Below are 72,089 nucleotides of genomic sequence, written 5' to 3' on the forward strand. Positions count from 1 at the left end.
AAGTTTTTAAAAAATAAAAAAAAAGTTATAAAAAAAAAAAAATTAAAAATTAAAAAAAAAAAAAATTATAACCAAATTTGCAAAACCAATCCAGCAGTAAAAGTCCAGTGGTACTGCTATTACAAAGTTCACACATTCAGCAGTGTATAAGTCCAGTGGTACTGCTATTACAAAGTTCACTGATTCAGCAGTGTATAAGTCCAGTGGTACTGCTATTACAAAGTTCACTGATTCAGCAGTGTATAAGTCCAGTGGTACTGCTATTACAAAGTTCACTGATTCAGCAGTATAAGTCCAGTGCTACTCTCCTGTGCCGCATATAATTTTTAAAGGCTTTGCCCAGTGTGTGTGGCTTAGGGGTACGCTCTCTTGTGCTACATATAATGGAAAACCAAAATTTGGAGGATAAAGTAGGGAAAGATCAAGACCCACTTCCTCCTAATGCTGAAGCTGCTGCCACTAGTCATGACATAGACGATGAAATGCCATCAACGTCGTCTGGCAAGCCCGATGCCCAATCTCCTAGTACAGGGCATGTAAAATCCAAAAAGCCCAAGTTCTCAAAAAATAGCAAAAAGAGAAACTTAAAATCATCTGAGGAGAAACGTAAAGTTGGCAATATGCCATTTACGACACGTAGTGGCAAGGAACGGCTTAGGCCCTGGCCCGTGTTCATGACTAGTGGTCCAGCTTCACCCAAGGATCTAAGCCCTCCTCCTCCCCCCCCTACAAAAAATTTAAGAGAGTTATGCTGTCAGCAACAACAACAAAACAGCAAAGAACTCTGCCTTCTAAACAGATGACATCACAAATCCCCAAGGCGAGTCCAAGGGTGTTGTTGGTTGTGAACCCTGACCTTTCCATCACTGTACGGGAAGAGGTGACTCCATCCAGCATTTGCAGCACGCCCTCTGCATATGCTGGAAGGATCACCCACAGTCCAGTTACAGATTTGGCTAATGAAGGTGTGAATGTTGTACACCGGGAGGAGGATATTGATGTAGCTGGCGCTGAGGAGGATGTTGATGATTATGATGCAGACAGATACCAAATTGCCTTTCTCAATTTCTATTTATATTCTAGATTATATAACGGCTGAAAAGTTTTCTGTTTTACTCCTAGTGGAGATGGGATCTGATGCAGACAGATACCAAACTGCCTTTGTCCATTTCTTTGTATATTTGAATTTCTAGTTCTACAGTCTATGCAGGCTGCTTTATTTATATTCAACTACAAGTGTAGGGCGGGGGCATAGATAGCCACCAAAGTAACGTGATCCATTTAATTTCACTTTCTAGCTCCACAGTCTGTGCAGCCTGCTTTTTTTATCTTCAAAGTATTTATATTTACAAGCCTTGCAATCTAAATTAACTAGAGGTAGTGACGTGGTAGAACTCCAAAAGGCAGTTTGGAAGCCCCTGTACAAACTGGCTCTATTTTTTAACTGAGTTGTCCCCCCTCCAGTGTGTACTCGGAAAGAGTTTTTAGTGCAGCGGGGAACCTGGTCAGTGAGCGGCGAAGGAGGTTGCTTCCTCACAACGTTGAAAAAATGATGTTTATAAAAATGAATAATCAATTCCTCAATGAAGTACAGCACTGCCCTCCAGACAGTACAGAGGGACCTGTGGTTGTGGAGTCCAGCGGGGACGAATTGATAATGTGTGAGGAGGAGGAAGTACACACTGTAGGGGGAGAGGAATCAGAGGTTGAGGATGAGGACGACATCTTTCCTCAGTAGATCCTGTTTAGTTTGTACAGGGAGAGATGAATTGTTTTATTGGTGTGGGGGCCCAAACAAACCAATCATTTCAGCCACAGTTGTTTGGTAGGCCCTGTCGCTGAAATGATTGGTTTGTTAAAGTGTGTATGTCCTATTTCAACAACATAAGGGTGGGTGGGAGGGCCCAAGGACAATTCCATCTTGCAACTATTTTTTTTGGCATTATGTGACCATTCAACAGTCGTTTGCCATGTTCAAAAAGTAAAAGAAAATGCCAACAAATTCAATAAATTAAATCAAAAGTTAAATACCCTGTCATTATTTAAAACAAGAGGTTTTGACGTGCTAGAATTAGTGCAGTGTTAAGATGTTATAAACACTACACTTGGAACTTGGAGGAGGTATTGAGGCCCCAGTATCAAATTGGGTACCGGGGCCACCCCACTACGCAGTCCAGATACTTGTTTGGTGGAATTCAGACCAGTTGAGGGTGTATTTATTTTATTGTGGTCCCGGTATCAAATTGGGTACCGGGGCCACCCCACTACGCAGTCCAGATACTTGTTTGGTGGAATTCAGACCAGTTGAGGGTTTATTTATTTTATTGTGACCCCGGTATCAAATTGGGTACCGGGGCCACCCCACTACGCAGTCCAGATACTTGTTTGGTGGAATTCAGACCAGTTGACGGTTTTATTATTATATTGTGGGGACCACTCTATACCACACTACCACTCTATACCACTCTATTTAATACTTTAATTCTATTTAATACTTTAATTCTATTACTAATTCCCATAAAGAGGAACTGCCGCGTCTATTTAATACTTTAATTCTATTAGTAGTTACCATAAAGAGGAACAAAATAAACAAATTTTACCAAAAGTATAATATGACTTACAAACACTACACTTGAAAGATGGTGCCTTTAAATGAAAAAGACAGTCTTCATTGCACGACTATGTGCAACAGGGACAGTTTTTTTGTTTACAAAGTCAACCAATAACACTTCGACCCTGTCTGTCTTTAACATACTTGATGGGATCTCAATGACGAATGGTCTGTACCATGGTTGGAGGAGGTATTGTGGCCCCGGTACCAAATTGGGTACCGGGGCCACTCCACTATGCAGTCCAGATAGAGGTGTATCAGATATTAAACAACGTTGACTGTTGCTGCAAAATTTTTAAATAATATTGTGGGGAACACTACACTACGCAGTCCATAAACTTTTTAGGTGGAATTCAGACCCGTGTAGGGTTTTTTAATAATATTGTGGTGACCCACTCCTCTACGCAGTCCAGGTACATTATTCGGTGCGATTCATACCAGTTGATGGTTTTCTTATTACATATATTGTGGTGACCCACTCCTCTACGCAGTCCAGGTACATTATTCGGTGCGATTCATACCAGTTGATGGTTTTCTTATTATATATATTGTGGTGACCCACTCCTCTACGCAGTCCAGGTACATTATTGGTGCGAATCATACAAGTTCAGGGTTTTTAATTTATATTGTGGTGACCCACTCCTCTACGCAGTCCAGGTCCATTATTCGGTGCGATTCATACCAGTTGATGGTTTTCTTATTATATATATTGTGGTGACCCACTCCTCTACGTAGTCCAGGTACATTATTCGGTGCGAATCATACCAGTTGATGGTTTTCTTATTATATATATTGTGGTGACCCACTCCTCTACGCAGTCCAGGTACATTATTCAGTGCGATTCATACCAGTTGATGGTTTTCTTATTATATATATTGTGGTGACCCACTCCTCTACGCAGTCCAGGTACATTATTGGTGCGAATCATACAAGTTCAGGGTTTTTAATTTATATTGTGGTGACCCACTCCTCTACGCAGTCCAGGTACATGTTTTGGTGCGATTAAGACCAGTTGATGGTTTTCTTATTATATTGTGGGGACCACTCCACTACGCAGTCCAGAAAGATACCTCGTTGCAACGTTTTGGACTAATAACTATATTGTGAGGTGTTCAGAATACACGGTAAATTAGTGGAAATGCTTGTTATTGAATGTTATTAAGGTCAATAATAGCGTAGGAGTGAAAATAAGCCCAAAAACTTGATTTTTTTTTTAACTTTTTATGCTTTTTTCAAAAAAAATCCGAATCCAAAACCTTAAATCCGAACCAAAACCTTTCGGCAGGTGTTTTGCGAAACAAATCCGAACCCAAAACATCGAGAAAATCCGGATCCAAAACACAAAACACGAGACCTCAAAAGTCGCCTGTGCACATCCCTAAATAAAACACCTTTCATTCAGACAGTCTTTAACTGCCTTAAGCTACTTTGAATATTAATCTGAATTTCATAAATTATTTCTAAAACCTAATTTATATGTAAAAACTAGAATTGCACATATATTTACTATAAACATAGCCTTTTGTTGTATTCACAAGTAATATGTAAATATGTAAATACAGATGATCATAAAGATGTACATGTGATTAATTCATCTGCACAGAGAGACAAAACTTAGTGCATATGATAATTAACTTCATTTTTGAATATTGTATAAATACTGTAATTACTTATGTATATGTGTGAACTGATCCCACTTTTCAAATAGTATAAAACTTCAGTCTCACTTACTATGGTTAGTGGGGTTAGTAATGAAACTCTGAGCTAATGTTAGTTCCACTACGTAATTCAATTTTAAACTGTATCATTAATATATTAATAAATGTATTTATTTTCCCTTTAAGCAACTGGATTGGACAATCAATAATTTTCACTTTATTAATATATATATATATATTCATTCAACAAACAATTGAAACACAAATAAAATCTACTCTTCTGAGCACTAGCTATACAACTGCAATCTTCTTTACATCACAGGGAGATTGAAAGCAGCTAATTAGCAAAATAATGGAATTGAGGTGGCATACAGTGTTAGTAGCATTCCTAAACTGTGTAACAGCACTGATTTTACTGTGACAGTTTGAGGGAGTTTTGACAAAGATTTTGGGCATTTTAGTAATTTTTGCGCTGCTGTGTTTATATAAAAATACCTATAGACCTATGTGCCTTATTCACACAAACATATTTGTGTATATTTATGTTTGATATAGTGGTATAGTGAGGTTCTTCTTCATTGGTTACATTATTGCCAACACTTTTTTGCAATTTAGCCATATCAGCATATCTCACATTTACACACTTCACATCCTTGGGTACAGCTGTACATCTGATTGGTGATGATATCACACACATTGAATACCATGATTTGTGAATCTTTCATTTCCGTCTTTTGAAGACTAGTCATCGCTTAGAATCTTAGAATCTAATCAGGATTAATCAGAATAATAACAGAAACAGGCTATCAGCAATCATAATTAAAGTATTTGATGCATGGCATATGAATATGATACCATTATAAGTTTGTATATTAGATCAGTGCAGCGTATGCTTCAAATTCCCTTTTACCGTCATTTCTCAAGTTAAATGTATTCGGGTCAGATACACAATAATTTTTTAGTTTCAAAACCTGTATAATATTTTTTTTATTATTATTATTATTATTATTATTATTATTATTATTATTTATCATAAAGTTTGAATCATAACACTTCGAGCTATCTGATTCTGTAAAGTTTTAATTCAAGCAAGTGCTGTTAATTCTGCAGATCAAAGCAATTATTTATTTCAAAATAGATCCTTTTAAAATCTGAAAAAAGAAATGAACTAACTCTGAAAGTTATTCAACTAAATGTAAAATCTGGGAGGCTTATCGCACACCGAACTAATGGATGTTACAGACAGGGCCGCCATCATCGTGGGGCCCATTACAATGAATCAGGCAGGGCCCCCCCCCCGATGACCCCCTCCCATGAACCAGGGCCATCTTTCCGACTGGGCACGATGGGCAGGTGCCTGGGGGCCCAGGGGGAAAGGGGGCCCAAGGCAATGGAAAAAAAAATCCTGTAGAAAAAAAACAAAAACTTACCTTTTGTGATCACGATCCGGCTTCCTCCCTGGTCATCTCTTCCATGAAGGTGGTCAGACTTAGGCGATTGAAAGGTAAGTTAAGGGGGGGCCCTAATATATATATATATATATATATATATATATATATATATATATAAAACCGACTATATCTCCAAAAGATGGATAGTTGCATCTACTATATGGGACATACTCTCTTGTTCAGCTTTCAATATCCTTATAGCATATAATTATAGATCCTTGTGAAAGTTAGTATCAATAGACTAAAGGTATCCTTGTTGTTTTCTATGATGGTTGTTTGCTCACAGCACACACTGCTTACTGCATTAGTTGTACAGGAAATAGTTGGGGGTTACTATTGCTAGCTAAGTGCAAGATGCTTGGATGAACTAACTTATTTTTGTACTATGTATTTTAAATTTACTTACCTCCTGCAGTGGAATGCATATGTGTTCCACCAACAGGAAGTTCCAAACGAACTTCCTGTTGGTGGAACACCTATGTGTTCCACCAACAGGAAGTTTGGCATTTGGAACTTCCTGTTGGTGGAATGCACATGCGCTCCACTGCGGAAGTTAAGGCTGAAGTCCTTCAGCCCTAGTGTCATCACTGCTGTCTTCAGTCTGGCTGTCACAGTGACAGCCAGGCTGAAGATAGCGGGCCCCCTGTTAAGAGTGTGCCGCCAGGCCCCCTGGTGAGCCCGGGCCCAGTACACGGGTACCCCCTGTACCCCCCTGATGGCGGCCCTGGTTACAGATGCCAATTGTTTTAATTAATAACAAAATCCGGTTAAATGTTGTGAAATTTCAATTGATTCCCTGAGCTTTATCTGTAGTAGCTATTAAAAGGGAAACAGTGTTTACACCTAAGACTCCTAGAGAAAAAAGAAAAATATAATTTGTGTTGCATATAGTACTAGTATTGTACATCCAAGCAGTCTTTCCAAGATTTGTATTTACAGGGAAAAATGTAACTATAATAACATATGTTTGCTCTCCTCCATGGATTTTACTGGCAGCCAGCTTCTCAGACTACCTATAAATACTTTATTCTATGACATTATTATTATTATTATTATTATTATTATTATTATTATCCTTTATGAATATAGTGCCAACATATTCTGAAGCGCTATGCAATTAGTTAGAACATTTTAAATGTACAATGACACAACAAAGCTATTCCGTTAAACAAAAGGTAAGCTAATGTGCACAATTTGTAATATATGAATATTTGCATTGATATAAATAATATAAGTAATATGTGAAACATTTACTTGTGTAATATAGACAAGGGTTGTCAATGTCTTGCAAATAAAAAAATTCTAGGTAGCAAGGTAAGGAAAGGAATTATGTTGTTTTTTTTCTGGTACCAATATCCCAGCACAAGTTCCATCAACTTTCTCTGCTTTCTACTTCTTTCCCCACACATTAAGACAACACAAAGTTACCCATAGTTACTTTGCCTAAATATAAATACTTCCCGTTCAATCAAAATATGATTTACAAAAGCAGAATGAATGATTGGTCCATCTATGCAACTATTTGCCATCTGTTGCTCTATGCGACTGTGAGAATTGCAGTTCTATTACATGGCTGTAGAATGGCACACTTAGTGGGAAGTGAAAACCGAAAATTCACTTTAAACCATATATTATACTACATTTATGTTGAATCTTTAAAGATAAAATAAAAAGGCATATCATTTTTTCTTATCAATTATTAAAAAAAATATTAGGTGTTTTGTGTGCAAAATAGTAGCAGGGTGAACTAATCTACTAATCTATAAAGGTGCAGTTGATCTGAGCACTGATTTCAATTCTTTAAAAGTTTCTCATTGTTAGTCCTCAAAAGCCAAGCACCTGAAATGAACATAGGAAGCATAACCATAGCAATGTACATTATCTGTATCCTGCATGAATTTCCTCCTTCCTTTTAATGCCTGCAACACTTCTTCCCATTCACACATGAAATTGGATTGTTAAGCAAATTGCACTAAACTGAAATTAACTTCAGGTATAGAAAATGGGGTCTTGGATATGTTTGATTATTTCAAATATATGTCTTTTTTGTACAATACTGCTGATTATTGTGATGAAGAAAGAGAATGTTGGAGCAACAAATTCTTCAGATTCCAAACTAAAAAGTTCCTATAATTTTGGCAAAAGCTTTCTTGGACTTGACAAGTGCAACGTCTGCATAGGAACCTCAGCATGCAAGAAGTTCCTTAAAGAAGAAATAAGGTCAGCAGCCTATTGTAACAAATATCTATGTATTACATGTATTATATGTATTAGGTACATAAATATGTTGATAGATGACTTAAAATGCTCAGTAGAACTAACGTTGGATATCTGAAATTTCTGATAATGTCAGCACTAGGTAGCTTGTTACACACACACCATTTTTTTTCTCTTAATTTTATTTCTGGAATTTTAATATTTGGAATATTTTTTTATTATGAATTATTTATTATGAATTTTGCAAACGATACAATATAGTGCTATAAACGTAACAGACAGCATAAACAGATATTGAAAAAAAATTACTATAAAAACAGAATTTCATTAACACCAGAGATACTGTTAGAACTAGTTGGAGAATGAGGGAAGTTGAAGCCATGGGGGCTTTTCAGTGGGATAATGTGATAAAGAGAGGCACATTTTACAGATCAACATTTATGAGCATTTAATTTGTATTAGGCGACAACAGTTGAGGTTTAAATTCCTAGGGCAGAAGCCCAGGAGCAAACATGAACCTGCAAGTGTGCATCACATATGTAAAGTGTCTCAGGTGTCATTGCAATAGTTAAAAATGTGCATTCCTTTTTATATATTCATAGATGAGCACAAAAATCATGTGCTGTTATATTATAGAATACTAAATGGTGCTGTTAATTTAAAACAACTCTAAAGCTGGCCACAAATCAAGCAATATTGGTTCTGATATCGGTAAATTGGCCTGATATCGTCACATGTGGCTCAAAGCTATTGGCATGCCTAAGGATTGTCCAACTGAAATTCATCAGATAATTTCTGGTTATAAACAAATGTGAAACAAACTATTTTAATTACTTGGCGTTATCGCACAACAAAACCACAAAAGTCTAACCTAGAAGTTCTCTTCTATTAAAAGTTTCATCCAGGTAAGTGAAAAAAACTTTCAACACAATGTGAAAATCCTGTGGATTTTTTCTTTTATTTCATTTTGGGTAATTTATTTGGGAAAAGAAGTTACAACCTCCAAAAAATGTGTTATGTTAAAATTTTGTGGTGTTGATGTGTGATAGGGCCAAGTATATATAATTTTTGCTGTAGTTAGTTTCACAGAAGGGTTGATTGCCCTTTGTTTAAAATAGGCTTGAATCACTAGGAAGCACATATAAGTGTTGTAAGCAGATGATTACTATCTGCTTGTGTGAACAGTCTCTTATCAACCACACTAATAGGACCCAAACCGTACCTGGGCCTGTGTATGGTCAACAAATTTTATAATATTGCTAGACATTACATATATGTGAAAGAATACTTCATATATTTTTTCTGGGACAGTGTATGGTTACGTGTGACTGCGCGTGTTTTTATTCATACATAAACACCTCCAATGTTTTTTTCTAACTATGTACTGTACTTGTATCATTAGTTTGCTTAATGTTTGTTACTTGGCTATTTAGAGCAAAGATGGTCTCTGGATATAATTATATCTAATGCAGGGAGCACAACGGATCTCTGTCGTATCTGAGAGCAATGAAGGTAAACTGCTGTCTGATTATATAAATACATGGTTAAAAAGCACAAAACGAAACTGGCAAGAAAAAGCAATGTATTTAATTAAAGTTGCAGCATGACATGTAAAATAAATAAATTAAAGTTATCCAAAGAGTAAAATTCTTTTAACTGCCCTCACACTCTCATTTTATCATATCTTCATGTATTTTCTGAAAACCTTGTCACCGAGGCCTGTCCAAAAAACTATAGCATTATGCATATAGTGGCAATCATATTACACATATTGTACGAAGGATATATAGACATTCACATGTCCTTACCCCATTGGAGGTAACACTCTAAATTCCCTACCATACACACAGAGACTAGGGTCCATTTTATCAGAATCCAATTAACCTTCTAATAAGTTTTTTCAAACCTAATACAAACAGAAATAGTAATTAACCTGGCGCTGACTATAAGCAAACCAGATCTAAAAGAGTGTAATAGGAAAAATCAATTACTAGATCAATATTAATCCACCATTAATACCTGCAGAGAGGTTCCATGCAGCTTCTTTAAAAAGCTGTTGTGTTGCAACTTCTAATTGATTAAACTATAAAGAAAAAAATAGGAGAAAAAAAGAAGCACAAAAAGGAGGCTCTCTCAAGTATAAAATAAAAAATACCATCATGCAGCAATATAAACATATATAAAAATTATTTATTTCATTAACAATACAGAAAAAACATAAACATAATAATTGTATCACAAAAAAAATTAAATTAAAATTTACTCCATATAGGGTTATTGAAGACCAATCATAGTATTAAATTGAAAAACACCTATAGTACACATATAGGAAAAGAAGATTTGAGTAAATATAGTCCTGGATTCTACAAAGATTAGACAAAATCACAGAAATTACTTAAAACAATAATTACTCAAATATCATCTTGATTAAAATGTCACTTGGTAAAAAGGATTCATAATCACCAATTGACTCATATGGTTATAGCAGCGGTTATCGACTTCACCCGCTAGAGCCTTGACTCAGGTCTTTCTTCCACAAACAGATGCTTATCCTCATGACATAGATCTTACCCTCACATGGGCTCAGAAGATTGATCAAATTAGGATAATTGTAAAGTCGCAGGATGAACACAGCAGCTGTCACGTTATATTAGCACCACCGAATGTTCCACAAAGAAGGTCTTGCTCTGATAATGGTAAGGTGCCAAACACAATTAGAACTTATGTACAATCTCTCTAGATATAAGCAATATCTCCAGAACTGCGATCCCCTCAAACAAGTTAATTGAGCTCCAATTGACGCGTTTCTCCACTTGTATAATGTGGATTCATTAGAGATGGTGTATCGGAGTGTGGGATTGTCTTTCAAACTCATTTCAACCAATGATAAACAGACATAGTAATTAGCAATGCTAAAATATCTGCGTCAACACACCTAAGTGTTATTTGCAAAACATACCTATTGCTGCTATGATGGTATCTGTGGTTGATTTATATTATAAACTGAAAATATAAGCAAAAATCACACATCAGAATTTTTTTGTAATAAGCTAAATGTTCCCGACAATGTATACAAACAACAATTTTTTTTACAAAAAAAATCTGATGTGTGATTTTTTTTCTTATATTTTAAGTTTAAAACAAAAGTTTTATCTTTCTTGCCAGTAAATTTATCAGGTGCAGAAAGCAAGGCTTGCAGTAATATAGGAATGAGATAAGTAAGGAAACGGTTAAACGGTTAGAGATTGCTAGCCTTATTCACTGGTCATTAAATATAAACTAACAAGGGTGGCTCAAACACTGCCAATCTATGATTGTGACATAAATAACTTCATGCCAGCTATTTTAAGCTAATGCATCCAATATGAACTAGATTTAATACAATCTAATGCAGTAACTACAGTTAAATGAAGTTTAGCAAAGATCTTTTACTGCTGCCTATTAGTGTTGCCTTGTAGGGAATACCTAATTCAAATCTATCCATTATCAACCTAGTTCTGCCTTCTAATAAGCTTTGAACACTGTCTGTAATAATCAGACACCAAATGTAATGGGGATTGACAGATGGAGTATAATGATGGAGGTGTACATGAGAGTGCAAAGTCACCATAATTGTCATGACATATAATTTAGTAGTTCAAAACATGGCATTTATATATTCATACTATGAGACCACAGGTTAATAAATATTATAATAATACTATGGACTATTAGACTGATTGCCACTATAAAAGTGAAACCATGATCTTGGAGATTCCTTGTCATATTGAAAAAACAAGTCTCATGCTGGTCAATACAAAGCTGGTGCCCCCTGGGAGGGTGAGGGGCACATAATAACAGTGTGCCCTCATCCACCAGAAACTAGCACTGAGAAGAGCTGGTGCTCTTCTCAACACCTTCTGTGTTGTGGGGGTTAGGGTAATGAACAAGATCTCGAGTATCAACAAAAAAAGAGAGAAAGCTCCATTGCTAACTAAATTACAAATAGGTAGGACAACAACAAATTACCTGCTGCTATTAAAAAATAATTGCCAAATTGACAACTTACTAGAAACACTAAAAATCACACACCAACAGCACTGAGAATATGGTGGCAGAAATGTAACAAAATATGCGAATGCAGACGTGAACAAGTATACACGTAATTTATCAGTTAATCTCTAAAGGTTTGGTGTTTGAAATCCCTGAAAAAAATTGACAACCTAACAACCTAACCAGAGAATTGGCTCTTAGAAGCATTATATATATATATATATATATATATATATATATATATATATATATATAAACTCTATCTATTATATCCCAAAAATAGTAAAGAGTACAAAATAGTAAAGAGTACATATACAAAAAAAATTTAATTGAATTAAAATATGTGTTATAAAGATATAACTAAAAACTATATTAATTTGTAAAATCTTCAGACCATGAAGCAAACTAATGAGGATATATAGGTATAATTATATATACATACTGCTCGTATACAAATAAATGACAGGCCGAATAACAGGTGACCAAATGAAGATTCAGGAACTCCACTGGGATAGTTAATTGTGGATACTTCTCTACACGTTGTTGATCCAGGTAACAAGTCCCATGTAATTATAAACTGTTTTACTAATAATATTGGTTATTTATCCATTCTATCAAAGTATCCTGGGATGTAGATGTAAATAGTTTAAACAATAATATAGCTCTTGTTATTCCAAAGTTCTTGCTTCGAAACACGACTGTCCTTCCATCTCATAGTGGATCATATATTCCTGTCTTAGAGCTTGTCGTAGTAGTAGTGTGGTTCCATTAGCGCTCCAGATATGCTCACTAATATCTGTATATATATATATATATATATATATATATATATATATATATATATATATATATATATACACACATCTGTATTTACACATGTATACACATGTATATGTATCTATCTATATGTGTGATTCAGCCGTATTTTTGTGCTTTAATCCCACTGTCCCTAAATCCCATCTGGCAAGTAAATTCAGATGAGAAAAATTCATTGCACACCTGAGAATGTTTCCATGCAATGAATTGAACAAGTCTTTTTGTGCCTGTCCTATACCTTTTAAAGGGCATAAAAAGTAATTGTTCTTCCTTTTTCTTTAAGAGAACAAAGAAAAAACAATTGGATGGAATGAAGCTAAATTGGGTATATAAGATGTGTAGAGTATGTGTCTATTAACAATTATTTCTATATATGGCCTGATTTATTAAGGCACGAAAATTGGACGTAAATTGTGTTTTTTTAAATGCAAGTAAATTGAGCTTACGCATGTCCATATTCAACAAGGAGCAAGCATATATGTCTGATGCTGAACCCACGGGGAAATAAAATCTATAAATGTCATCTTTTCATGATACTGTCATTAATGACAAAGCTTTAAATGAAAAAAGTTGTTATTTTTACAAAATAGATTTATTAGGATGTTATTATGTCTATTGTTCATAAAATGCATTTTAACAGTTGCTCCTGATTGCAAACACAAACACATGTTCTAGCATGCATATGCGACCATCATCAGTAGTAATCGGTACTTACACCCCCTGTAGCTGGTGGAAGTGATACGACAGAAAAATATGTACCTTTAAGATGCCCAAACCTTGAATCGTACATAGCTGCGTGCGTTCGAGGTGGCACGCCATAAATGTACATTGACTACATGCATACACCCAGTCCCCTCCCTGTTCCACCCTTCCAATCATGGGCTGTAGTAAGGGTCCTTTGTGTTGGAAGGTAAATTGGAAATTTAACGTTGCTGCTTTCACTGGCATATTGTACAGTTCTGGGCATGCGCAAAGTTACTTAACTCAATATAGGACACGTATCAGCATTTACACTCCTTTATGAATCAGGCCCATAGTGTATGTATGTGTGCAGTGTGTGACACAGTACAATGTGTATACAGAGAGTGTACAGATGGGACATTTGTATTTTTGTGTGTATTAATTATATAACACGTATGTGTGTCATCCCTTTCAGACAGGTAAATTTGTCACTTGTACCCATCATAGTAATAGTGAATAAAAAGCTAATTTTCTCCCTTCGTTTCCTTGCAGCTGAGGACAAGAGAAAAATCCCCTCCCAAAATAATACTATATGAATATAGATAATGGGCCTGATTTGAATCAGAATGCAACTTGGATCCAACTTGCTGTTTTAAAAAGAGCACATAACCTGTGTGTATGCCCATATTCAAATCAAAGGGTATCTGAGGAATACATTGATATGAATACTATAGTAACTTAGTTACAAGACGTAAATCCCAGGCAAGGGTAATTGTGGGTTTTTTGTGCTTTGTATTGTTTTTGGAGCAATTTTACACTTTTTTCCAACATGCGTATTTGCTGCTAATCCCATCTGAACGCACGTGCGTGCATTTCCTTAATTACCCTAATTAACCTTATTATTCCTAAACACTGATGTTTCCTGATAATAACATAATATTAACCCTTTCACCAGATTAATTCATTAACATGCCATGGGTAATGCTAACAATTACCTCTTTATTACATCTTTCATTATCAAATATGTCTCATTATTACACATTTGGCCGTTCAAGAATATAACATCCACAAAAATTTTGGAACATTGTAAAAATTGTATAGCAAAAACATACATTTTTAAACTTTAAACAAATGTAAGTAAAAAACAATTAAACATAATATTTTTCAATAAGATCCACATTTTTTTTTATATTTTTTTAATGTTTTTTGTTTTATTTCTAATAAAATGTGCAGGAGAGATGGTGCACTTGCAAAAAAAAATAAATTAGAAGAAACTCTTTATTTGCAAATCAGTCTACTGCAGTGTGTAATGTTAGAAATAGTTACATTTAGAAACAAAACCGCAATGCTAATGTATGCAACTATGTAGAAAAGAGCATAATATTTAAAATAATAAAATAGCAATGCTGCTCCCTGCAATGATCTTATATAGTGTTGTTTGATGAGATGAGAGGTGTCAGGTGTACAGGTGAATTGTTCGTCACCTCATTATATGTGAGAGGCAATGTCCTGTTTGGTCATTACTATCATCTGTCAGTTACACCTGCACTGGAGCAGGTGCAAATCTTGCATCTGAAAAGAAGAGTTCTTCTGACAATGCTAGGACTTGAATCAGGCACATCTGCGTGGGGACACCCTTACTGTACCTGGACTATGTTAGTGTGCCTCTTCCCTCCCCCATTCTGCCTCTCAAGTCAAAGGGAGAAATGTAAATTGTGTTCACACATGAATTGCGCGCAACTGCTTTCATTGGCTTAAGGTCCATTTCTGAGCAAGTGTAGAGCTACTTCACACAAGCTACGGCACGCAAAAGACTTATGTCTTAGCAGGAATCCCAATATTCACTATAAACAAAATATTTATTGCGGGAACAAAATGATTTAAAATAAACTTGTATTGATGAAACATGGGAAACATTGACATTCAGCGTTACAACAAACAAAAACATAACAAAACATTTTAACACTAACAAATAACAAAAATAAGACAAATAACATTTTTGATTACTCATTTCTTCCAGCATAACTTTGTCCTCAACTCTCACCAACCTCCCCAACATTTAATAACTTCTAAACTTAAAATTCTAGATGCTTTATGCAAAGAGGTAATCGTATCACTCACAAACATATTTGCTAAAGTATTAGGAATATATATGAACCAAACATGGAGAATATTTTTATGCAGCGCAGATGTCTCATCGGTAAGGCTACTGAATGACACAGAAGGGTTCCACTTGGAGAATTGCACAGGTCAATAGCTCGTACTAAGCTAGATAATACGGATATGTACAGTTTTAAAAATCTTAAGCTTAACGCCAAGAAAATCTGACATACTGGTTTTGAATGTTACACAATGCAGATTTTTATATTTTATTATATTTAGCTTTAGAGGCTCATTAATATCTTAAAGCTACTCTCTCTTTTAAACCCCTCTTCCAGCTCTGGGTGGTTTTTATCACAGCCATCACAGAGTCGCTAAGCCAAATTACGTCACTTTCTGCACTAAACTAATAATCATTGCAATTTGCTAAGTGGTTTATGTCTTTTGCCCTGCTTTTTTTCAGTTAAATCCAAATATGTAATATCCTTACAGCATATAATCTAAACTGATTTAAATTTAAGATACTGTAATCTTTTCTTTGGATCACTCAGATTTAAGTGTCTACAAGTCACCTCCACTGTGATTTGATAAAAATAGTATTGAATGTATTTCTTTAAAGTAAGCACACTACTATTTATTATGATTGCTAATCTATGGTTTTGCACTTAGAATGTACTTGTTACTTAGCTCTTAAAGTGTATATGTTCTTAGGAGAACATAACTTTTTACCACTTTTAAAAGTTAGAAAGACTTTAAAGTAAACCCATTCAAAGTATATATATATATATATATATATATATATATATATATATATATATATATATATATATACATTTATTAAAATAATTTGTTTGTGGATCACTTGTTATCATTGTCACATAGATGGTTGCGCACCACCATTAAGAATAGTGTTACATGTTAAAGTCAGCAATCAGCAGTCAGCCTATCCTAAATATATTCTGGTCCTGTTAAAACATTTAATGATCTTTGTGACGAAACGAGAGGTCCCTTACCACGCAGACAAACTGTACCTCATTCCTCACACTATTATGGGATGAGTTACTATATGTTTTATTCCTGGTCCACTCAGCACAGACTTTTTTATGGTAGAAATATATGTTGTAGTTAATGCCCCAGTCGAAAGGTGCAATATATTTGATACATTCAGTTATGTTCCAAATGTGTCTGGAAAGACGGGAATACACTCTGACCTTCTATATAGTCAATATTATAATATTTAGTGGAAGTACTGCTGCATTCATGTGTAACAATAATTGTTCTGGTAAAATAATGAATATAATCAATCGAAATCATTATATTCTACATTTGGATCCATTATTAAAATCTAGCTTGGGACTGTGACTGGATCACTCATAAATAACTTATGTTATCAATTTATTTAAGGGAAATAGCGCAGGGCGCTGATTTATATAAATTGCCAATGCACTTATTTTTAATATTGTATATATTCTGAGATAGGAAATCGTTATTTCTGAGACCAGGGTAGAAACTGTTTTTTCCTGTCTTCACCTTACTAAAGGGTATGCCTTATTTCTGATGCATATATCTGATACAATAGACCTTTGTGGATGGAGGTCTTATGTGTATTGGGATGTATTTAGTATGGAAGTGTCATTGTTTAGGATTTGTAAGGTTGCTAGTGGAAACCTCCAATTAGGCATATGTGCAAGGGAGTCTGATAGCAAGAAGTGCCAAAAAAGTTTTGTGATGAAGTGTCATGCCCAGGGCTGCCAAGAGGAATTCAGGGCCCTGGTACAACAAATTCATGTCCCCCCCTTATAGTAATTTTGCGCTGCCGTAATTCAAGGGTGTGGTCATGCATTTGGGGGCGTGGCTAACATCAAAATCACTAGGCTCACAATTCGCCGGAGCGTTACATATGTTCAAGCACTCCTGACTTTCAGGACATCTAGCACCACAGTGTAGTATAGAAACAATGCAGTGTGTACACAAAGAGTTCAGTCTTGGCCTGCACCTTACATTGGGCACAACATTCACCAAAAATTGGTATTGTCCATATTAGAATCACAACATTTCACACACTCTGCTGCTCTCTCCTACCTGTTCTTCTTACTTTCTCCACCTGTGGCTGCTGGTTTCTTTAGTTGTGGCTTGTCTGGATCCTGGAATGTAGAAGGACCTATTTGGAGAAAAAAAATGGCTACATTTAGAAAATTACAGCCAGCCCCGGCGTTAAATCATCACCACCCATGATTAATAATTAGGCCTTCCTCCAGCCCCAACATTAAAATAATAGTATTCACATTTAATAAATAAACCTATTCCCTTCCTGCAAACAGCAATACCTATTTCCCGCAACCATCACTGCCATTAAATAACTCATAGTCACATTTAATAAATAGACCTCATTCTCCCCAAACTTACCCCCATATTCAATAGCCCCCAAACCACTTCATCTTAAATTAATAGTCCCCACTATTAAATTGCCTCACCATCACCCTACAAATAAAATAGCGCCCATTAGTTAGCCACCACCTACCTCACACACACTACATTGCAACAAGCCCCCTGTGCCATTACACACACATTACTGTGCCCCTTCTTCACAACTACACTGTGCCCCCTTATGCTCACACTGCGCCCTCCATGCTGCTTTCCCCCCTTCTTTTTTACTCTGTGCCTCTCTCCCCCTTTCCTTTTTTACTCTCAGCCTCTCTGCCCTTTTTTTTTTCACTCTGTGCCTCTCCCCTTTTTTTTAAATCTGTGCTTCTCTCCCCTTTTTATTTAATCTGTGCTTCTCTCCCCTTTTTTTTTAATCTATGCTTCTCTCCCCCTTTTTTTTTTAATCTATGCTTCTCTCCCCTTTTTTTTTAATCTGTGCTTCTCTCCCCTTTTTTATTTAATCTGTGCTTCTCTCCCCTTTTTTATTTAATCTGTGCTTCTCTCCCCTTTTTTATTTAATCTGTGCTTCTCTCCCCTTATTTAATCTGTGCTTCTCTCCACTTTTTTTTTAACCTATGCTTCTCTCCCCTTTTTATTTTAATCTATGCTTCTCTCCCCTTTTTTTTTTACACTCAGCCTCTCTCCCCCATTTTTTTACTCCCTCTTCTTTATAGCACAGTCCCTTTCTGTTTTCCTCCCCTTGCCTCTCCATTTCTTTCCTTACCTTTTGTCATCTTCTTTCTTTTCTTCTCTTCTCTTCTTTCTTCTCTTCTTTCTTCTGGCTTGGTCTTGACCGGCGCTCCCCACTGACTGTCGGGCATGACTTGATGACGTCACGCCCAACAGTCAGTGTGACTGAAGAAGAAAGGAGAGGAGGGACGCGGCGCCGCGATCACGTGAGTATGATTTTTTTTTTAGTTTTTTTTTTTGTTCCAGCTCCCCCCACCAACGAGTTTGACAGACCGATCCCCCCCGCGGAAAAAAATAAATAAATACATTTTTTAAAAAACGCAAGATAAAAAAAAAAGAAAAATGAAAAAATTACAAGCAAGGGCCCGGGTAAAATGTACCCGCTCCCCCCCCCCCTCTCGGTGACCCTGGTCATGCCTGCTCTGGCCAAAGGCCCAGCACTGGGTCGTTACTGTGTGGCCTGTTGTCCAGAGTGAATTTCATAGACAAGAGCAAATTTTGTTAGCTTTGCAATGCATGTAAATCCATCTTTGTGTAAGTAGAGTATATCCTGATGCTAAAAATAGCCAAGTATGAAATGTATAAAAGGCTCTAGGTTGTTTGTGAAAAGTGTTCTTCTGATATCAATTGACCTGATCACTGGGACGTTACCCAGTGAGAGCAAATAAACATCTTGCTTCAAAGACCTGCTTGGAAACATCTTCAATATTGCTGTATTCCTGTGACCTGCAGATTAGACCCTAAATCTAATCCGCAGCCCTGGTCAATGTGTTAGGCCAGGGGGGATCCATTCACAGCAACCCAGATAAATAGTAAGAGGTCCGGAGTTACCAGCCCGGGCACACCAGCAACAAGGTACACTAGCAGCATCAGTGACCCAGAAGGAACATGGTTCTGAGTGCCATAGAAGGAGCTCAGTGGTGGCAGCATTGTAAGCCCCTCCTACTGCGGTAAGAGGGTGCATTTGGGATAACGAAAGGGAACGGTGGCAAAGTAAGCCCAGCCGGTTCCCAGCAACAACAGACAGGGTGGCATAGGTGGTCCATTCTGTCACAGGGATCATGAGCTAAAGTGTTTTTAAAAAAGAAAAAATCCTTGGCAACATTTAGCACTAAACTACTTTACAAAACATGTATCTCTTCTAATCAAACTACCATTTGTAATTGGCTCACTAAATCCATTAGAACCATAGGCTGCTTTTGAATCTTCTACTACTAAGAGAAAATTCTCTATACAATCTTTTATTAACTGTAACACAAAATATGTTATTTATATATTACAATGCCCTGTGGCTTTCAGTATATGAGACATACCACTAGGAAATTAAACAGCCGCTTCCTTGAATATCGACAGAATATTAAACTAAATAAACAAAATCACAGCATACCCCGCGACTTTACTGAAAAACATGGTAGCATTCCTATAAAAATAAAACTAATTCGAATTGAAACTAGAGATGCTCAGGCTCGGTTCCCCGAGAACCGAACACACCCGAACTTAGCAGATCTGAGTAACGAGCCGAGATGGCTCGGTACTTCCGCACGCCCTAAGAATTGAAAAAGAGGCAAAACGTTGTTGTTACTTCGTCGGATCTTGCAAATTTTGGATTCTATAAGTACCAGCCTCCACTGCGATACAACGCTATTTCACAGAGGGACACAGAAGGGGTAGCACAGTTCTTGGCAGTCTCCAGTGAAATTCAGTAGAGCTCCATTGCTCCATTGCTAATTGTCATTTCTGAAATAGAAATAATAGGTCTGGCAGGCTTGGTCTTCTAAATCTGCAGTCACATTGTACTCTGTTATATAGGTAACATACAAAGAGGAGAGCTCCATTGCTACATTCTAATTATCATTGCTGAAATACAAATAATAGGTCTGGCAGGCTTGGTCTTCGTAATCTGCAGTCACATTGCACTCTGTTATATAGGTAACACACAAAGAGGAGAGCTCCATTGCTTTATTACTAATTTTCATTGCTGAAATAGAAATAATAGGGCTGGCAGGCTTGGTCTTCTAAATCTGCAGGCACATTGTACTCTGTTATATAGGTAAAACACAAAGAAGAGAGCTCCATTGCTCCATTGCTAATTGTCATTGCTGAAATAGAAATAATAGGGCTGGCAGGCATGGTCATCTAAATCTGCAGTCACATTGTACTGTGTTATCTAGGTAACACACAAAGTGGAGAGCTCAATTGCTCCATTGCTAATTGGCATTGCTGAAATACAAATAAAAGTTCTGGCAGTCTTGGTCTAAATCTGCAGTTACATTTTACTGTACCATAGCTCACTCAGAAACAGGAGAGGTGGCAGGGTTCAGTGCTGAAACAGAAATTGTAATAATAGGGCTGTCAGTGTTCTTAAAAGTTTCCAGTGACATTCTACTGTGCCATAGCTCATACAGAAACAGAAGGGGTGGCATTGTTCTTGTCACTCTCCAGTCTCAGTCATGATGATACTAATCCCTCTACCTCATGTGCTAAAGCCTATGTTCAAGTGCAAAAAGTCAGGGAAACAAAAATTAAAATAAAAAGCTTGTACCTTTTTAAAAAAAAAAAACACCTCACTAATAAAGGTGAGAGTTTACTGTGAAAAAACATTATAATTCACCAATGGGTGTCTTGGGAAAGCTGTTTTATCTTAGCAGCAATTTCCAGAGAAACTGAAGGAGGAGACGTCATTGTTTCATGTACCACTTGAGCTGTCTGCTGACCAGGAGCTCATTGCATCTCTTGAGATCTGGGTAAGTTGGAAAGAAAGAAAAGATAAAGCTCTTAAACCTAGGATCAAGCACAGTTGCCAAAATGTAATGATCCAATTTCAAGATGTTGATAACTGTTGGATCCTGGTGAAGCGAATAAAGTACTTAATCTACAAGTCCAACATAATTAGCGGAATAGCTTTGTTTCATTTCCTCCTTCATTTTCTCTTGCTGTTTTTCAAAAAGTCTAATTAGGGGAATCACTTGACTCAAGCTAACAGTGTCTGCACTATCTTCACAGGTGACTACTTCGAGTGGTTTCAGCAGCTTGCACAACACAGAAAGTATTCTCCACTGTGCTGGACTAAAGTAGATTCCCCCCAAATTCTATTCTTCTTGCAGCTGCTGCATTCTCCTACATGCTGTTGCAGAATCCTGAAAATGACCCTAAATATTTCGGGTCACAGACAGCATCTCCTGTATGTCATTGTCATTTTTTAAAAAGTTCTGTACCACCAAGTTGATTGTGTGAGCAAAACAGGGAATGTGATGGAATTCCCCCCGCTGTAATGCTCTAACAATATTGGTGGCATTATCAGAAATCACATATCCTCAGGAGAGTCCAAGCAGGATAAGTATGAAAAGGGGAAATGCGCGCACACGTACATGGTTCCACTAGTACATGGTTCCCATGAGTCGTGAATGCGCAGTACCTACGGTGCACATGCCGATATCGGCACTTGCATGGCCACACTGCAACTGCGCAGTTATATAACAGATCCCCACTGTGTGTGTCGACTCAAGTCAGCACGTACACAGCGGGTAGAAGCGACACCGGTGCTGACATCCTCACCCCTGGACATACACAACATCCACATGTGTGTGGTGAATCACCACACACACGTTGCCCCTGGGGATCCTGGGAGTTTCCGGGTCTGGACTAAAAAAGCAAGACCCGGGACTCCGCCTCTGTCTCTGCCTGCCTGCCCCTGGACAACAAGCACTACCTTACACTAGGAACACATTACACTACAGAAAATATATATTATACTACAGAAAATATATATTATATAGGGATACACTACACTACAGAAAATATACACTGTGGTACAGAAAATACACTACACTACAGAAAAGGATAGGTATCCATTATACTACAGAAAGCCTACACTAAGCAACAGGAATGGATTCTATACTACAGAAACGTTCCCTACATTGCAGATAAAGAATTGGATCCAGGATACAAGGATTTGATAAGTATCATTGATAATATATATCTATATCTATAAAGCTAGATGTGTTTGTAATGTGGATTTAGGTATTTAAATTAAATTATAGGCAGCACGGTGGCTCAGTGGCTAGCACTGCTGCCTCACAGCACTGGGGTCATGAGTTTGATTCCCGACCATGGCCTTATCTGTGTGGAGTTTGTATGTTCACCCGGTGTTTGCGTGGGTTTCCTCCGAGTGCTCCGGTTTCCTCCCACACTCCAAAAACATACTGGTAGGTTAATTGTCTGCTATCAAATTGACCCTAGTCGGTGTGTGTGTGTATTAGGGAATTTAGACTGTAAGCTCCAATGGGGCAAGGACTGATGTGAGTGAGTTCTCTGTACAGCGCTGCGGAATTAGTGGCGCTATATAAATAAATGATGATGAACTATTTATATACATATAACTGTCTAGCTATTGTCTGATATCTGTGTTATTTAAATTAATATTATAAATACTAATTCTTATTAAGGATACATATGTAAAGCAAGGATAGTGTTAGGGTTAATTTTATATTGATATACTATTTTATATTGAACAACGTTATGATATATGTGTGAACTGTGAATGCAGGAATTTCTGTGTTAATAGTAAAATTAAAATACTTTGATTTAAATACATACATATGTTGTAAGTATTGGTTATTTATAGTGAATATATACTGTAAAGTACTGCTGAGATACAATGGTTATTGGATAAATAATTCTGTAAAGCTTAATGTTATTTAGTGTGATCAAAAGACTGAGTAAGGCAACATTGTGTAAGGAAAAGTGCATAAAAGTGCGAGTTTTATAGCAAGTGTATCTGAGAATAGAATAAGAGGATAGTATGCGCATATAGGGCGCAACCACAGGTCCTTTTACAATAAGCCATGTTGCAATGACATCGCTTAGTTTTTCAAACAGGTTGTCAGCGGTATTACCTCTGACCTGCGCCTTATCTCGTCTCTGATAACCACCTCTCACTCCTGCTTTCAAGACTTCTCCCGTGCTGCTCCCCACTTATGGAATTCCCTATCACGCTCAAACACTATTCACATTAATGCATCCTCACAACTATCCCAATCTCCACTCTGAGCCACACTTGCTCCTCTTGTTTCAGCTGTGCCCTCTTCCCTTTAGAATGTAAGCTCTCTAATGAGCAGGGTCCTCCATACCCTTTGCTTTCATGTCTTCATTCATTTTGTCTGCCTTGTCTGTTCTTGTTTTACGTATGCCTTGTTTTATGTATGTCCTTGTCTTCCCTACTGTACAACGCTGTGGAGCACTGTGTTGCCTTACAAATCTACGATAATAATAAAAAAAATATGCCTCGTAGTGAAGCAGATGATACACAGAGTAGCCTGCCTCTGAAAAATGCAACATTCTTGAGTACATGCTGCTTCTGTCCCTGCTGGTGATGGCGAATCACCAACCTAGTGGGCTGTCACAATCATATAATCTTTAGTTTGCCTAGTTCCGCTTGTCCACATATCTGTGGTTAAGTGTACAGTGGGTAGAATGGCATTTTGTAGCCCAATAATTACGTTTTTTACAAACCTTCTGGTAGAGGTGAGGTATAGCTTTTCTAGTAAAATGGTGTTGTGATGGAATTTGGTAATGGGAATAGAAGACCTCAAGTAACTGTCTAAAACCAGCTGCATTAATAGTGGATATTGGACGCAGATCTAATACTAGCATAGTCACCATGGCGTCTGTGATCTGCTTTACGACTGGGTGACAACTTTCATACTTGCTTCCTCTTGCAAAGGATTGTTTAACAGTCAATTGTTGTAAACTTCTAGTAGTCTTCTTCTTGGTCTGCTTTTGGGTTGAAGATTCACCCCCAGCAGCAGGAGCAGGAGCAGTGGGACTAATGCTCAAGGATTCTTCTGAGGAGTCCTGATTAGGGGAGGAGTCATCTAGCCTTAGAAACTTGGATGCAGGACTAACTCCGATCACTTGTGAGGATATTGATGATGAAGGTGTTGGGGGTGTAGATTGGAGGTGCTGGGATCTAGCTGAGAGAAGAGAAGTAGCTGATGCTGGACTGCTTGTTGTTATTTTTTATCAAAAGTTTCTGATTTTCACAAAAGCTTTCCATGAACTCGCTTCAAATGGCGTAACATGAATGAGGTTCTTAGATGGTTAAGGTCCCTACCTCTACTGACTGAGGCTTTACAAAAGTTACAAATGGCTAGACAAATGTTGTCAGGATTTGGTTAAAATAATTCCACACATAAGAGCTGTATTTTTTGGTCTTATGCCCAGGCATGACAATGGCCTTCTTCTTATCACTGGCAAGAACTGCACTTTCAAACAAAGACTGTAGTCTTTGTTTGAAAGTACATGAAAATAATATTGTGACCTGTAAGGTAGTGAACATGACTGAAAATGACTTGAAATTAGTGTTATTGAGGTTAATAATAATGTAGGTGGGGAAAAAAAGCAAAATTATGTGCTTTTAGCAAAAAATAGGGATTTTAGAAAAAAAATAGGGATCCAAAACCAAAATGAAAAACACGCAAGGGCGGTTTTGCCAAAACCAACAAACCAAATTAACAAAGTTAATCCAGATCCAAATCCAAAACCAAAACCAGAACACGGGGATCAGTGAACATCTCTACTTGAAACTATCACACCCACAGTTAGGTTTAATCACTTATATCTTAGAGAATCCTTCTTGATTCACCAAATGAATAACTTATAACCAGAAGGTTTAAATTAATATTTAGAGCTTGATTTTGGGTAATTAATCCAGTAAAGATCTTATTTGGTTTAAGTGAGTTTCTCTCTTTTCTATGTTGGTTATATTAAAATTTGTACAGTTTTATTTTAATATAGTATATCAGTAGTATAAGAAAATTTGGTTATATTCATGGGTAACAAAAACTTTCCTTTCATTAAATATAATTCTACAGACTAATTTACTCAGAGTGTTTGTCTCAGAAGGAGGTGGGGTCCAGTTGTTAGAAGCCACGGCCGCTCAGTGCTAGATCTCGGATCCTGCATGGCTGTGCAATTCTCCAAGCTATTTCATGTTATCCTGTTGGCTTCTGCCCTGGTCATGCCATCTTTGAATACTCAGTAGTTGCATCTGAGTGTGTGAGTCATAGAAACATGACAGGTGTTTCAGTCAAGCGCTATATATGCTATATATTCTGGTTTCACTGTCTCTTCAGTGCTGGTGATCTGACCTTCTGGTACTAGTACTCTCAGATACTGAGAACGTGTATTACTTCTGCCTGTCACTTTACTTTGGAAAACAGATTACTTGTGCCTGCCCATGACTCTTGCTTTGGAAGATAGATTACCCTTGACTTTTCCCTGCCCATAACTATTGCTTTGGAAAACTGATTAAGTTTGTTTTCTGCCTGCCAGACAGACTTTGCTTTGAATCACAGACTTTTATTGTTTGCCACCCACTAGTGAACCCCGTTTTACTTACCTGATTTTGCTATCTCAAACTTGCGTCTGAAACTTGAGAGTGACTCAAACTAGTATGTCCCATCTGCATTCTAGTATAGTTTGCAGAACATTTCCAACTATCTGTCACTGTTAGCAGGAGAAATCACTGTTGATAACACTCTGGCAACTTGTTCTATCCAACTTGCTCTATCCAGAGCAAATTGGTTATCTGCTAGGTATTCACTTGAGAAGGCTGTTTGATTCATCCAACTACAGCAGCTAGCAATAGTACTCCTTTTGTGGCTGAGTTTCCAAGAACGTCACTTCTGGGTGAGACACGCTTTATTTTTATTAATATTATTATGATTATTGCATGTTAGTGTGTCTCATTCTTTATAAACTAAATTTGCACTACTGGTGTTTAAGACCTGGGGAATCTGAGTATGAGCGAGCACATCACGCTCTTACAGAAAGGTGGTTCTTATAAGTGAACACTTCCATGAGAAGGTTCTGCAAATATTACTTTAGCTTCGGTTGATGACACTAGTAACTTCTATGTAGGGGTGTAGAGATCCCTTCTAACATCAGATAATATTCCTTGACTAAGCTACTGTTAATCTGATCCCACACACCCCATTGTGTTAAGGAATCTAGACCTCTTGTCTCTGACATCAGACTATACGGCACTTACTATGTGGTCAAAAGTGTGACTAGCTGAAAGAATGTGGGACATCTGGATTGTAAACACTGAGTGAGAACTGTGGATCCGTCAGTGTGGAGGAGAGACCTTGGCGCAGGTTGCTGTGTGAGCCTTTATACTAGGGAGACACAGGGTGCTGACAGCATTAACTCATAACTGGACAGCGTACCTTCAAAACTCAATATCAGCAAACTGTCTCAGGCTGTGGACAAAGGCCCATACAGGGCTAATACCAACCACAACATAGCTAACCATATGGCTGAAATTTGCTAATATTATTGTCTTGATAATATTTTTATGTTGTTCTGTGTGTATTAAATAACCACACTTTGATATTTTTACCTAATCCTTTGCCTGAGCGATTGGTACCCATGTGGGACCATCTCACATACGTGTATTTCTCTACCAACATAGTGAGAGAGGAAAATGATAAGATTTTGTGCAGCAGAGGTTGAATTATTTTACTTCACAGAAACATTAACTAAATAGTTCTATATTGTATAATATCATGTATTATGGAATAAAATATGTGTACTCCACCAACATGTCAGTTGTAGCTAATCTAGTGCCATTTGCTTTAACTGGTGTTCCACTATCCTCATATCTCTATATGAGGACAGATTTTATGTACATGTCTGAAAGTTTAGTTGGTGCTTTGTTAACACACATAGTTTTTTGTGTATGTTAAGTTGGGAAATGCAATCTAATAGTCTAAGTGATACACAGAATAGCAGCAATTGTAACCTCTGTGTGCTCATTTGTTCCCCTTGACTCACAGTTGTTCCATAATGGAGCATGTAATTAACATGACACAGAAATGGAAATAGACAGATCATAGTCAATCTGGACAAGGATAACAACATTTTGTCAGAAATGTACAGAATCACAGTCCAGTAGAATGGATAGGTACAAAGCAAAGATCAAAGCAGGAAAATATTAAACAGAACCAGGAATAAAAAGTCAGTGCACAGAAGAAAACATAATCTTGTTCTGCTCCTCTGATTCCTTTCCTGGCAATAATGTAATGCTCAGTGGCTAGCTGGCAAAATTTTAGCCCACGGGGTGAGACTCGGCTCAGCAGCCGAAAGGCATGCAGACGGCAGTTGGAGTAAGCTGTACACTGGCTCAGCTCTTAGCCTAAGCTCCAACTTTTCCTTATTTTGACAAATATAACTGTGACAGGATGGACCGCCTATGCCACCCTGTCTGTTGTTGCTTTGCCACTGTTCCCTTTCATTATCCCAAATATCAGACTCCCTTGCACATATGCCTAATTGGAGGTTTCCACTAGCAACCTTACAAATCCTAAACAATGATACTTCCATACCAACTACATCCCAATAGACACAAGACCTCCATCCACAAATGCATCAGAAATAAGGCATAGCCTTTAGTAAGGTGAAAACAGGAAAAAAAACAGTTTCTACCCTGGTCTCAGAAATAACAATTTCCTATCTCAGAATATATACAGTACAATATTAAAAATAAGTGCATTGGGAGTTTATGTAAATCAGCGCCCTGCGCTATTTCCCTTAAATTAATTGATACCATAAGTTATTTATGAGTGATCCAGTCACAATAACGCTTTGGATATTTATAAATACTGTTTGTAAACGTCACAGCAGTGCTGAGGATCGACTTCTTATCAAAAAACAAGGCTGTTTTAGGATCTACAGAACTACCATCTCTGTCCAGCTGTGGGACCCACAGAGCTCAACTGTCATTGCTGTTTCACCATCTGTTCATCTGCTCACTGAGCTCAATTGTGATTGCTGTTACCATCTCTGTTTGGCTGCTGGATCATCCGCACCCAACTGTCAGTATTCCTGGACCTCGCCGTGTCTGAGTGCCAGAATGTGCCTACTCCATTAACCCTAACCAGGGGGCGATAATGTGTCCTTCACCTCTTCCATTGCCCCACACAATTTGGATCAATCATTCCTTTCTACTCTCTCATTACCTACCTTAGCTAATACACATTCATACAACATCTCTGCATCATGCACCTATTCAATTTACAGTCTCTCCTACTACTACTCCAAACTCCTCTTCTTTCTCCATCATCCTATTCCTCCCTTCCCAATTATGATTTCCCCTTCACTACTTCCCTCCTTGCTAGTCTGTACACAGGAGCTGTTTTGTCTCCTGCAACCACCATACTCACCAGCCTACATAAATTAAAAAAAACCTCACACCCACAAATCCTCCTCGCATGTCCTCTTTCTCACCCTGCCCCTTCTCATGATTGCTGGTAATATCTCGCCTAACTCTGGGCCCTGTACAATCCCCATTATCTGCTCACGCTCCTCACTCCACACCAAACCTTTCCTCCATCCCATACTTTCAATCCCGCAAACCTTATCCACATATCTCCACTTTCCTCTCTTCCCTTCTCCTGTGCACTATGGAACTCCAGATCTGTTTTTAACACCTCCTCTGACACTACATCTCCTGCAGCTCTCTCCTATGAGGGACTCTCCCTCAGCCACACTCCCAGACCCAGAGCGAGACAAGGTGGTGGAGTAGGCATTCTACTCTCTCCAAGCTGCACCTTCCAAGTCATATTCTCTGAACCCTCCCTCTCATTCTCTTCCATCAAAGTCCACACTACCCGTCTATTATCCTCTCCACCTTCGTGTTGCTGTCATGTATCACCCCCAGGTCCAGTTTCCCAATTCCTTGACAAATTTGTGGCCTGCCATACTTATTTCCTATCCCTTGACTTGTCTACACTCTTACAAGGCGATTTCAACATTCCCATTGATAACCCCACTGTCTCTTCTGCCACTAAACTTCTTTCACTTACTTCCTCCTTTGGTCTCTCCCAATGGACCTCATCTCCCACCCACTGTGATGGGCACTTCCTTGACCTTGACTTCTCCCGCTAATGCTCCATCTCCAGTTTCTCCACTTTAGCCTTCCCCACCCTCCGATGATCCAACCCCTAGCCATGGCACACCAAACAGACCGGCTATTTACAAAAGTGCTCCCACACTGCAGAGTCTCTCATTCCTATCCTGATTTCCTCCACTAAATTCATCCATTCATCTTACAGCACTGCCCTTTCAATTGCCAAGCAATTATTCTTTAAATCTCGAATATCCACCCAGTCTTCTAATCCAAGTCGACTCTTTGCCACCTTCAACTCACTTCTCTGCCCACCTGCACCTCCTCCTCCTTCCTCCCTCACTGCCTGTGATTTTGTCACCTTTTTTAAAGACAAAATTAACACCATTCGACAAGATATTTCCTCATGCCAAATTCCACTCACTCTATCCACCTTTACCTACACTCCCAAATCCACCCTTAATTCATTCTCTCCAGTAACTGAAGACGAAGTTTCTGCACTCATTTTATCATCTCACCCTACAACCTGTTCACTCGACCCTATTTCCTCCCAACTTCTCCACTCCCTCTCCTCCACTGCATGCCCACCTCTAACTCACCTCTTCAACCTGTCTCTCTCCACTGGCACATTTCCATCCTCCTTTAAACATGCGCTCATCTCACCTATTCTAAAAAAAAATCTCTCGATCCAGCCTCTCTCTTCAACTACCGCCCTATTTCTCTCCTCCCCTTTGCCTCCAAACTACTTCAGCGATTAGTGTACAAACGCCTGGCTCACTTTCTCTCCTCTCATTCCATTCTCGACTCTCTGCAATCAGGCTTCCACCCCCAACATTCCACTGAAACTGCTCTCACAAAAGTGACCAATGATTTACTTACTGTAAAATGTAAGGGTAATTTCTCCATACTCATTCTCCTGGACCTCTTTGCTGCTTTTGATAATGTTGGCCACCCTCTTCTCCTACACACCCTTTACTCCATTGGCCTTCATGACACTGTTCTTTCCTGGTTCACTTCCTAACTATCTAACCGCTCCTTTAGTGTATCTACCTCTGACACATCCTCTCCTCCACTCCCACTGTCTGTTGGAGTGACACAAGGCTCTGTTCTTGGCCCTTTATTTTTTCATTGTACACATCTTCTCTTGGGGCACTAATTCGCTCATTCGGCCTCCAATACCACCTCTAGGCTGATGACACCCAAATTTTTATTCTATTTAAAGCGGCAATGACGCTTTAAATAGCGACTTATATGTTTCTCTATTTAAAGCGGCAATGTCGCTTTCTCTATTTAAAGCGGCAATGCTGCTTTAAATAGAGAAAAGTTTAAGAAATAGAGATAATTTTAAGTCTCTATTTAAAGTGTCACTGCCGCTTTAAATAGAGAAAAGTTTAAAAAGCTATGGCAACTGATGTGCACAGAAAGTGCTGTTTTTGCCAGGGTTCGGAGTGTAACACAACTAGGTCGATCATCTCTATTGTCACTTTTCTCGTTAGTCTGCATTTGCTTTTTATAGTCATTGTGCAGATCGGATTTTTTCTGTCGGTGTACTCGTCGCCGGTGCTATCGCAATCATTCTGATGACTACCACCGATATGAGGTTTAAAGCTCTACCTGATATGTGAATCTGGTCATTCTCACTTTATAGAAGCCTCTGCATCTTGATCTTTCCCCATTGCTAATATTTTTCACAAGCCCCTTCACCTCAAAATGGTACACTGATACATTTGGCCTCATTTAGAGTTGATAGTAAATCCAGCTAAAGGATGTAAATGTGCATTTGGACTAACCCTGTTACGATGGAAAAGGTGAAAATGCCATATTTTTTGCATGTAGGAAAATAAGGGAGGAAAGTACAACAAGATCTATGTGTTAGGAGAAATGAGTTCCTTTGAAATGTATGATAATGCTGTATATATACCTAATGAAGGGATGTGAATAAAGCTTTTCTATTGAACAATAGAAAATCTGAATATAAAATCAATTATGTTTATATTATTCTATCTGACCTTTGTCAAAATAGGTTTCAGAACTGGCTTGCTCCTCATCTTCAACTTCCATCTGATGATCTTCAGAATTACTCAGGAAACTATAGCGATGATGGGGAAAACTGGAGACCTGTTGAGATATCTCGGTTATCTAGCAAAAGCCAACATGATTTGGCCGACAGAAGAATCTGCAGCTTTTTTTCCAAGAGGAAATCCTGCAGCATAGAGGGGATACTGAGGAGGACAGAGAGGTTCCAGAAGTGGGTGACTGCAAAACGCCTAACTCCAGATTTAGTGCAAGTAAGTGTTTATTATTTATTATTTTAAACATACTTAAAGTCAATGTGCACTACAGGAGACTGTGGAAATATTTAATGCTTATGAAAACATATCTGTTTTAAAATTCCAGTTTCTGAATTTAATAGGACAGATTGAATCTTGGCCATCAAAGTGAAGCCAAATGGTTCACATTAATAAAAGCAGATAGATGAAACATATATATTAAGTGTTTCTCTATACAGGTACTGTAGAGCAATAAGGGACTGTCGTAGGACAGTTTTTATGAAATGTATGTGTGAAGATGTTCCTACATGCTCCACATCACTCTTATAGTTTGTCATTTGACTACATCGGCCTGCCTATTGACATCTCTCGTAGTTTATTGTTATGATGTCGTAACTGCTGTCTTCTTTTCTTTCCACTCTGCAAAATATGCTTGTAAAATATTCTCCAAAATAAAAACTGTTGTTCTGACTGCAGTAATACAGTACTGTAAGGGGCGATGAAGCACAAGTTCATAAAATTTTATAATATCTTTTTAGCAAATATAGGCACTAATAACAAAGTTTTACAGTTTACTGTGGACCACTTTTACTTTATATGATATTCAAATTAAATTATACTTTGCTTATTTAAGCATTGCAAAATAAAAATACATAAATACATTTATTGTAGTAACATGCATATGTGTGTGTGTGTGTGTGTGTGTGTGTGTGTGTGTGTGTGTATGTGTATATATATATATATATATATATATATATATAATGTGTGTATGTGTGTGTGTGTGTGTGTGTGTATATGTTGTTATGTGCGAATTGTCGCTAACCAATAACGATTGTCGAACCTCGATTTGTGTTTCCAAAGCACAAAGATTTATTCGCAATAAGTAGAATAATATGCTCAAGCGAAGTAATAGTTAATACAGCCGTTACTTATCGCAGACGCTCTGGATCCAGTGCAGTCATTCAATCCTGAAGTCTGGGGACAAGATGTCTGCATGCTGGATCACAAGCTGCTGCTTATATACACAATCAAATACAGTAATACAATGAAGATGGTATAGCTTGCATTTATTGGTCCAGGTCTCAGGAATGTCCAAGGGGTTGTCAATCATTGGCTGGTTCATCCTAAGGAATCCAAAGGAGGGGGTCATCTCTGCAGGGGGTATGCTCTGCTCTTCCTGCCAAGATTCCTTAGTCTTAAGTAGTTCATAATTCCCTATCATTCATAACTTGTGTATGCACTCTGCGATTCCCTCGCAGAGTGAACCAAACAGTAGGATATGTAACAAGGTTCATTATGATACCACTCATGATGTTATTCCTTCAACCCGTTCCGTGTATTTCACTAATATGCATGTAACTATGATATAATATATAAATACTACTATATTTCGACATAACTGACTATGTGTTGCAACTACCATTAATGTGTACTATTTTATAAGTATGCGTGTTTGTGCGAATGTATGGTAAAAGACCAATTACTGTTGCTGCCACGTGTAGTGGATGCGTACGCCCTTTCACGCCGTAGCGTGCCCTTGTACGTCGATGCGTACCGTACGCATATTTTCAGACAAAGACAACCAAGTTTGCTAGACTTTAATTGAAATGACTTTATCCAATTAGCTGACTTCGACAATGTATATATATATATATATATATATATATATATATGTGTGTGTGTGTATATGTATATATATATATATATATATATATCTATATATACATACATGTATAAATACACACACACAAACACAATCGGTGGCTAGTATATCAGGTAACACCTTACTAGTACTGGTCTGGTACTAGTATCTGGAGTTAGGCGTTTTGCAGTCACCCACTTCTGGAACCTCTCTGTCCTCCTCAGTATCCCCTGCCCCCTGAACAGCCTGAATTATTTGTGACATGGATTCAACAAGGTGCTGGAAACATTCGTCAGAGATTCCGGTCCATGTTGAAATGATAACATCACACAGTTGCTGCAGATCTGTCTGCTGTACCATGCTGCGAATTTCCCATTTCACCACATCCCAAAGGTGCTCTTTTGGATTGAGATCTGTGATGTCCATTGGAGTACACAGAACTCATTGTCATGTTTGTGGAACTAGCTTGAGATGACGTGTACTTTGTTACATGGCTGTTATCTTGCTGAAAGTAACCATTAGATGATGGGTAAACTATGGCCATAAATGTATGCACATGGCCACATGGTAAGCAACAATCCTCAGGTAGGCTGTAGCATTTAAAAAATGCTCTCGTGGTATTAAAGGGCCTAATGTGTGTTGAGAAAACATTCCCCACACCATTATACCACTACCAGCCTGTACCATTGACACAAGGCAGGATGGTTTCATGTACTCATGTCATTTACACCAGATTCTGACCTTACCATCTGCATGTTGCAGTAGAAATCAAGAATTGTCAGGCCAGGGGATGTTCTCTTCAACTGTCCAGTTTTGGGGAGCCTGTGCCCACTGTAGTTTCAGTTTCCTGTTCTTAGCTGACAGGAGTGGAACCCATTGTGGTCTTCTGATGCTGTAGCCCATCCACTTCAATCTGCCACCAACAATCATTCCACGAACGATCAAACTCTCTTAGATCACATTTCTTCCCCAATCTGGTGTTTGGTCTGAACAACAACTGTACTTCTTGACCAAGTCTGTATGCTTTTATGCATTGAGTTGCTGCCACATGAATATATATCGTTATTTTTATAATGATGAATAACAGTTAGAAATATTGTTTAGATTTTATTGTGGCTTGTTTTAAATTCCTAAAATAAATGAGTCTAATCTGAAGACATAAATACCTACTCATACGTATGCTTATTGCTTCTGAACTAAATCATTAGTCAATATTGTTTCCCTTTTTTTGCCTATATGTTTCCTCGATGTAGTGGCATTGTGAAATAAAAAGTTGACAATAGGTACAAATTCGCTTTTGCAGCCACTTTTATGTGGGTATGTATCAAAGCATTTCCCCATATATTTTTTTATATACAGCTGGATTCAAGGTGTAGAAGTGTGGAGTATGGGCTAAACACAAAGCAGGGCAAGTCTGGAAAATGAAATCTGAATTATTTGCCTAATTCTTCATAGCAATGTAAGACTACTATCTCTACTGCTAAACCAGTTATGGACCTGCTGTGATCCTCGATTTGCACAAGTGCACCTAGATATATGTCACTGTGCATAGGTATACAGCAGCAGGTATTAGCATTTGTGGAGAAGCACAAGTTTGCGTGGGGTCCTTGGAGGAGGGGTTGAGCTGAGCAAGGGCATAACTTGAAAAGTAAGGTTGTACGACTAGTTTTGCAGAGTAGTGCAGGATTCAGATTTTCTTGTGCAGAATACGATTATTCAATTAAGATGAAGGAATGGAGAAGGTGCATTTTTAGAGGCGTTGCTTGTAGATGGATGCACAACCATATACACTCACTCCTCAAAGGACTTGAATTTTGCACACATTTATCATACGTTTATTGGGAACGGCATTGTGCTTCCATGTTACACTTCAACATCAGACTGCATCTCCAAACGCGCAATGAGGATGTAATACAAAGCTTCACAGGCGTCTTTGTGCCCCCTTACTCTTATGATTCATTTAAGCCACAAATTATGCTAAACCAAACAGTAAGTTAGGAGAAATACAGATAAGTTAATTTTATTGAAAGGTATGGTAACAGTGGTAGAAGGTTGGATGATGTGACATTTATACATTTGTCCTGTGTTCCTCTGAAGAGTCTAAAAACTGCAAAACACTTTTTTAAATTGAAAGTCATTCATTTTTTTATAAGATAGACAAATGAAAGGAAACATCTGATTGGTTGTTATGGGGTTCACAATTTAAATAAGCTGATTTGTGTTTGTTCATTTCACCATTCAAAATGATTTTGCTGATACATTTTATTTTATTTTGTATGTCTTTAATTCATAACATATATAGGAGTCAACTTTCTCCTAAAGCTAGAAAACAATTTATAGCTCAAACGTTTTATCCAAAGCCACACTAAATTCACAAGCCATATTTATCTGAACATAATACATAAACACAGTGCAATTATATTAAAAAGACATAAGCAACAACATACATTTGACACTAGGGCTTTAATACTGAAAGAGCGTTATGTGAAAGATTCCCTTCAAGAAATGTGTCATGGCAGTTTAACTTAACAATCTGTTAAGTATGCATTTTAGATAGTTATTGTTTGTTCTTGCTATTTTAGTGACATTTCTTAATTCACTTTTGTAAATATTTTGATTGCTGGTATTTACATTGAATTTGCTTAAGAATCTTATAGTAATTACAGAACTAGCTAATGAGGACATGTGCAAAATGCAATTAACATAATTTTGAGAAAAAGAGTCTTGGCTATATAACATCTTCAAGTTACATTTCCTGAAAAGACAAGCTGTTTGCTTTTCAGCAATTTAGTGTAAGATGTACTTGATGTGATTGGAATATGACTGAAGTATTTATTTATACAAGAATGACACATTTGTTTAAAAATAGTCAACTATTAGTAACAATGAATTTAACAGGAGCTTTCAACAAAAAAGTGGCATGCAATCAATGTACTAATTGCGACTGGACTTGAGATGTCACATCCTGTATGTTTAATACAATTCGGCATGTTACTTTATAAAAAGAGGTGCTCTTTTCCCCCATTTACCACTAACATTGCCAATCGGAACACCTCTGTATGATCCTGCCTGAGTAACACCGAACTTACCATATATGAATTTAGTGTGGCGTAATGCAGGGTGTTCAAACTCAGTCCTGAAGAGCAACCAACAGCTCATGTTTTCAGGATTTCATTAATCATGAGTTAATCTATTTTTCTAGGTCCCTCTATTTTCTATAGACACAAATCCTGAAAACATGACCCGTTGGTAACTCTTCAGGACTGAGTACCTCTGGTATAATATATCCCCTAATGTGCTAGAGTGAAATTAGAAAGACACGAAGGAATAGGCCACTACCCTTACAACACAACGGCACATTACACAGAAGTATTAAGAAACAACATATAAATAACCATATTGTCACGGTTTCATTGGAATTAGATCCCGGGTCTGTCTAGTTTGGCGCTACTCTAAGGTGCTGATTCTAACGAGCAGATGGTCTTCACCAGGGACCCCCGCAAGGAGATGTGGTCTTTGCGGCATCTGCTCCGCAATTCGCTGCTCTCACTGGTAGTACTAAGTGAGACCGTAAGAGGAGACCGGTACTAAAGATGGCAGATGGCACACTGGAATGGTGGAGATAAACCGGAGGTGTGATAGTCTGCGGATGGCAAATTTATCACTGGAATGGTGGAGATACACAGGAGGTACAATAGTCTGCGAATGGCAGATTTACCACTGGTATGGTAGAGATGCACAGGAGGTGCTATAGTCTGCGGATGGCAGATATACAACTGTTTTGGTGGAGTTGCACAGGAGGTGCAATAGTCTGCGGAGAGAAATCACAGGAGGTAACTGGAGCCACGTCTAACACCTATGGCAGGTGACCAAAAGAACAGGCACTGAGTAACAGAAGGAAGTGCCTTTTATAGTAGGAGACAAATAAGGCAGCAAATGAATGAACAGCAGAAGGAATAAGATGATCGGGTCTGCGTATGTGCAGACCCGACGGGAAGATGGAGCCCGGCCAGGACAGAAGAGCTGTCAGCGGTGAGCCAAAAAGCGTGCCAGGCTTCGGGTATGGAAGCCGAATTCCCGGCGCATGACACATGTTTTCAGTGACAGATTCTTATAGGGGCATTTAAATACACCATAAGCTTAAAAAAACGATAAATGGTGCTTTGGGTAAGAGGTTTGCTGTGAATTCAAATTAATTTGGTTAAGTATTTTTTTGTTTTGTTACTTGGAGGAGCTGATGATCTCGCTCCCAAAGAGGAGATGTCCAGGCTAAGGCCTGGCCTGAAAACAAGGAAATTATATATGGTTGCAACTCAAATTGAAAGGAGCATTGACTGAGGAAGTCCCAACATGATTTGGGGTCCCCATCAAATTTGAAGAAGAGGGTATCCGCAGAGTATTAGAAGAAGCGGCTACTGAAGAATTCTGATTGCTTTAGTAGGTGATCAGGTATTAAAAAGCTATGTGGTTTAAGAGCCAACGAACTAAAACTGTCCAGGACCCATGGTTATTATTAGTTGACATTTATTTTATGCACTGATCTTTGTCTATGTTTGTATGGATATGTAAGTGTATGTGTATATATCTATATATATCATCGTCATCATCACCATTTATTTATAGCACCACTAATTCGGCAGCGTTGTACAGAGAACTCATTTACATCAGTCCCTGACCCATTGGAGCTTGCAGTCTAAGTTCTCTAACACACACACATACAGACAGACAGAGAGAGAGACTAGAGTCAATTTTGATAGCAGCCAATACACCTACTAGTATGTTTTTGGAGTGTGGGAGGAAACCGGAGCATTCAGAGGAAACCCACGCAAACACAGGGACAACATACAAACTCCACTCAAATAAGGCCTTGGTTGGGAATTGAACTCATGACCTTAGTGCTGTGAGGCAGAAGTGCTAACCAGTGAGCCACCGTGTTGCCTATATATATATATATATATATTGTGACATAATCAAGGGACTAGGTACCATCTCCTGGGGAAGATGGCAACGAACAGCAGCAGTAAGCCGCACAAATACAAAGGTTTCAGTTGAAAGCCACAGCTAGTTTTATTCACCAGCATGCAAACAAAACATAACAAACAAAATCCTAAAAGTCTGGCTACTAACTGATACATTTGTGGAGGCCCTCTCTCCTGTGCAGGACCTTATGTCCGGAAAAAAAATCAAACATGTATTGTTTCTCACCACAGCAGAGTGTCTCAGGAGGCAATTCACCTCCTCCCCAAGTCTGAGACAATCAGTGCATATTCTAGCTGCCTTTTCAAAGGCATCTCACAGAATGGAGCTGATGTATGGAGCATATCCTTCTCTTCTCCGTACATAACACCATGAACCCTTACCATGTTTTGTTAGTGCAAGGAAATACCCTGTGGGAAGCTTTACCCACACATCTACACATTCTCCCTGGTGTTTTAACGTACACAATGCTGGAAGCCTGGGACACATACCTCTGCCATTTAGCCTCCTTCCAGTGACTCTGTCACAATATGTATATGCATATATGTATGTATATATATATATATGTATGTACATATATGTATGTACATATATATATGTACATCTATATATACTGTATCTCTCTCTCTTTCTCTATATCATACCTGCTGAATTCTTGAAGTCGGCGTCTGGGAGCTGCCGGGGGAGTAAGGGGGTGGAGCTCAGCAAATAGCGTCATTTTGGACCAGCACCCGCAACATAATGACGCAACCACATCATTTTACAGCGTGGGCTGGGGTCAAATGCTGCGATTCCCTGAGAATCGCTTCCTTTTTCAGTTTAATTCCAACATCACTAGGAAGTGGGCAGATACGGGAGGCTGCTATACTCTCTAATGACATTCTGAGAAAGTTGGCATATATATACAAGTTAACCCGTGCATTATACTCATGCATTCTAGTCAAATCAAGCTACTTAAGGTGTTAAAAAGGTTCTTGTCATGCATTTGGGCCTAGCCCAGGCCTCCTCAGGGGAAGAGCGTTACTTCCCGACGCAAGCGCCCTTTTTTAACGTGGTTTTGTCCACATGTCACCACCTCATCATTTTTCTCCATCACCTCATCCTTCATCTTTATCGCGACATCTATCCAGATGTCTATCCAGACACAGGGATCTCTCTCAGCAGTCCTGAGTATCACACTCCTCTCGCTCTGTCACCCCCAGCAACCACCAACCACTCCCCACTGTCACCCCCGGCAACCACCGACCACTCCCAACTGTCACCCCCGGGCAACCACCAACCACTCCCAACTGTCACACCCGGCAACCACCAACCACTCCCAACTGTCACTTCTCCTTCAAGAAATATATAGGTCAGTGTATAACTCTGCCCAGCAGGTGGCACTGCAGCTTGATTTTTTTTTTTTTTCACACACGCCACTAGGCATTTACATAGTAGATATAAGTAATGAAGGCTTTCTTCCATGGGTCTCAATGAGGGAGAATAGATCCTCTGACTCATTCTTTACAGTCCCGAAACCAGCTAATGCTGCAGGAGTTTGGCTCTACCTCCAGCACATGCTAAACATTCTCATTCCCTCCAGCAAAGCTGCAGACCTGTATATATATATATATATATATATATATATATATGTATATTAATATATATATATATATATATATATATATATATAAGTAAATATATTATATATATATATATATATATATATATATATATATATATATATATACAAGTTAACCCGTGCATGATACTCATGCATTCTAGTCAAATCAATCTACTTAAGGTGTTAAAAAGGTTCTTGTCATCTTCATCGCCACACACACATGCCGCTAGGCTTTTATATATTAGATAATGCTAAGAATTTAGTAGGTCAGTGTAGTATATAACTCCGCCCAGCAGGTGGTGCTGCAGCTTGAGCACTCTGTCACCCGGTAGTTTTTTCCACACACACACACACACACTAACACAGCATGTGTGTTCATGAGGTAAAATTACCTCACAAAAATGAGTTTGAGCCCTCAACTCGTAAATTTAGCCTTTACTACCTCTCTCACGGGGGGAAGGGGGGATGATGGAAGTTAACTGACTTCACTATTATAATTTTTTTGTCAAATAATGTCAGTATACCAAATTTCAGGTCAATTGGATGAGCCCTTTCTGAGAAAATAGTTTTTTCCACACACAAACTAACACACGCCGCTAGGCTTTTATATATTAGATAATGTTAAGAATTTAGTAGGTCAGTGTAGTATATAACTCCGCTCAGCAGGTGGCGCTGCAGCTTGAGCACTCTGTCACCCGGTAGTTTTTTCCACACACACACTAACGCACGCCGCTAGGCTTTTATATATTAGATATATATATATATATATATATATTTATTTTTTTTATATATATTAGGGACTGTTTGATCAGAGACTGAGTTTAATGCAACTTATCGACTCCTTGTGAAGATCTCATACTTTCCAGCTCACCCCTGCCTATTACCTTTGTGACCGCCACACAAGCAACTCACAGGAGCAGTAACACTTGCCTGCCGCTATATATATATATATATATATATATATATATATGTATATATATATATATATACTGTGTGTGTGTATATATATATATATATATATATATATATACAAGTTAACCTCATGCATTTTTTTGTCAAATAATGTCAGTATACCAAATTTCAGGTCATTCGGATGAGCCCTTTCTGAGAAAATTGTTTTTTCCACAGACACACACACACACTAACACACGCAGCTACACATGCAGGGGCGGTTCTAGAAAATGTTTGTTCCCCGGGGGGATGTTAGGGCGGGGCGATTTAGGCCCCGCCCTCTTTTCGACTTCTGAGGCTGCCGGGGGCTGCACAGTATGTGCAGGTCCGCTCGGCAGTGACAGGCAGGGACAGTGTGCTGCCCGACTGCTCTGATTGTGTTTAAAACACAATCAGAGCAGCCGGGCAGCACACTGTCACTGCCAAACGGACCTGCACATACTGTGCAGCCGTCGGCAGCAAACCCCTGCTAGGGGGGGGCGATTGCCCCGATCGCACCCCCCTGGATCCGCCACTGTACACATGTGTGTTCATGAGGTAAAATTACCTCACGAAAATGAGTTTAACCCCTCAACTCGTCAATAATGTCAGTATACCAAATTTCAGTCCTTCTTGAGGGTTTTTTTCCACACACACTAAGAATTTAGTAGGTCAGTTAACCCGTGCATGATACTCATGCATTCTAGTCAAATCAAGCTACTTAAGGTGTTAAAAACTCCCCACTGTCACCCCCGGCAACCACCAACCGCTCCCAACTGTCACTTCTCCTTCAAGAAATATATAGGTCAGTGTATAACTCTGCCCAGCAGTGTGGCGCTGCAGCTTGGTTTTTGTTTTTTTCACACACAGACAGACTAACACACGCCACTAGACATTTATATTATAAATATATATATATATATATATATATATATTAATGTGTATATATATATATATATATATATATATATGTATAAAAAAGATGGAGGAGGAGGCGCACAATAGTGTAGTATGATAATAAAAAATGGAATTACACACGAATCCGCAGTAGGACTTTAGCACCAGTGAAAAGGAAACCAGAGACCATAATGCATCACCCAAGTAAAGTGATAAGGATGTATGCGTACCAGAAGTAAGAACTTTATAGCTTAGCTCAGACATGATCACATGAACTAAATATCAGGTCCCTCAGCATAGGAAGAAAACACCCGATTCACACTTGTGCAGGTGTATGCGTACCAGAAATAAAAACTTTTCCGCTTATCTGTAATATTGTTCCACAGATCATCACGATCGGGTCACACTCTTTCCATTAGCAGGATACAAAGCAAATTGCCTCAAACGACAGAGTAGACAAAGGACCAAGGGTGTAATATCTCAATATACACTTTATTAAAAAATATAGTAGCCACTTACATGTCAAGTAGCAGATAGTGAACCTATCTGGAAAGGACCACTTTCCAACAAGATAGGGACAGCAACAGAACAGCAACCAAATATTCTCAACGCCTTTCGTCTCGCTCCCGCACACCCCGCTCTGTTCTCTTTGTCCCAAGCTCCATATATATATATATATATATATATATATATACACACACACAAAGGAAGAAGAAGGAACAAGGCACCTAATAGTGCTGTAATCAGGAAGTATTGCCTAATACGAACAGTTATGCATAACAGATATGTGAGTCAATAGAGGACGTCCCAAATTGCCAAACTTGTATCTCGAAGGGCTTTGTCACATAATGCTGTAAATTAGAAAAAGGCATAACCAGAGATAGTGTGATAACGTTTTGGCAGAATATTTTTACAAAACCCCATCCCACAGATAATGCTTAAGTGTAGCAGATAAAAAGAAAATAGAGCTTATCTGTATCAATCCTCGGTACTGCTATACGTCTTGGTATAGCTAAATACCAGAGAAAACAGATAATGTCATAATCCTCAAATATAACAGTTAAGGAAGTAAAAGAGAAACACATAAAGGAAAAACATTAACTCTTGCAAAGTTTGGTGTCATGCGTCAATGTGTGATTGGGTCAGACCAAGCAGTAAACTTTGCCCGAGAAGGGAACACACCCGAACTTAGCAGATCCGAGTATCGAGCCCAGTCGGCTCAGTACTTTCGCGCACCCTCAGAATTGAAAACGAGGCAAACATCATTGTTATGTTGTCTGATCTTGCGAGTTTTGGCTTCTATAAGTACCGCTCTCCACGGCGATCCAGTGCCATTTCACAAAGGGACACAGATGGGGTAGCACAGTTCTTGGCAGTGTCTAGTGCAGTTGGGCAGCGTCATAGGTAGAAAAGAAAGAGGAGGTGTAGCAGTGTTCTCCAAAGTCTCCAGTGACATTCAGGAGAGCTCCATTGCTCCATTGCTAATTGTCATTGCTAAAATAGAAATAATCTGTCTGGCAGGCTTGGTCTTCTAAATCTGTAGTCCCATTATAATGTCTTATATAGATAACACACAAAGAGAAGAGGTCCATTGCTCCATTCCTAATTGTCGTTGCTGAAATACAAATAATAGGGCTGGCACTTTTGGTCTATATCTGAGGTCAAATTGTATGGTGATATATAGCTAACATGCAAACAGGAGAGTCTCATTGCTAATTGTCATTGCTGACATAGAAATAATAGGGCTGGCAGTCTTGGTCTTCTAAATCTGCAATCAAATTGTACAGTGATTTATAGGTAACACACAAAGAGGAGAGGTCCATTGCTCCATTCCTAATTGTCATTTCTGAAATAGAAATAATAGGGCTGTCAGTCTTGGTCTTCTAAATCTGCACTCAAATTGTACGGTGTTATATAGGTAACACACAAAGAGGAGAGGTGCATTGCTCCATTGCTAATTGTCATTAAAGAAATAAAAATAATAGGGCTGGCACTCTTGGTCTAAATCTGCAGTCAAATTTTACGGTGTTATATAGCTAACATGCAAACAGGAGAGCTCCATTGCTAATTGTCATTGCTGAAATAGAAATAATAGGGCTGTCAGTCTTGGTCTTCTAAATCTGGAGTCAAATTTTACGGTGTTATATAGCTAACATGCAAACAGGAGAGCTCCATTGCTAATTGTCATTGCTGAAATAGAAATAATAGGGCTGTCAGTCTTGGTCTTCTAAATCTGCAGTCAAATTGTACGGTGTTATATAGCTAACATGCATCCAGGAGAGCTCCATTGCTAAGTGTCATTGCTGAAATAGAAATAATACGGCTGTTAGTCTTGGTCTTCTAAATCTGAAGTCAAATTGTACGGTGTTATATAGGTAACACACAAAGAGGAGAGGTCCATTGCTCCATTCCTAATTGTCGTTACTGAAATACAAATAAAAGGGCTGACACTTTTGGTCTAAATCTGCAGTCAAATTGTACTGTGTTATATAGCTAACATGCAAACAGGAGAGCTCCATTGCTAATTGTCATTGCTGAAATAGAAATAATAGGGCTGGCAGTCTTGGTCTATATCTGCAGTCAAATTGTACGGTGTTATATGTTATATAGATAACACACAAAGAGGAGAGGTCCATTGCTCCATTGCTAATTGTCATTGCTGTAATACAAATATTAGGACTGGCAGTGTTGTTCTTAATCTTCAGTCACATTGTACTGTGTTATCAAAATGGATTCACAGCAGTACACAGAAGACAAGGAGCACCAAGCAGTTGCTGGCATCAGTCATGATTATAGTAAACCCTCTACGTCATCTGCTAAACCCTATGTTAAAGTGCATAGTGTTTTTAAGTCACGGAAACAAAAATGTAAAAAAAACACCTTTTACCTTGGTCAAGAAAAAAAGACCTGTAATCGAGGCAAAGTTTTCTGCAGAAAAAAATAAAATTGCCAACATGCCAATCCACACACGCAGTGGCAAGGAAAGAATGAGGCCTTCACCTTTCTCTATGAGTGCTAGTTCTGCAACTGTCACTGAGGCATCTTCTTGTAAGGTCAGTCATGACCAAGCAAGATCTTGTCATTCGGATTCTAAAAGTAATGTTCAAATACTTTTGCGTGTAAAAGCTGAGCTGGAAGTAAACAGTAAGACATTAGAGGAAAATGTATGTTCAGATTCAGAAATGGCACAAATCCCTGAGGAGAGTCTATCCACGAGTGCTATGTGTAATCCTAACCTTTTGTGATAGTGTACCCATAAAGAAGGCCCATTTCAGCATTTCTGCAGATGTGTGCATGAACAGCCCAAGTGCAGCCGGTGATACACAAATTGAGGATGCCACTTTGGAATTGCAACAGGATGAGGGGGATATTTGTGTAGCTGATGAGGGCGCTAATGAGGATGTTGATGAGGATCATGTTGTTTGTGTAAGTCCTGCACCAGTGGAAGCAGTTCTTGCACTTGATAAGAAGAAGGCCATTGTCAAGTCTGGGCATAAGACAAGCGAAACTGGGCAAATTAAAGATTATATGACTGTGACAGCCCACTGGGTTGGTGATTCGCCTTCACCAGCAGGAACAGCAGCAGCATGTACCCAAGTTTGTCCCATTTTTCAGAGGCAGGCTACTCTGTGTATCACCGGCTTCACTAAGAGGTATGCAGCTGACAATCTGTTACAAAAACTAAGGGATGTCATTGCAACATGGCTTATGCCGCTTGGACTCTCCTCAGGATTTGTCATTTCTGATAATGCCACTAATATTATGAGAGCATTACAGCTGGGTGAATTCCATCACATTCCCTGTTTTGCTCACACAATAAACTTGGTGGTGCAGAGCTTTTTTTAAAAAAATGACAGGGACGTGCAGGAGATGATGTCTGTGACCCGTAAAATATCTGGACATTTCCGGCATTCGGCAACAGCATGTAAGAGATTGCAGCAGCTACAAGAGCAATTTAGTTTGCCCTGCCACCAACTAAAGCAAGAGGTGCTGACAAGGTGGAATTCCACCATGTATATGCTTCTCCGGATAGAGGAACAGCGAAAAGCCATCCACGCTTACTCCACAAGCCATGACATTGGGAAAGGAGGGGGTATGTATTTTACTCAAGCACAGTGGAGAATACTTTCCGTGTTGTGCAAGGTGCTGAAACCATTCGAAATAGTCACCTGTGAAGCGAGTTAGGACATTGCTAGCTTAAGTCAAGTGATTCCCTTATTTAGACTTTTGGAAAAGCAGCTTGAGAACCTGAAGGAGGAGATTAAACAAAGCAATTACACTAAGTATATCAGACTTGTAGATCAAGTACTTTATTTGTTTCGCCAGGATCCAAGAGTTATCCTTATAAATATTGAAAACAAATCACTACATTTTGGTGACTGTGCTTGATCCAAGGTTTAAGAGCTATGTCTTCTCTTTGTTTCCAACTGACCCAGATTTGAAGAGATGCAAGGAGCTCCTGGTGAGCAAGATGACAGCTCAAGTGTTACGTGACAGGACGGCATCTCCTTCTTCAGTTTCTCAGTCAACTGCTGCTAGGAAAAAACTTTACATTCCCAAGAGACTCAGGGATGATGCAGATGACTCAGCACAACATTTTGACATCTGGTCTGGTCTAAAAGAATTGACCAAAAAACGTGACACCTATGCCATAACTCCACCTGATCCTACTATCAACATCCAAAGGATGGTGGAGGATTATTTTAATGACAGAATAGAAATAGACACATCAGACAACCCCTTTACATACTAGTAGGAAAAAAAGGGAATTTGAAGACTCATGTTGGAGACTCTCTTTGCACTGCCTAAGCTGCTCACCCTCCAGTGTGTACTCTGAAAGAGTTTTCAGCACAGCCGGGAATCTTGTCAGCGATCGATGTAGAGGGCTACTTCCTCAAAATATGGAAAAGATGATGTTCATAAAAATAAACTTCAAGTTCCACAAGGAAGGCCTTTCCCGCCAATTGCATCAAAATGCTGAGACTTCTTTAATGGTGGATTCCAGCGATTATGATTTAATAATGTGCGAGGATGATGTACAATCTGATGAGGGTGAGGATGAAGCTGAGGATGATGACAACATCTTGCCACAGTAGAGTTTATTAACAGCACTGTTACCTTAGGTGCCTTAAGGCCATTGTTAGCTTGTTTTGTGGGGGCCCAAACAAACCAAGCATATCAGCCTCAAAAGTGGTACTCCTTGTCGCTGAAGTGCTTAGTTTGTTAAAGTGTGCATGTCCTTTTTAAGATCCAACATAAGGGTGGGTTGGAGGGCCCAAGGACAATTCCATCTTGCACCACTTTTCCCTTCAGCTACTGCTGTGTGCCAAAGTTACCTACATGTGCTATATACTGTTGTGTGCTTTGCAAAAATCTTAGACACCCATTGCAGATGACTCAACACAACATTTTGACATCTGGGGCTAGATTTACTAAACTGCGGGTTGGAGATGCTGCCTAAAGCAACCAATCAGATTATAGCTATCATTTATTTAGTACATTCTACAAAGTGACAGCTAGAATCTTATAGGTTGCTATAGGCAACATCTCCACTTTTTCAAACCCACAATTTAGTAAATATACCCCCTGGTCTTGTCTACTGTAAAATAATTGACTAGAATAAGTGATACCTCTGCTGTAACTCCACCTGATCCTACTATCAACTATCAACATCCAAAGAATGGTGGAGGATTATTTTAAAACATTTTGAACGGTATAAAGACAACAGTTTTATTAACAAAGAACAATGCTGCTTGCAGAAGTCATGCAAGCATGGATGTCTAAATAGACCTGTGTATGTATTACCTTCTACTTTGCTGCTGTTTCATCAGTATTGTACAAAGTGTTTGTAATCTGCACTTTACGTAAATGGTACCTGCCTATATTATAATTTTTGGGGAATTGGGGCTGATATCTACCGCTCCTATAGAAATGCTCTGGACACTGCTAAACAAACCTACTTCCAATCTCTCATCTATGCTCAGGCTTCTAACCCCAAACGCCTCTTTAACACATTTAAATCGCTTCTGAATCCTCCCGCCCCAAATCATCCAACTACCATCAGTGCCCAGGATCTTGCTTCCTATTTCAAGGACAAAATAGATAAGATCAGACTTGAAATAGTATCATCTTCCTCGACAAGCAATCATCTCAATTCCTTTGTAGCACCCTCTGACACTCTCTCTTCATTTGATCCCACAAATGAAGAGGAAGTTTCTACTCTCTTCTCATCTTCCTACTCTACCTCCTGTCCTCTTGATCCCATTCCCTCACAAATTGGTAGGTCCCTGTATCCTGCGCTAATTCCCCCTCTAACTAAAATCTGTTATCTATCTCTTTCTACTGGTATTTTTCCATCACTATTCAAGCATGCAGTGATTACTCCCATTTTAAAAAAACTAAATTCTGACCCTAGCTCTCTCGCAAATTACTGCCCCATCTCTCAGCTCCCATGCCCCTCCGAGCTTCTCGAGAGAATTGCCTACAATCGCCTCACACACTTTCTTACAGCAAACAACCTATTGGATCCTCTTCAGTCAGGCTTTCCCTCTCAACACTCCACAGAGACTGCGCTGACCAAGGTTGTCAATGATTTGATCACAGCAAAAAGTAATAACCATTACTCTCTTCTAATTCTCCTCTCTTTCAGTGTTAATTTCTCTGGATCCACCTCTGCTCTGTTTCTTTTATCAGTTGGAGTACCACAAGGCTCAGTCCTAGATCCTCTGCTATTCTCTATCTACACCACTTCTCTTGGGAAAACTAATAAGCTCCTTTGGATTTCAGTATCATCTCTATGCGGATGATACAAAAATCTATCTATCCTCTCCTGATCTTTCACCATCTGTGTTGTCTCGCATTACTGAATGTCTTTCTGCCATTTCATCTTGGATGTCTTCTCGCCAACTCAAACTCAATCTTTTAAAAATTTAATTAATAATATTCCCACCCAAAAAAGAAGCTTCCTGCCTGACATTTCTATTTCTGTTGATAACATGACCATAAATCCCACCCCGCAAGCTCGTTGCCTAGGTGTAATCCTTGATTCACAACTGTCGTTTATTCTCCACATCAACTCTATATCTAAATCATGTTGCATACACCTAAAAAACATTTCCAGAATACGCACATATCTGACACAAGACACCGCAAAAACCTTAATTCATGCACTCATCATCTCCCTCATCGACTATTGCAATTCCCTCCTTACTGGTCTTCCCAAAGTCAGACTTGAACCCAATCTATTTTGCATGCAGTGGCTAGATTGATTGTCCTTGCAAACTATTATTCCTCTGCTGAGCCTCTCTGTCAGTCTCTACATTGGCTGCCTGTATTTCAATGAATCCAATATAAAATTCTTGTACTAACATACAAGGCCATCAACAAAAATTGCACCGACATACATTTCCTTTGTTGTCTCAAAATATCTCCCAACTCGACACCTCCGTTCTGCACAAGATCTACGTCTCTCTTCCACTCTCATCACATCCTCCCATTCTCGGTTACAGGACTTTTTCCGGGCTCCACCCACTTTGTGGAATTCCCTCCATCACACAGTAAGACTTTCCTCTAGTCTTCAAACCTTCAAGCGTTCTCTGAAAACCCACCTCCTCAGACAAGCTTATGATATTCCTCAACCACCATCTTAATCTCACTAGATTACCCTATTACCACCCTCTACACAGCTAACACAAGACAACAACCCTCTGACCAACATGACGACACACACAGCCCACTCAAAACTTTTACCATTGCATTCTAGCTGGTCCATTGTGCAATATGATGTAGCACATACCCTTGTGTTTCAAACTCCCATTGTCCTATAGATTGTAAGCTTGCGAGCAGGGTTTTCTTACCTCTCTGTCTGTATGTATTACCCAGTATTGTCTTATTAATGTTTGTTCCCAATTATAAAGCGCTACAGAATTTGCTGGCACTATATAAATAAATGTTGATGATGATGATGATGATTCGAAGCTCAGTGATGAACTTGCTTTTTGCTGTGAATTACAATGGCTTTTTTTAGTGCATTGTAAGGCACTGTGGATTGGTCTGGGTCTGATAAAAGCATGCATCCCGGGGGGGTCAGCGCTCGTCGCCATGTATTAGTTGTAGAATTACCACAGTTATCTAAGGAACGGGTGGGGAGATGAAATGAACCATAACTGAATTCATGATCCAAGGACAATTCCATCTTGCACCACTTTTCTTTTCTGCCACTGCTGTGTGGAAATGTTTCCTAGATGTGCTAGGAACTGCCGTGTGTTTGAGTCATTACTCTGTCGGTTGGCATCCAGCCAGGTCTCTGCAGTCTTTGTTTGAAAGTGTATGAAAATAATATTGTAACCTGTGAGATGGTGAAATTTGATTGCAAATGACTTGAAATTAGTATTATTGAAGTTAATAATAATGTAGGGAAAAAAAAGCAAAATTATGTGATTTTAGCAAATAAAATAGGGATTTTAGAAAAAAAATAGGAATCCAAAACCAAGCCCAAAACCAAAACATGCAAGGGCAGTTTTACCAAAACCAAAACACAAAGTTAATCCAGGTCCAAAACCAAAACCAGAACACAGGGGTCAGTGAACATTTCTAATTAATAGTACACATATATGATATGAAATAGGTTGCTAATATGGCTTTGTCACTTAAACACATTACTTTACTTTTAATTTTTAATTTAATATTTGGAGCTCCGTTAGTTGCTAGTGGGAATATCTCATTTTGACTTAAGACTGGCATATTGTGACTGTATTATATTTTGCAAAGGACTGGTGAGCATATGACATTTCTGCTGTGATTTGCTTAAATAGTAAGTAGTTTAGTTGCAACATATAGGCAAATAAAATACCCTTTTCAGTACACTTTTAATATCAGCTTTGTGGATGACATTTCAGTTTTCCAGGAACATTAAACGTAAAATGGACAATTTTACTGCCAACCCTATGATCAATATTTTTCCTTGACTTATTATTGTAAGTATTTTAAAGGACATAACCACTTTCCAACAAATGGCTTTCACTAAATATATATTAGATTCAAACAACATATTGGCCAATACATCATGCAGGTTTTAGTTTACAAGAGTCAGCGCTGCCTAGCTTCCTGTGGTTATTTGATTTCTCTGTCTGGGTAACAGACCCTGCTGTGCAGACTTGAAGGGGGTAGTTGGTCTCATCAGATATTGCTTAGTGCTGATAATGAGAGCAAGCAGTTGATGATGGTAGTTATAGGTTACTGCCACAATCATTGTGTATCATTCCGTAAGCTGCTGTGATGTCACTGCAGCCTACCCTTCCTCCACCAAGACTGCATTTTTAAGAGATAAAAAGCTAGCAAACTGCTCCTGCAACTCATCAAAGCTCCTACAAAATGCATTTCTGAGATCACAATAATAACACAAAAAACGCCTACACATTTCAATGACAGATATTATATAAAGATGGATTTACCTTTTAAAATATAATGTTAGTATAATATAGGCTTTTATTTCTTGTTTAGATAATAAAGATATCAGAAGTAATTTCAGATTTCTGTGACCCGTATAAAAGCCTCATGCTTTTGTGTGGTCATGGAAATCCTCTGTGATTTATAATATCCTTATAATCTTCAACACTGGATACATTATATAATTTACGAGGGTAATAGATTATGTAGTATAAAATCACCCTATGTTTCTAAAGATAAGATGAAATTTATAGTCTCTAGCATTCACTAGCATGCATGCCCCAGAATGCATGTTTATCTTATCTCTAGAAACCAGCTAGCATCCGGTGAAAGTGGCTTCACCTAAACCACAACACCAAGTACTATGTGTCTGGGTTTGTTATTTAGGTTAAGCTAAGTTAACTTTCCAAGAACTGCAATATTCTCCCTGGTATGCTAAAGAAAAGACAACCGACTAAGTTTGAAAACTCTTCCTTTACCTTGTTTTTTTTATCAGATAAAAACATTGATCACCAAAATACACTACGCTGGTGCCATGGTTTCTTACACATTCAGGTTGGAGGGGGGAATTAAGCTATTTTTCAAAACTGTCTGTAAGGTTCTACTGCAGTGTGGTAAAAATCATGTCCTCATTAGGAAGCAAATTTTTAAACAAAGTCAACACTAGCAACTAGAAACTTGCACACTACAATCGCTTATCCAATTTTAGACTAAATGGTGTCTTAAAGTAAAATAAGTGAAAAACATACAAAATAGACATGTTAAATATACTCCTTACAGCTTCTCAATCTACTTAGATAGAATCTAAAAAGACATGTTTATAAACACATATAAAGGTTTATTTTTGTATGCCAGTTACAGGTGTAAAAATGAGGAATCCCTGTTTTACCAGATCTTGGACATCGCTTAAGGGGGAAAAAATCCTACAGCATTTTAAAAGAGAGAAAAATATATAGTCTTTTTACATCTCTAAGCTATCTGTAATGTATTTTCTTTTCCCTGTACCTTACAGATAGCTTAGATATGTAAAAAGACTATATAATAAAATAAATTTTAATAAAATCAACAAAATATAAGAAACCAGAAGCATCACTGTAACCTTTCAGCTATCATAGGATTGTTTGCTCCATATTATTTTGTATACATTTTTGTTCTTTTTTGACTAAAGTGCACATACATGTAAGAGGTTACTAATAAGATGTGAACTTTTTTTCTAAGCATATGAGAAGTGCTTAGACGGGTTAAATATACACTACTTACAGCTTCTCAATCCATACTGGCCCGTAAGTAGAGGCCCATCCGTAAAGGGTAGTTTTCGGTACAATATATATTTATCAATATAAATTAATTAAATAATGCAAAAAACAAGCCTCACCTAAAAGATTAACACAAGGAGACAAGTCACTGACGTCCACTAGGCTAACATATCCATCACGTGTAATACTTTGTGCTGCTGTGAGAGGTTGTTTTACACACTGCCCCCCTCATCACACTGTGCCCCTTATCACACTGTGCTCTTCATTACACCACTCTATTCTACATACCTTCTTATGGTCATCTTTTTCTTCTGTCTTCTTCTTCAAATTACTGTTTGTGAGTGACGTGGGCGTATAGCCGTGTCACTCACACACAGTAATTTGGTGCTACAGGGGTCCCATAGTCTGTAGCACTGCTACTGTACTACAGCTTGTAGTACAATATTCTATTAATGGATAACGCGGCCCCATCGAGAAGTATGCAATGCTGCCGTCTATGCACAGACTGCATAGGCTGATACCACCGCATTCGCTTTCCCATTGGACCATCAAGCGGCCCAAAATACATTTTAATTGTTCAGTCCAGCCCACCCCTGTGCATAAATATGGGGCAGATGCTCATTGCCATTGCCATACATCTCTTGTCAGGCATATCCAATGGTACAAAATGCTGATTAATTTTTACAAGTTAATTCCTGCATAATCACTTTGTATTCACGATACAGCTTAATTCTTAGCACCTTTAAAAATAACATATTTTTTTGAAAAAGGTGAAATATTGTGAATTTTCACACATAACTAAGTTAATATAGCACAACTATTTTTATTTGCAATTGTATTTATTGCAGCATCTGTAGCATCTACTGCAGTTTTTGGATACTATTTGTTTTTAAAGGTGAGAAATCCAAAAAGCTTTCAAAGAAATATGTTTTCCCCACACTGATTTAAAAGAAATTATATTTTAAAGTAGAACTAAGAAAATGAAATAATGAAATAATCAATGTACGATGTATCTATTTATCTATTGATATATTTCAATTCAAAGCATTATATAATATATTTTTTTTTACTACAATATAAATATTACAATCATAAGTTTTGCTGACTGTAAGTTGGCTTGATAATGTCCTGGAAGCTTTTGTATATTTGAGCACCTGCCTGAATTTCTTGCAAAGCGGGTGGAGTGAGGGCAAGACTCACTGTGAATCGCATCATCATGGCCCCACTCAATGGCACTCCCTACAAATCCCCACTCACTGGCACTCCCCATATGCCCCATACTCACTGACAGTCTAAAAATGCTTACCTTGACAGCCACATACCCACAGAGGAATGAGGGAGAGCTCATGATGCCGAATACACTGTGCTTTCTCCACCTCTGACTGAAAGAACTACAGAAAGTGACTGTTCCTTATCAAGTTTTATTCTCTGCTTTATAACTAAGCAAAGTCAGGTGCTGGGGGCAGCAGGTGAAGGCTCGTGGGGTCTCTGATGACCTACAGGTTGCCTGTTGCCCACCACTAGCTTATAAGATTTAAACAGCTGAATAAATGATAGCTTGATAATTCGGTATCTCTAGATTTATCCATGCCGAGGGTGTGGATGCATTGCTAGCCTCTAATATCAATGTCATAAAGGGTTACTTAACTCTTCACTTGTTGGTTCTGTGCTGGTTGTTACAAGCAAAATATGATTTAAGAAAACAACTTTTCTTGACATTTTGAGGCAGGAAAACCCTAACTGCCAATTTAAAGGGCTCTAAATTTATCAGTGAGGGGGCATTGAATTGACTTATTAGATCGGTGCTTGTGAACTAGTATTTGAAATGTAGTTAAACTGCATACATACAAATGTGTTGCTATTTTCCCTGTTATTCACATTGGGACACTTGCACCACTAGGCAACCAGTGGGGTAGCGCAGTGGCACAGTGTTTAGTATTCCTACCTTACAGCATTGAGGCCATGGTTTTGATTCCAACCAGGGTTCTACCTGTGTAGAGTTTGCATATTTTCCCCTTGTTTGTATGGTTTTCTTCCAGGTGCTCCAGCTTCCTCTCACAGTCCAAAACCCACACTCGTAGATGTACAGGCTTCTTGTGTGCGAGTATGATATGGAGTATAGATTGCAAGTTTTACTGAGGCAGGGACTGATGTGATGATTAAATCACTATGTATTATGTAGGTGCTATATAAAAAACTAATACCAAATATATTCTTCTTTACAAAAATAGCTACTCTCTGATGGTGCTACTTTTTTACTTGCTAATTTGTATTTCTTAGGGTCTACCAGTTCAATTCCTCCGCTGCCCTTCACAACGCCTCTTAGACCGAATAATCCGACGCTATGCAGAAGTTTTTGATGCTGGTAGCGTGTATATGACACACTTGTCAGACAGGGACAAGCTGAGGCTGCTCTACACACTTTCTGTTAATGCATATCCAATTGTTTTACAGGTAATATTTAGCTGTTGTTTAGTTATGAGAACAGTATAAACGGTTACTCATAGAATTAATATTTAAATTTTTCACTAAATTAATGATTCAATTAAATTATTCAGAAGCTCCCAAATGTTTACACTGAATTTTGGCAATGGCCTGCAATCAAGGGTGGAACTAAAGGGGATGCATCCTTACAGGGCCCAGAGGTGCTGATCTAATATCCTCTATTATCCCTTTGTTTCCTAGTCCACATTTTAACAAAATATCTTTGGACCACAAAAACTACCAAAAGCAATATCTGTCTGCAACAGGCAGCTCATCTCTAGTAAACTACAGTCCCACTCATTAAGCTAGGTTACAACCAGCAATTGATGGAATTGTCTTAAAACCTCTTTGGAGCTTAATGTTTCATTCAATTTCCCAACATTTTCTTTTAATGTTGATAATTTTAGCACAAAGTGAAACATTTTTGATAACTTTGATAAAAAAAACAATAAAAATTAGTGTTATAGATGGTATTTAGGTGCTTCACTAAGTTATATATGTGGTTCATGTATTCATTGTTATTATAGATTTTCCCTGGAGCAGAGGGATGGCCTTTTCCAAAGTACTTAGGTTCCTGTGGACGGCTGTTTGTTAGCACTAGCACCCAACCACTGACATCCGTCAATATTTCTGCTCCCGATGTAGCAGCAGATCTAGCATATCAGCTTCTCCAAATCATTCACTACTTGAGCAACAACGACTTTAATTATTTCTTTTATTTTACCCATATTGATGGAGGTACTTTTGGAACACTTAGTGATGGTCGTGTGTTTATTAGAGATACTAGCAGGCTGGGCATCATCGACATGCTGCAAGGTAAGCAGATACTTGGTGTTAATGTATACAATAATTATTTATGCTTCAAGATTTACTCACTTCAGCATTCAAAGGTACACTTATGTATACACCAGACTTGCACTGCTATAGAACGACCTCAGCATTCCAGAACAAGTAAACAAGAATCTGGTGTGGGGTCTTGTACCTTTATATAGTTGCAATAGTATAAACTTTTCCTATGTGAAGCTTGGAAATGTCATAACAATATTCAATAAGAACATTTTTAAACATTAAAATATGAAACTACACGTTGATCCTATAACTTTTTGTTGTGGTTTATGTCTTTTAATATCCTTAAAATGTACCAACAATTTGAGATACAGTACATGATTGTTTATGTGTTATCATATATTAATTTCCTGTCTTTCATTAAATCATTTTTTCTTTCCACTTTTTGGTTCTCAGGGAAATCAAGCAACGACAGGACAAATGAACACATTGATATCTTCAGCTGCCTATATTCTGAGTGCCCACCTTTATTTTCATCTTGTACTAATATCACTGAGAAGCAAAATCTTGTACTGGTGTGTAAAGATCTTCTGCCTCACCTGATATCAGGAAAATTTCCAAATTCTACCCAACGGAAAATAGACCACTGTCTAAGCGTCTGCTCGGACAATCTCCTTAGTGATCGAGAGGCACGGAAAATAATTAATGAACTACTACAGATCTTGAGTCGGTGGCGGACATGTGATGCACATTATGCATACAGATATCCAGATTGCAAATATAATAATAGACACTAAACATACGGTATGGAAATTTGATATATTCATATTACTGTCACTGTGTGGTATAATTGTTTACCATTTTATGATAAGAAAATAATGCTTTGTCATAACACAAATATGAACACATGAGGCAGTGCTTGCAGCAGCGCCCCCTTCTTAAGAATAGTACCCCCTCTTCCCGTACTTCCCCTATACCTCCCACAAGCCATCATCCTGAATCGCTGACTACGAGTTCTCTTGTAATAACTATTAGCAGAATTGGTATGTGTACTGGTGCTGTTAGTAATGCTGATGCTAATACAGTGAGATCATAGGTATGTACTTAGTAGCGGAACTACCATTTGTGCAGCAGGTGCGGTGCACCGGGCTGTGGAGATAATGGGGCTGATGCACGGGGAACTAGTGAGCTGTGGGCCCCGATGCAGGGAAGTGGGGGGTAGGGAACCGGTAGTTCCACCTCTGTAAGAACTGATTGGTATGTATCACACTGGGCTTCCTCTTACAATCAGCGATTCATCACAAGAGGTACTGGGAAGTGACAGTAGGTGGGGAAGCAGGTGTATGCTGGAGGCTTGAAGATAACCACATTTCTGTATCATCTACAATTTCTCCACCTTCATCTATGTTCTTATTTATCTATATGGTAGGCACAGCCTTGATAATTTTGTCTATTTTGTTTGCATGTGTAATTGATAAAAACATTATGGGCCTGATTCATTAAGGAATGTAAAGCAAAAAAAAACAAGTAGCTTTGAGCCTTGGCACAACCATGTTGCATTGGAGGGGGGACGGGGGGGGGACAGGTATATAGTTGGGGTAGGGCATGCCCTAGATCAACTTTAAATTTCAGTATCAAAATAAAGCTATCAAATATTTGTGTGCTACATGAAAAAACACACAGTATTTAACTTATGTGCAAAATAATAAACTAATTTGTACCCCTTGCATTGTAACATGGTTTTGTCTAGGAGAAAATGTACTCATTTTTTTGCCTTACTTTCCTTAATGAATCAGGCCCCATAAGTTTAAGTAGAAGGTTGTTACTAGTGAAATCATGCAAATTGACTTTATTAACTAATCAGTTAGCCAATACATGGCCAAATATAAACTCCTCTTGTTCCTACTTCTATTATTAACAAACATTTTTTTACTTGCAGAGTATTTCTAAATATTGATTTGGAAAATCATTGCTGAATTCAAACAAAGTGATATTGCAGAAAACAGCATTTCCCCAGATTTACACTTTATACTTCACCAACAATAGTCAAAGAGAAAGGAAACACACCCTCCTCCCCCACTTCATCTCTAAAAAGGTTTGCAGACTATCAGATGCAGTTTTGAACTCTTAAGAGGTTACTTCCTGCACTACACATTTCTACTAAATGTGTTATTATTAAAAAACAACATCAACTTTCTTATAATCTTTCTCCCTTTTCTTTCTCATGTTCTTATAATTGTTTTATTTTCTTTTTTTCCTTATTGACTCTAAATTCCTCCATTATTTTTACCCGCTTTGACTCTTCTTATGTCCTATGTCACACCTCAGCAGCCTTTCCCCCCTCATACTCTCCTTTTTTTTCTTGCCAGGCACTAGTACTCTGCACTAGTATTCTGTCTTGAAATTAATTTTCATCAGTTTCCAAATGGTGCATGAAGGGCCAACCAAGGGAAGCCAATGGTAGGGGGCCAAGAAATAGTGTGTGTACACCAACAAAAAGTGATGATGCCACATGAAGACACGTGGCTATACCATGGAATAAAGTTGTTGTTGTTTTTTCATTTGGTATTTGTTACTAATACAGATGCCACTGAAGCTACTCAGCACTATGTCGCTCTTTTCACTTGTACTTTCCAAATCCCCCACTGTCAACCTCAAGTCAGTGAATGGATCATCACATCAGCCAGGTAGTGTAATATTTGAAGACAGCATGTCACTCACCAGACTGTGAGTGCCACTTCTCGTGTGTTTAGGAACCGTGGCCGTCCACCATCCTGAGGGTCTGCGCATGTGCAGCCCTTTCAAACCTTCAGTACCTGTTGCTTTTAGTTAATTGGCTGATCAGGCAACACTCTCTATTTAAAGCACCTGTGGTCAATACCTCGTTGAGTGATCTTGGAGTCTCATTCCCCATGAGCCTCTGTGTTTCCTCGTGTATTCAGCTCCTGCTGATTCCTGTTGTTCGTTTGTGGTTTCCAGACCACTTCAACTCTCCTGTGTTCATCGTGACTGCACCAGCTGATTCCTATCCGCTGCCTCCGTGCTTCTACAGTATCCTGCTCACTTCAACACTCCTGTGTTCATCGTGACTGCACCAGCTGATTCCTATCCGCTGCCTCCGTGCTTCTACAGTATCCTGCTCACTTCAACACTCCTGTGTTCATCGTGACTGCACCAGCTGATTCCTATCCGCTGCCTCCGTGCTTCTACAGTATCCTGCTCACTTCAACACTCCTGTGTTCATCGTGACTGCACCAGCTGATTCCTATCCGCTGCCTCCGTGCTTCTACAGAGTCCTGCTCACCTCAACTCTCCAGTGTTCATCGTGTCTGCAGCCAGCTGATTCCTATCCGCTGTCTCCGTGCTTCTACAGTGTTCCTGCTCATTTCAACTCGCCTGTCTTCATCGGGTCAGCGCTCCGCTGCTTTCATCTCAGCTACTGGTTATCAGACCGCCTCAACTCTCCCGTGTTCTTCAGGTGTCCAGTTCCATATACTACTGCTTCCTGAGTATTGCCTTGTTCTTGCTGGTCTACCTACCGTGCGCTGCACCAACTTGGTTACCGCTTCCATCTTCCAGTGGTCTCTCCTCCTGCCGGCCTTCAGCCGCTCAGGTATCCCTGCACGTCTCTCTGACAGCCTGCTCTCCTGAACCGCGGTATGCCTACTTCTCATGTGCTTGTGTATTGCATATCTAGCTGGACTGAGTTTGTTCTCCTCCGGAGTTCCTATCCCCTGAGACTATTGCTATCATTTGACTGTGTTTCCTATTTGCCTGGATAGTTATTGTGACTCTGTATATTTGTGCAGTGCTGCTCAGTTATTATTATATTGTGCATATCATCGTGGGATCAAGTTCTGTGTGCCCGTGTATACTCTGCATTGCATTCATCTCCTCGTGCTCCTCCTCACATATATATTGCAGTGGTACAACTTGCTGGATGCAGACCACTGTCTCCTGTTCCCTGTGACACCAGTTTCAAGTATCCTCACTTAGCAGTGGTACAACTTGCTAACGCAGACCACTGACTCCCCTGATACCTTCACCTGGATTCCATTCCTTCACCTAGACAGAGGTACAACTTGCTATACGCAGACCGCTGACTCTCACCACCTCCTCGTTACTCCTGGACATTCCTCCTCACTATAGCAGTGGTACAACTTGCTATCCGCAGACCACTGACTACCCTCACGTTTCCTTGTCCATCTAGTTCCTCGTGTACAGTTATCTACCTATTACCAGTGCTGCTAGTCATAGACTTTTCTCAAGCATTCTCTTACCATCTGCTGTCTCCTGTTCCGTGCTCACCCCGCTACCAGAGTACCATATTACCAACTATACTGCTCTGGTAAGTCCATCATCTGGTGATACCTGGGTAAAGACTCCTAGTGCCCGTGACAGTAAGATCAGGCCATGACAGACCCAGATTCGGAACCTACAGCTAAAGAGATGCTGCAGCATCTGGTTACCCGTATGGAACAACAGGATGCTCGCCAACAGCTGTTGCTGCAATGTTACCAGGCATTAGTCTCCCAAGGAACATCTGGGCAAAATATCACAGCTACTGTTGATGCTCCTGTGCTTTCCTCCGTTTCCCCAGTGCCATCCCAGGTGTCTACGGCTTCCACGCTTCACCTGCCTACTCCGTCAAAGTATGATGGAGACCCCAAAACATGTAGGGGTTTTCTTACCTAATGCTCCGTCCATTTTGAGCTCCAACCTCAAAATTTCTCTACTCATCGTTCCAGAGTGGCCTATCTCATTTCCTTGTTTTCCGGACAAGCTCTCGCATGAGCTTCCCCTCTGTGGGAGAGAAATGATCCATTATTACAGGATAGTGCCAAATTTATTTCCACGTTCCGAAGTGTATTTGATGAACCAGGTCGTGTTATTTCCGCTGCATCCCGCATCCTCCGTCTACGCCAAGGATCTCGCACCGTAGCTCAGTACGTCATTCAATTTCGGATACTAGCCTCTGAACTTCAGTGGAACGCTGAGGCACTGATCGCCGCCTTCTGGCAGGGACTTTCCGATAAAATTAAAAATGCACTGACCTCACAAGAAGTACACTCCTCTTTGGATGATTTGATTTCCCTTTGCCTTCGTATAGACATGTGGTTTCGTGAGAATGATTCCGAAAGAGTAACTTCCTTCAAAGCGCCTCTTCGCTCGGTACCTCAAGTTCATCAAGCTCCATCTCCAGTAGTACCTATGGAGATAGGTCGCTCCAAATTAACTGCAGAGGAGAGAGAACGTAGAGTGATAAATAGACTCTGTATCTATTGCACTGACTCTACTCACATGCTGAACTCATGTCCCAGGAAATGCCGGACTCTAACCAATACTGGAGAGATAAGGTTAGGGTTCCTGGAGTTCTCTTCTTGTTCTTCGAAATTAAAAGTTTGTGCTTTTGATGTTACAGTTTCCTTTGCTACCAAATCCTTTAAGTCCCATGCACTTATTGACTCTGGAGCTGAGGGAAACTTTATTTCTAAATCCCTCGTGAATCAATGGTCCCTACCAGTGATTACCTTGAAGACACCTATTACTGTGACTGCTATTGATGGATCACGCATTATCAATGGTCTCATCACCCAGAGTACGTCTCCAGTAACCCTTCAGATTGGTGTATTACACCAAGAAGAAATTTCATTTTTAATTCTTCCTGTTACTACCAGTCCTATCATACTAGGCCTTCCATGGCTTCAACTTCATTCCCCTCAGATCAACTGGAACACTCCTCAAATCACATCCTGGGGGTCTGAATGTCATCATCGTTGTCTCTCTCAAGTTGTTCCACTCAAAATACAACAGTCGTCTATTCCACCAGGTCTTCCTCCACAGGATCCTTCATCTACGGATCTGTGCGATAAGGTTCTGTCAGAACGCCTTCCTCCTCATCAGGCGTTCGTGACGTCCTCGGACGTTGAAGAGGGTTATCATGTGTCATCTTCTAAAACTTCATTCGTTGTGGTTTACGGTCACCATCCGTCTTTTCCGGAATTTCCTGCCCTCCCTCCCACCCAAGTTCCCGCTGTAGAGACTGTTTGCCAAACCTTCAAAAATATTTGGTCTCAGGTCAAAACCTGTTTAAAGAAGACATCTGCCAGATATAAGTCTTTTGCAGATAAAAGGAGACGGGCTATTCCATCACTGAAAATCGGAGATCGTGTTTGGTTATCAACCAAAAATATCCGTTTAAAGGCCCCATCTATGAAGTTCGCCCCTCGTTTTATTGGTCCGTATAGGATCATTCAAGTTATAAATCCAGTTTGTTTCAAACTTCTACTTCCTAAGAACCTTCGTATTTCCAATGCCTTCCATGTGTCTTTGCTCAAACCTCTTATCATCAACCGTTTCTCGGTCCCTCCTTCAGCACCTCGGCCAGTTCAAATTCATCAAGAGGAGGACTTTGAGATTACTCACGTTTTGGATGCAAAAAATTCGCGAGGAGTTCTTCGTTTCCTCGTTCATTGGAAGGGCTTTGGTCCTGAGGAGCGCTCATGGATCAAAGCTGAAGATCTCAACGCTCCAGCTCTTCTTAAGAAGTTTTATTCCAAGTATCCGGACAAACCCGGTTCCAGGTGTTCTGTGCCCACCTTTAAAAGGGGGGGTACTGTCACTCACCAGACTGTGAGTGCCGCTTCTCGTGTGTTTAGGAACCGTGGCCGTCCACCATCCTGAGGGTCTGCGCATGTGCAGCCCTTTCAAACCTTCAGTACCTGTTGCTTTTAGTTAATTGGCTGATCAGGCAACACTCTCTATTTAAAGCACCTGTGGTCAATACCTCGTTGCCTGATCTTGGAGTCTCATTCCCCATGAGCCTCTGAAGGTGTTCCTGTGTTTCCTCGTGTATTCAGCTCCTGCTGATTCCTGTTGTTCGTTTGTGGTTTCCAGACCACTTCAACTCTCCTGTGTTCATCGTGACTGCACCAGCTGATTCCTATCCGCTGCCTCCGTGCTTCTACAGTATCCTGCTCACTTCAACACTCCTGTGTTCATCGTGACTGCACCAGCTGATTCCTATCCGCTGCCTCCGTGCTTCTACAGTATCCTGCTCACTTCAACACTCCTGTGTTCATCGTGACTGCACCAGCTGATTCCTATCCGCTGCCTCCGTGCTTCTACAGTATCCTGCTCTCTTCAACTCTCCTGTGTTCATCGTGACTGCACCAGCTGATTCCTATCCGCTGCCTCCGTGCTTCTACAGTATCCTGCTCACTTCAACACTCCTGTGTTCATCGTGACTGCACCAGCTGATTCCTATCCGCTGCCTCCGTGCTTCTACAGAGTCCTGCTCACCTCAACTCTCCAGTGTTCATCGTGTCTGCAGCCAGCTGATTCCTATCCGCTGTCTCCGTGCTTCTACAGTGTTCCTGCTCATTTCAACTCGCCTGTCTTCATCGGGTCAGCGCTCCGTTGCTTTCATCTCAGCTACTGGTTATCAGACCGCCTCAACTCTCTCGTGTTCTCCAGGTGTCCAGTTCCATATACTACTGCTTCCTGAGTATTGCCTTGTTCTTGCTGGTCTACCTACCGTGTGCTGCACCAACTTGGTTACCGCTTCCATCTTCCAGTGGTCTCTCCTCCTGCCGGCCTTCAGCCGCTCAGGTATCCCTGCGCGTCTCTCTGACAGCCTGCTCTCCTGAACCGCGGTATGCCTACTTCTCATTGACTGTGCTTGTGTATTGCATATCTAGCTGGACTGAGTTTGTTCTCCTCCGGAGTTCCTATCCCCTGAGACTATTGCTATCATTTGACTGTGTTTCCTATTTGCCTGGATAGTTATTGTGACTCTGTATATTTGTGCAGTGCTGCTCAGTTATTATTATATTGTGCATATCATCGTGGGATCAAGTTCTGTGTGCCCGTGTATACTCTGCATTGCATTCATCTCCTCGTGCTCCTCCTCACATATATATTGCAGTGGTACAACTTGCTGGATGCAGACCACTGTCTCCTGTTCCCTGTGACACCAGTTTCAAGTATCCTCACTTAGCAGTGGTACAACTTGCTAACGCAGACCACTGACTCCCCTCATACCTTCACCTGGATTCCATTCCTTCACCTAGACAGCGGTACAACTTGCTATACGCAGACCGCTGACTCTCACCACCTCCTCGTTACTCCTGGACATTCCTCCTCACTATAGCAGTGGTACAACTTGCTATCCGCAGACCACTGACTACCCTCACGTTTCCTTGTCCATCTAGTTCCTCGTGTACAGTTATCTACCTATTACCAGTGCTGCTAGTCATAGACTTTTCTCGAGCATTCTCTTACCATCTGCTGTCTCCTGTTCCGTGCTCACCCCGCTACCAGAGTACCATATTACCAACTATACTGCTCTGGTAAGTCCATCATCTGGTGATACCTGGGTAAAGACTCCTAGTGCCCGTGACACAGCAACTCAACTGAAAGTATCAGCGCAGTGCTGGCAAGCTACAGTGGCTTCTGTGTAAGTTAAGTTAAAAAAACAATCATTTTATATATTATATGTTATATATGTAACACCTGCAAGTGCATTTTAGTACACCGTGCACCCAGTATATACAATAGGGGTCACCTGGGGGGCGAGTTAGGCATTTGTGAAAATAGAAGGAACTCAAGCTGGTGGCTATGGTGACACCCCAGCCCAGTCTGCTAGTGACTGAGAAGAAGGAGGGGCTGTCAAAAGGGGGGAAAGAGATACAGAGGAGACAGTTAAAGAAGAGAGGTGATATAAAATCTGGGGACCTGGGACAGTGGAGAAGATGTTCCCAGGCTCCACCAACATTGCCTGGGAGTGCGAGCGTGGTGACTGAGCATGGCCAAGCAATATTTGCCTGAATAGAGGGGAGTCCCAGAACAGAGAACCCTGGAGCGAAGGGGGAGGGGGGTGGGATTGGATGGGGGTTGCTGCAAGTGGCATCATACATACACTAAGGGTTGTAAGAGCTGCATATGTGTTGGAGATAAGCTATACTGTGATTCCAGCTGAAGTGTGAATAGCTGTGGAACTGTGACCAGGAGAACCTGGTATGAACTGTGATAAAACCAGCAGTGTGGATACATATAAAGAGGGGAGGAGTCCCCAATACCAGAGGGAGAGAACCCCGTATCACTAAAGAGAACCCCAAGAGAGAGAGGGTGGCATTTTGCATGTAAGAAACCCTAGAGTGAGAGTTGCTGCAAGAGACAGTGTAGCTGAAGTGTCAGACCTAGGGCTGAGAGCACACACAGTAAAGTGGCCAAGCCCATGTGAGAAATCATCCCCACAGAGAAGGGCTGAGCTGCAGTTGAGAGTTACAAAGCGTGTGTCAGAACTGCATTGAGAAGTAGCTGCCTGCCTGTTAGCATCCATGTGAGTGCCCTTGCAGAGAAGGGTTGAACTGCAGTGAAGTATGGAATACTGGAGTGTAGGAGACATGTGAACTATCTTAGATAACATTAAGAACTGTGCAGGTGGAATAAGGAGATGTGCTCGTAACCAAATTAATACTGCTCATTAAGAACTGTGCTGGAGAGAGTAAGGATATATTTCTTTATTGCTGCAACCATTATCATTATCTTGCTGGAGGACAGAGAAGTGTAAATAAAGAGTTCAGATTGTCATCTCTCTTCTGATGACTCCAGTGCAGCTATGAAAACGGTGCAAGCAGACCAGCCTAGAGTCTGGTAGGGGAGAATGGTGGCAGCTGAGGTGCAACAGCAGGATGTCTGGCATATTATAGTAGAAATGGGTTGGTGGGGCCACAGGCAGCATGGAGTGACTGATAACGGGGGACCAGAGTGGCTGTAGGGAGAGGCAGTGTGGTGTCTGGAAGCAGGGAAGGGTAGTGTGGCAGACTGGGTGTCTGGAAGCAGGGAAAGAGAGTGTGACAGTTGGGGTGTCTGGCCATAGGGAGAAGGGGAGTGTGGCAAATGGTATGTCATGAATATGCTTACCCCCCAGCCCCTCCATAAATTGTTCTAACATGTGAACTTATTGTGTACACAAGGGTTAATCTATCTTTGAGACTTCTGTCCTGTCCATTTGCCCTGTATCATCTGAGCTGGATGTTATATTTGAAGCTGTCGGTCTTGCAAGGAAGTGTCAACATGCTCTGTGCATTGTTAGCTAGACTTTTTGGCTACCAGCACAGATCTGACGGGCAGATATACTTTTATGACCCGGGTGCCAAAATGCTCACAGGCTAATAATGTCAGGAAATATTCAGCCTATATAAATCCCTATACTAAAAAATGCAAAAAAGAATTTTAGAAGAAAAAGTTAGGCCTTGGACATATATCAAGCTCAAAGTCCAGTCTACTAGAGTGGTCTATAATCCACAATATTATATCTATTATATTCATGTGTCGTATGTATTTGTACATAAACCCATAATATGTTTAAAGGTGAAATTATACCTCCTGGATGTATTGGAGAAAATATATTTTGAATAAAAAGTAATGAGCAAGAATTGTACTTTGAATAAATAATAATTAGCATGCACATACACATGTCTTTTGAGTGAGGGTCACAAGGAATGGTAGAGGTGGAAATAATGGCTTTAAAAGTTCATGTAATATTATGGAACATTGCCATTTCTACTGGAAGTCAGTGTGAAACTGAAGATGTGTCCATTATTTCCACCTCTCCCAGACAAACAGAATTACATGCAAAAGTGAGTTTATTTTGTGTTATTCTTTCTTATTTTAAATAAACTGTTTTACATTATATTACTGTATGTCATTTTGTTATCTTGTTTTGAATATCTTAAGCATTGTAGCTATTTTGCCATATGTTGCTAATGTTCTGTCCCTGTTCTAACGAATTCATGTGCTATCTAACTAAACTGCCAGTGGTTGTTTGGATACAGATAACTCTGGTTGATTTAAATTTTGATTGTAGTTTTGAGGCTTTCTGTAAGAGTGTCAGCTCTTGAAACAAACCTTGATAGTGGCAGTTTTTAGTTACTAGGTAGCGTGTGATATAAAAGGGGGATTTAATTAATTTAAGATATTATAGATAAACAAGGTGGTTGTTTTGAGATTAATCATTTTCCAGGCACACATGTCACACAGACTTAGGTAAGTGAAAGGCTCCCATTGACATCCTTGTGCTCGTGGGCTGTCAGGTGGGAGGGGCACATTGTCCTGAGCGATCCTCAGCCCATGACAGCCTGACAACATAAACTAAGCTGTTGGGCAGGCTCCCAGGCTGTATGGAAGATGGAGCGCCCTATGCATCGGTGCACTTCTTCAATGGCCGGGCTGGTGAACTGGCAGAATGCCTCTGAAGAATGGTGCCCATCCCAGCGGCGCACGGAGGATTGTCGGGGAGGGGTTTACCCTCCAACCTAAAAAAAACAACAACAAAAAAAAAAAACCGAGAGCAGCAGCTCCGTTTCGCAAGCGCTGTCCTAAACAGCAGCCATGGCGCTGTCTAAGAAGCATCTGCGGCGGTGCTGTATACAATACAGCACCGCCGCGGACGCTTCTTTGACAGCGCCGCGGCTGCTGTATAGGACAGTGGCCACTTAGCGCAGGGGGGGGGTTCCTAGAGACTCAGAAACCCCCCCCCCTGCATGCGCCACTGCATCCCCTACATTTACTACAATGTACCCTGCTTCATAAGAAACCAGAGTGAGCACTTTAGGCAGTCTGACCCTGTTCTCATTGGGGCGTAGATCACGAGGCTCGTCTAATCTGGTAATCAGGTAATCTGGCACTGCTCTGTGGTGTCATTCAGGACACAATGCTCCATCAGTGTCCATAAGGATGGCTACTGCTGGGTTGTGAAGGTCAGTAACATACTACAGATGGTATAGAGGAAGACTTTATATTAAAGACATGCTGAGCAGTAGTCAGTGTCAGGCAGCTGACATAAGAAAGCTGTCAATAAAATGCAGACATTCAGAGTTCTGTAATGTACTAGTAATTATATCTCGCAATAACAAATTAACATAACTCTCTGAATACTGATTATCTCTTACTTTTCCTGGGTCTAACCATAATACAATGTGGCCTGTAAGTGATATACTGGTGTGTGTGTGTGTGTGTGTGTGTGTGTGTGTGTGTATATATATATATAGATAGATAGATAGATAGATAGATAGATAGATAGATAGATAGATAGATAGATAGGTAGATAGGATAGATATAGATACAGATAGATAGATAGATGGATAGATAGATATAGATAAGGATATATATATCTATATATATATATATATATATATATATATATATATATATAAAGATTTGCCAACCAGTTATGGCAGTTGGCAATAAGATGGATTAATAGATCTGATGCCAAGTCCTGCGAAGAATTAGTGGACTTAATTTGCAGAAAGCAGTTTCACCGCCGTTGCACCCCGGAGGTGAAGGAGTGGGTATTGGACCGTAGCCCAGCAACCCTGGAAAAAGAGGCCCAGTTGGCGGATCAGTTTGTGACAGTGAGACCACACTGGCAGAAGTGCGAGGTTAACAGCCAACACCGACAGACTGTACAATCAGGGAGACACCCCTCTTCTACTCACCCCCAAAAGCAAGTATTCAACTATTCAGGTACCTTTCGCCAGCCACCACCCCCGTCCTGTCCCTGGGAGTTATCATAGACCATCGGAGCCCAGTCTGGAGAAGACGTGCTACGGCTGTGGGAGAACCGGACACCTCAGGATGGATTGTCACACAGCCCCAGCACCCCAGACTCGTTCCCCTAATCCGAGTCCCGGGGCCCAGGTGACTTGCTTAACTGGCGAAGGAGAGCCATTGGAGACTGGTTCCACCCCTGCACTGGTTCCACCCCTGCCAGCTCAATGGAGTGTGGCGTGTCAGAAGGTGACTCAGTGGAGAGAGTCACCTGTGTATCGAAAAGACCCCCCAAAAACATGTGGAGGAAACTGTAGTGAGCCCCCATCTTACTGATCCTGCTGCAGTATTGCAGGGTCGCACTGCCAAAGTCACCATGGCAGATGGACTGGAGAAGGAAGTGTCTGTAGCAAGGGTGCATCTGAACTGAGGAGATGGCCGAGAGTTGCAAGATGTTGCCGTAATGGATGGCCTTCCAACTGATCTTGGGCAATGATGTTGGGGGTGGAATTGTGACCGCATTTCTCAACTCTATTACCCAGAGCCAAGCTGTCAAATTACAGTCTTCAGGATCTACACCTGCACAACACAGCCCAGAGGAAAAGTCCACAACTGCTAGACAACAGTCATCACCAGCAACCACAGCTTCAGTCAGCCCACAGGAAAAGACCACATCTGCTATTTCTTCAGGAAACAGCCAAACTTTGCCTCTGGAAAGACTACGTCCCCTAGCAACGCAGAGGATGTTGTCTCTTGCCAACCTGATCTTGTGGGGGTGCCCGGTGATGCTCCTGTCCCTAGCAGTATGCCAGCTCCAGCAGTGAGTATAGCTGACCACAGTGACCCCCCTTTGACTGACCCCACTTTAACTGACCCTAGTTACCCCAACATAGACCCCCTTGCAGCGTATCCCGATTCAGACGATATTGAGGGCCGCAGGGAAGAGTTTAGGGCAGCTCCGGCAATGGAGGTGGGGAGTGTGACCTGGCGTAAGGATTGTTGTACTGTGTAGCTAGAAAGATAGCTGGGGATAGACCAGTTCAGGAACAAGTTCAACTGGTGGTACCACGGGGCTTTTGTGAGCATCTGATGTCAGTTACCCACGAGAGACCGAACACTGAAGCGCCTGACACAGAACTTTTTCTGTCCGGGAATGTCTGATGACATTCGGGCCTACTGTAAGTCCTGTGATGTATTGCAGCGACTCAGGCACCCCAGTGGTCGTGCTCCCCTCAGGTCTTTGCCAATAGTTGGGGAACCTTTTCAGCAGGTGGCTGTGGATATAGTAAGTCCCCTGCCTGTGCCCAGTAGATCAGGGAAGAGATACATGCTCACCGTGGTGGACTACACTACCCGGTATCCAGAGGCTGTAGCTCTGTCCTCCATAACTGCGGAAAAGGTAGCGGACGCGCTGCTAGGAGCATTTAGCAGAGAGGGATTCCCTATTGAGATCCAACCAATCAACCAATCGAGGTACACAGTTCATGAGTGAACTGGTACAGTGTCTTTCAGCAAAGTGCAGAGTGCGGCAACTCCGTACTGCCACTTACCATCCCCAGACTAATAGACTGTGCGAGCGGTTCAATGGCACACTGAAACACATGCTACGGGCATTTGTAACTTCGGAGGGGGCGACTGAAAACGCTACCTGCAACACCTCCTGTTTTCTTATTGGGGGGTGCCGCAGGAGTCTACCAGATTCTCCCCCTTTGAACTACTATATGGCCGCAGAGTGCTTGGACCTCTTGACCTGTTCTGGGAGTCTTGGGAAGGGAAGCTACCCACCCAGGATATCTCTGTGGTGGAGTATGTGTTTAAGCTCAGTGTTCGATTAGAGAATCTCATGGGGCTAGCGCAGATTAACCTAGTGAAAGCACAGCCGAAACAGACCAGGGTGCGTGGGCCAGGGTGTTTGAGGTAGGGCAGAAGGTCCTTGTTCTGATGGCCACACGCCAGGAGAAGCTCCAGGTTGCCTGGGCTGGACTGTACACAAAACGCCAGAGTGACATCACCTACGTGGTGTCCTTTGATAGTGATGGTAAGCGGCAGCGAAACTACCACGTAAATATGTTAAAGGCATACCGCGAGCGTGTGGAATCGGTTGCAGCGGTTTGCTGCTTACCGACTGAGGAACCAGGAAGTGACCCACTACCTGACCTCCTCACGGATGAGAGAGGTGAAGGTGGTGGAGAGGAAGTGGGCTGGGATGAGCAGTCATGTTTCCTCGAGAGGGAGCAGCTTGAGCCAATGCTGTGGCCCTTTGCGACTCAGTTCAGTAGAAAGCCTGGTCGGACTTCCTTGGTGATGTACCATGTGGACACTGGTGAGCATAGGCCAGCTAGGCAACTCGCTTATCGGGTCTCACCAGAGGCCAAGGAATATATATACAAGGAGGTGCAGGAAATGCTTAAGCTAGAGGTGATCCAGCCTTATTCTGGTTTCAGAAGCAACAGAGACAAGACGTATCTGTGTGTGCTAGTGTGAACCAGAGAGATCTCTGGGTCAGCGCCCAGGCACCCATATAGGATCCTGGGGAAGAAGAGGAGGGGAGTTCTCAGGCTCCAGGGCCTACTCCGGGCCCAGAAATCAGGAGACAAAGCTGTGGGGAAGATCCGGAGGCAAGGCCCCAGGCTTCGGGGGCCTAGCCCAGGCCAAGCTACTGACAAGCCTAGTAACATCTTGGCCATGAAATGGGAGTGTCCAGGTACTGGGATAGAGATGCAGCAACCCAGACCTAGCCTGGGTCCAGAAGAAAGCAGTTCTCCTCCTAATAACACCAGGGAGTTAGATTTAGCTGCCCCTAATGATGGGGATGAATCCCAGAGTTCGGTAATACAAGGCCTCCCTCATGTGGTTATTGAGGGGGTGAAAACCCCTCCAGAAAGAAAAGCGATCAGTAAACATCTAGAGGGACTGATTTCTAATCCTATTACGGCTACAGATGGTGGTGAGAGTGATTTTGTGCAAGCCTTACCTGACAAAAAGCAATCCAGTGCCGGCGGGGAATCCGTTTCTAATGCAGTGTGGCGCTGCAGCAGCCGTGGATAATATTAAACTAAGTGCTTCAGATGTCTGTATTCCAGAATCAGAGCCCAGCAGTGTTGATGAGTCAACTGTAAATGAACAAATCCAAAAACTGGAGTCTGAATTATTGAAGCTAAAATGGCAAATCCTGCAGAAAAAGAGAAAGAGAAATAATGCTTATAGTGGAAACCGAGCTGCTATCTCCCTAGAGATTGAAGACACGAATGCAGCTCTCAAAAGGAAAGAAGAGCGGCTACAAGCTTTATTTTCAAGTAAGCAAACTGTGGCATCCGAGGAATCTATGTCTGAAAGAAAGGACTCCTCTGTACCCTTGTCTTTCAATTTGCCAGAGACTGTTACAAACTTGGTGTCTCTGTATGACAATATCAGGTCTCTGGAGGGAGAAATGCCAGCGAACTGCAGGTGGTGTGGGGGAGAGAGTGGGTGTGACCGCAGTTACTGTGGCCGAGCTGGTGTTCACTACCCTGCGTCACTTCCAGCGGAAACCGGAAGTCCCCGTATCCCGAGCGTGGCTATGGCGGAGAATGTTGTTCTGAGTCCTCCTTGTGTGAGTCTGTCAGACCCGGTGACCCAGCGTTTGCCTGCAGATGGTGAGTCCCATAGTTTACAGC

At 40.1% G+C, this 72,089-nt stretch overlaps 1 protein-coding gene across 2 annotated transcripts; it reads left to right on the plus strand.

Annotated features, from left to right (window-relative positions):
* Positions 1-7,637: 7,637 nt before the first annotated feature.
* DIPK2B (divergent protein kinase domain 2B) lies at positions 7,638-58,646 on the plus strand. Of its 2 annotated transcripts, XM_075198173.1 has the most exons (6): positions 7,638-7,940; positions 31,610-31,874; positions 54,889-55,062; positions 55,620-55,908; positions 56,335-56,682; positions 57,818-58,646. In XM_075198173.1, exons 1-5 carry the CDS (start codon positions 7,723-7,725, stop codon positions 56,673-56,675), a joined length of 1,287 nt encoding a protein of 428 aa, XP_075054274.1. In that variant the 5' UTR covers positions 7,638-7,722; the 3' UTR covers positions 56,676-56,682; positions 57,818-58,646. The 2 variants fall into 2 exon arrangements, with proteins under 2 accessions (XP_075054274.1, XP_075054273.1); XM_075198172.1 differs by having other exon boundaries at positions 56,335-58,646.
* The last annotated feature ends 13,443 nt before the right edge of the window (positions 58,647-72,089 follow it).

The sequence above is a fragment of the Mixophyes fleayi genome, chromosome 2, assembly GCF_038048845.1.
Source record: "Mixophyes fleayi isolate aMixFle1 chromosome 2, aMixFle1.hap1, whole genome shotgun sequence".
In the NCBI taxonomy this organism is placed as follows: Eukaryota; Metazoa; Chordata; class Amphibia; order Anura; family Limnodynastidae; genus Mixophyes; species Mixophyes fleayi.

Bases quoted from the DNA above. Each gene is read 5' to 3' on its own strand.
- DIPK2B (XM_075198172.1), top strand. From the start codon at position 7,723: ATGGGGTCTTGGATATGTTTGATTATTTCAAATATATGTCTTTTTTGT. The intron at 31,875-54,888 runs GTAAGTGTTTAT...TGTATTTCTTAG, and splicing joins TAACTCCAGATTTAGTGCAA to GGTCTACCAGTTCAATTCCT. The intron at 55,909-56,334 runs GTAAGCAGATAC...TTTGGTTCTCAG, and splicing joins CATCATCGACATGCTGCAAG to GGAAATCAAGCAACGACAGG.